The following is a 72,089-nucleotide window of genomic DNA, read 5'->3' as shown; positions in this document are numbered from 1 at the left end:
ACCAACACTAGTTCCTCCAGGGGAAGTTTGTGGTGTAAGGCATACAGGTTTAATACTAAACTAGCTCACATTATAAGTATACCACTCATTTATGGTAATTAACATAAACACAACCCGTGATTCAATATTTTCGTTGCAATGGTTCAAGCGTGTTTTGATTAAATAAAACAATAAGTGAATAGTGCTTCCTCTATTTTGTATCACAACATTTATATTGCTTTGACTAGACACGCATTTAGGAAAATGTTTCCTTCTAAAACATTTATTGAAAAGCGTTTATTATCACAACGGTTTTAAAAAGAGCAGTATTTCAAAAGTGCTTCCATGGACAGATATTGATTTTGTTTTACAAAAATGCAATCACTAGGCGATACCGGCTTTCACATGAAGCACAATCACGACATTGAAAAGAGATTATATCAGACACAAATTTAAAGTGATTTAAAACAATTATGTACCCTTCAAAACAAAGTGAACAAAACCAACATCTATGGTGTATATAAAATGTCCTAATTGAATACTTTTTATATGATAATGAAATGGCTAATTATTGCTAAACAACTATGCTGTGACTCTTCAATTTTTGCTTCAGGGAGCTTGGGGTTTTGTTTTTGCGTCCACTTTCAATGGGCTTACAGCTTACAGCAGTTTTTATGTAATATTAAATGTTTTTCAAAACTTGTGTGACCTTCAATGTCCCATCCCAACACTAGTTTCTCTAGTTTTAATACTAAACTAGTTTGCAATACAAGTACACGAAACAGCATATGGTAATTGACAATATACAAATTGTTTTCAGATGCCTAATACTTCCACACTATCATAACTAAGCTTCATTTAATTGTTGAGCACCTGAACCATATAGAGAACATGAAACATCATTTAACACAGAGGAAATCAGTGACGCTTTCTCCACTTTAAATACAGCGCCAATAGTTCTCCAGTTACCCGACACTTGTTAAGATGAGATGAACAAATAAATTAGGGTCGCTTCATCAGCTCCAATTAACAGCAACAAGCAGCAGCAGTTTGTGACCACACCATTGCATGAAGATCAGTTTTATTTCTACACGACAGTTTACAGTTTCACAATATCCCACACTAGCCAACATAACTGTTTCACACTCGTACAAGTCTCCCCAGAAACGAAACAGATTTATATAAGTTGGATTATTGGTGGTATAATAGAACCATATGTATATCGCTCAGAGTAAAACGAGTACTCAAACACTAGAATAACTAAATTCACAAAGTCATTGCCAATAGTTTCTCTTACATTACACTTATAAATCATGACAGGTATGATAAAAACATCAAAAACAATAAGTTCATTATCTATCCATTCAATAGACCCTTTGCACAATCTAACCTGAAGTGTATATGCGCATGCGCAACAATATGCAAATCGCTAATTTGACCTAGATACTAGTAGGAAGTAAACTCGCCATTTCGAGGACGTGTATTTTCTACGAAGTAAACGGTAAGTTTTATCTTGTACTGTCTTTGTTGTGACTCTGTTTTTTTATGCAATTCAGCATTAATTCATCGAGCATGAACTATAGAATAGCTTGAATGCAATATTTGAGTCAGAACGGCAGTTAAAACGGTTGAATTTTAGCGATCATATTCACCGACTCGTTGAAAACAGCTAGCTACGGTCTAGCCCTTGTTCATGGCACAATCCGGCTGTCAGTGTCTGCAGTTGAGAAAAGACAATGATCTCACAAATTAACAATGTCAATATTTGTAAGCATTTTTTTCTGTTTTCGACCTCTTTTCATTTCGGACATCGTCTCTTTGCCTATGCATGACGTTCTGATATTGCACAGTTCCGGTAAGACAACAAATTCTTATTATGGTATTCTCAGCTATTTTTCTTCATCTGTAAAGGTGTAATAAATTAATAGTAAAGCGATAATGCTATTCTGCTGTGTCCCGGGCTGTAGCAGTCAAGCCAAACCACGCAAAGGGAAACCGTATGGAGACGATGTTTCGACGAGATCATTTTTGTTGCCTCCGACCATGTGTCCATTTATTTCTTTGGGATTCTTTCACGGTTTTCCTCTTTACTTTATCGATTTCCGTAATGTTGGTATTGTGTACCATAGCGAATGCGATGTAAACACAGTATGAGTAGCACTTCCGCATAGCATCTAGGTCAACTCGTATATATTAATGATATGCAAATGAAACATCCGGGACATTCGTGAGATTGTGCAAAACGTCTATAATCAACAATGATACATGGGCGAAGCTCATTCGAGTACACATGAAGTTTCACTGTGCGCTATTGATGTAGGAAAGATTTATCTGCAACAAGTCTAATAATCGATCAGATAACACTTATCATAGTAAATTTGTCCAAGTGAGAAAATAACATTCGGTGCATAGTTGTACAATTTGGGCATGATATATCCACCATCCTACTGTGGTGATTTATATTTTCATGTATTTCGGTGAGGCCGCTTTTCGCAGCCAAAGCGACTTCCAATGGTGATCCCTGGATGATCCACACCTGCTCGTAACTAGTCATGATCAGGTTCATTCGTATGTTAGGGAATTAGTGATAGGAACAACTGGCTGATATAATGGTCGACTATGGAAGTTGGTTAAGTCAACGAGGCACCAATAAGTATGAGAGTTATGTCCCGACATCCGGGGCAATTAATCTGACATTATGGCGTGTTGAGTACTTTGCGTGATTGGCTATATGTGTGAAGGCCACGCCTTAGAGTCTTTTAACTTCTCTGTAATTAGTTAACAGTTGGAATGTGAATAAAACCGATCTCAGTTAGTTGCGGCAAGCCCACGAGCGAAGGGAGTCAGTCGGGGTGCGGCCGAGAAGCACCGCGGCTGAGACAAAAAGTGAAACGATACGATTATCTGTGTGTCTTTGTTCGATAGAAAGGTGGAGAATTCCCCGAACTTGGTACCTCTGAAGTGAAGGTTAGTAACACTCGATTTAATCGATTACTACTCTCTAGCTAAAATATATCAGAAAATGCCATAATATCAGTGCAATGTGTACCAAGAGTTATTATAATGCTATACATTTGAACAACAGTACATTAATGGAAAATCTAACTGTCAACTAGTTTATGAGCATTTAAAAATGTATTGATTGCGTTATTTTAGGAATGAGGTGAAACTTAAGAAGCATCAAATATAGACAGTATTCGGTCTAATCAAAATATGTTATTATATTCCAAATCAGCTCAATTACTTTAATGAAGAGTTATTGTATAATGTACACAATTTTGATACATTTTGATAAATATTTTGATAAATAGCTACAGCTACGCCTTCAAAACCGTAGACGATTTTGGCCCGATCATCAACAAAACATCACCCGTATCCTGGGCAAGCGACTGGAAAAAGATGACGGTGTTCGGTCAAATCGGTGTATATTGTTGTATGTGGGTTCATAAGATAATGTTATTAAGTGATAACATCGTTTGCTGTCTAACTGACATCTGACTGACAATTGGTGCATCCTGACGCAATGCGGGGAAATAAGCAACCCCTTGCGTAAAGAGCGTATTGAAATATGAAGACAAAATTCATCAGGTCAATGAGACGAACAATTCACTAACAGTGTAAGTATGCACCACCATCAACCACTCTGTACACGTGGTGGTACCAGCAGGTGTCCGGAATGGGTAAGCGTACCCTGCTAGCATGCTACACCGTCAAGATGATACCAATAACTGCAGAAGCATGTAAATATCTGGGCAAGTTGTACAATATTTTATAGTGAGTCATATCCGGAAATACTGTCTTTCATCATTCGTGAGACAGATATGTCAAATTTGAAAATTAAATGCTTGTATCTTCAAAAAACCTTTTAATAGTTCTAACAAGCACTGATTGTGAGCTTTGAAGCCAGTGAGCTGTGTCTTACCCGGAAATCGTTGTACAAAACACACGCTCTAGAATATATAAGACGCTGTGATATATAGATACCATGAGCTGGAGTTGATGGAATATTGCTAGACAAATAAGGATAATTTCAAAATCAAAATTATCCCTTGTGTCATACAGCTTAGTATATAGACAATTCGGTCAAATCAAGGTAGGAAGCAGAATCCATGTTCTGAGTGGTCTTTTTAATTTTTAAAGGATAAATCAGGTCTAGATATTTCGAAATACCCTGATTATTGTAGCTCAACAGATCATCAATGTATCTGTATGTGTTGTTAAAGCGCTTTGCAAGTTGTTTCTTCCCTGACTGATGCAGAGGCTGCATAAAATCTGCCTCATATGAATATAAAAATAGTTCAGCAAGAAGTGATGCACAGTTTATACCCATAGGAATACCAACAGTTTGTCTAAAAGTCAAGCCACCAAATTTGACAAAGATATTATCAATGCCAAAAGTGATCATAGATGTAATAGCATCTTCTGTATATTTATTTCTAGCATCTTCATTGTTACTAAAAACAGTTTTGTGTAATAACAATAAACTTATACCTACGACTGTCATTCTTGTTAAAGAAGACTTGTTGCACAAGAGATGTTAATCTAGTTTTAAGTTTATCATTAGGAATTTTAGTGTACAATGTATAAAAATCAAATGTATGAATAGAACTGTACCCAATGTTGTACTGACCTTGCAAGATATCTAACAGTTCTATTCAATTCTTAAGTATCCACTTTTGGTTGAGGCCAGTAGTTTCATAAACTTTGCCACAATAGCAAAAAATACAATTTTTAATGGTAGACAGAATGATGGTTAACAATTGTGACAAGCGTTTAGTGGTACATTTGCAAGAACCTGCTATATAAAGTTGTTTGTATGGATTCTTGTGCAGTTTTGGGATCCAATACAAACAAGGCAGCACTCTGTCCTCCTGTCGTACCAATACCAAACTGATGCAAAACATATATGTTATATATATATCTTCATCTGGTAAGCGGGAGAGACTATAGATTGTGTTGTTCGCATCTGTATGTGGTAGCAATTTATTAATTAAGCATTTGATGTAATAATGCTTGCAGATAAAAATAATGTTGTTAGATGCTTTATCTGCTGGAAAAATCACATACTTATCTTGTATAGCTTTCAGACAATCACTAACAGCTGAATCTAACAGCTCGAATACTATTTCGATTGAAATATCTTTTTTTCGACTTTAAAATAAATAAATAAATTTAACTTAGAATTAACCTCTATAATTATAATTAGTTACTTTATTTTCTATTGTCCGGAATATAAATCTTGTACTCTCATGCTCCAATTCTGTTATAAATCACCAGCCCTAGAACAATTATATAAAAAAAATACTTCATACTAGCACTATTATTTGGCACGGCGGAATTGACTATTTGAAAGAATTAGATATGTCCAGATATTGCAATTTAGGCCTAGACACAGACACAATAGAATACATGCAGGACAGATATTGGAACATTCAAGAACAATAACAACGTAGAAATAATATACCGCGCCAAAAAACCACTGGTCTTACTTTCTGTCATCTCGCATTCTTCTATAACGTTTTTCGTGGAATCGTATCCCCGAATAAATAGCAATATCATTCACTTACTTATCTAGCAATGCTAAACTGAATTTGCTTGGAGTATCATTGAAAAATATCACATATTCAATTATGGTCAAATAATTAGTACAGTGTTCCGCACCTTATTGGTAAAAGTAGTTATTAATATTTGACGAAGACTAGGATTTTTGTTTACCTGCCATACATGTGAAAGGGGTCGATTGATGTTAATCAATTTCCGTTAAATTTTGCAATTTAATTTTTATTATTATTTTTCAACAGCAGCTACATTGTGAAATAGATCAGGCAAATGATTTTTCGTCATATACACACAGAATAAAATTGGACATCTTCTCAGGATGGCAACATATTATCTGGGGAATGACTGGTTATATAATTGCTGTCCTCTATGTTTATTTTTCGGAGCGGCGCACACTTAGGTATGTCAAAACCGGAGAACTCACTGTGTAATCTAAAATTTGTCTTGTATGTGTTTTGATTATGATTTAGAAGGTGGTTGTGGTGGTGGTCGGGGTGTGAGTGCTCATAAATGTATAAAACATTCCAAAAATACAAAACAATAATGTAATGTTACTCTAGCTCTGCTTTTGTTAGTATATAAGAATATTGTACTTGTATGTTAATCCTGCATTAAAGACTAGTTAAAATAAATACCTATTAAAATATAAATGATATATTCGTATGCTGCTTAAAGTAGCTGCCGGTAGCATGAAATAAACCTCGTAATATGCTTACTAATAATACACACTGTATTATTGCATATCGTTGTCTACCTGAATGTCACACAATGTTATCTACATAAGTCAAAGCATTACCAAGTTTCAATGATTTTCATGTGTGTTTGTTTTTGTTTTGTCGGAATTACATGTGGGAAAAAAAAACAGGAAGATAGCTTTAGGACAGCGGTCGTGCCTAACAATGGTGCACAGGTCAATTTACACCGCCATTTTGAATCTATTTTATTATTATTTTTATAATACCTACCCTATGTTAGCTTTATTGTAAACCTATATAACGCCAATTTCGTATTATTACCAAATTAATTGTTATAATTGTTTGTAATCCATATTTCGTCTGAGAGATTTGTTAGTTCTCGTTGGTTCATGATTCATAAATAACTCTTACCCGATTTGCATCTGCGATGTGAATGCTTTGTTGCGATGACATGAGAGATTATGAAACCGGGTGGTACACACCCTGTTCTAATACTGCCAGCTCTACCATTATATAATTTTCCATTACGCATCATCGCTAATATATTCACTATTTTCCTAAAATTAAACTTAATTTCAAGAACCGACCTCAGTTCAATATTCTAGTTTAATATTAATATCAGTATTTTTAATTAAATTGTAATTAAGATTCATATAAAATAACTAGAGAATATATGACGCACATTAGAAAAACCAACAAACGAGAACAGAATATGCATATCATATATGTCATTTGAATAAAACATGAATACACAACCATATATTCATCGATAAAACAATTGAGTATTGTAATATTATACTATGTTAGTGCTGTTGGCATTAGTAGAGAAAAGGTGCAATATCTTTATTTTCTACTCTGGCCATTGGCCTTATGTACAGATACAAATAAATACATAATAAATTAGATTGAAATGGTTGCATAAATAAGTGAAGAAAAACAAATATAAAATCATAATACACAGAATTTGAATAACTAAGTGTTCTCTCCAAGCATAAGTTGTCGTACTCGAAAGCTATAAATATAAATTTACCCAGGTGTAATTGTACAAATGTGGTTTGATTCTGAAATAATGAAATAAACTGGATCTCTGTAGGTGGGGAGTAATAATACTGTGCAATAAACTTCAACCTTAGGAGGTTATATTTGGAACATACTAATGTGAAGTGGTATTCATCCGATCAATTACATTACAGCCAAAAAGGCACAACCTTTGAGTACGTGGAGTACCACGGCCCTATCCTTTTCAATTTGTGCACGGGACGAGATCCTTAATTTCTGAATATTGCAGAAGACTGTCCAATATTTGTTAGATATTTCTTACATGATAATTCATGTTTCACCTTACAATAAGTTACAAGTTTGGGACTTCTATTAATTTCAGAGGTCCAATCTTGTCTGGAAATATCAAAGCACCTCTGTTTAAACAGTTCCTGTAATACACCAGAATTACCTACATATTGGTCAATCCAAATATGTCCAAAACCATATTTATAGAGAAGATTTTTAACTGTAAATGCCCAGCAGATAGTATCCGCTCCTGTCATATTAATTTGAAATTTATACGATTCTTTTTTAGATATGTGGAGAAACATCACTTATAATTTTTAACCAAAAACGAATAATTTCAACATTTACATGCAATATGCATGGATAACATGGATAACGCCGTCCCAATTCCCCCCTAACAGCGGAATTAGTGGCAACAAAACTAACACTTCAATAATAACATCATTAATATCAGAATAACATTTAATATCAGATTGTTTGCCCCCAAATAGCACTACCGTAGAGGAGAATTGGATAGAAATTTACAATCAAATATACGAAAAGCAACATCAGGTGGCACACCACCCAGATTCCGTAACTTTTTTTCCAAACAAAAAAGTGCTTTACCAGCCTGTTGAGAAACATATTTTTGTGCCTGATGCAATTTCGTAGAACTGGAAAGTATACCCCCCCCAATAATTATATTTTGAAACAATTTGAATGTTTTTACCCTTCCAAAACCATTTTCCCTGTTCTGTTAAGCGACCTCCTTTCCGAAGAAACAATAATTTTAGTTTTCTTAAGGTTCACTGTAAGTCTCCACTTTGAACAATAGTCTGCCAAATTATTCAAAAATCGTTGTAAACGAACAGGTGTACTACTAAACAGAGCCAGGTCATCTGAATACAACAAGTAACACAATTTTAAAGCACACAGGTAAACTACAGTTGTATAACCTTGTCCAAAAGTTATATGAAGGTCATTAATGTAGAAGCAAAATAAAAGAGGTGAAATCACAGAGCCCTGTTGCAAACCCATACTAATATTAAAGTAGTTAGTTTTCCCCCAGGGAGTTTGCACTGCCGCCTTTACATGCTGGTACATTGAATATAAGGAAGACCGGTCTTCGATAACTTGTAAAACAATGAGAAATGATGTACCCTACCGAAGGCCTTCTCATTGTCTACAAATGCACAATAGAAACGACCTTTTAACTGAGAGACATATTTTTTCCACAAGAGTAGGTAATGTGGTTCTATGTTTCTGGAAATCACTTTGTTCTTCCAGAATTTCATTATAATGTTTTAACCAGGTATTTAACCTATTACGTAATATACTTATGACGTTGATTAACATAATACTACTGTAATTACCGGGGTCATCCTTTTCCCTTCTTGTATACAGACGATATTAATCCCCTACCCTATTCATCAGAAAAGATTCCCTGGTCAAATACATTGTTGTATGAAACAAATAACATTTCATTAATCTCTATGGGAGCATTTTTCAAAAATTCTGTGGGTATGCCATCTGGCCCTGGAGCTTTAGTTTTCTTTAATTTATTTTAATTTTCCCTAATTTCATCCAGAGAAATAGACCTCAAAATCTAATATGGATACTAATAATACACACTCTCATATTGAATATCTTTGTCTACTGGCATGTTATACAATATTATCTATATAGGTCTAAGCACCACCAAGTCACTGATTTTTGTGTGTGTTGTTTCTGCTTTGTCAGAATGAAGACAGCTTCGGGACACCGGTCGTGTCGAGCAATGGTGCGCAGTTCAATTTACACCGCCATTTTAAAACTATTTTATTATGTTTTGATAAATAATATATCAATTACAAATGACGTCCCTATGGTATGTTTATTGTAAACCTATCTGTCACCAATTTCCTATTATTATCCAATAAATTACTATTACAATTTGTAATCCATACTTCGTCTGGATAATTTGTTTGTTCGTGTTTCGTTGGTTGATGATTCATCTAACCCGATTTGCATGTGCAATAATAATGCTTTGTTGGGATGGGATTATTGCACATGGTAGTACACATCCTGTTCTAATACTGCCAGCTCTACTATTCTATAATTTTGCATTATGCGTCATCGCTAATATATTCACTATTATCCTAAAATAAAACCTATTTACTAGAACCGACCCTCAATTTAATATTCTAGTTTAATATAAATATAAGCATCCTTAAATAAATTGTAATTAAAATCAACATAAAACAACTAGAAAATATATAAGTGACGATGCACATTATACAACAACAATTGAAGACAGGATACACATAGATTCTTCTTATGTCATTTAAACAATACATGACTACACAGCCAAGATATTCATCAATGAAACAATTGAGTATTGTAATATTATACAATGTTGGTGCTGGTAGCATTGGTGGAGAATACTCCTGTTTTCAAACACAGCAGCCCAACATACATTCAAATCGGGCAATAGTAATCATGAAACATCGTCCATGTTGTTTTGAAACTAGGCTTGCACTGTGGCGTTATAGTGCGGCCTATAAACTGGCGCTACCGTGTACAAAGACATACATAGTCATATCCGAAACATGGCTTATAAGTGATGAATCAAATGCGTAACATATCTTCAAAATTGGCGAGGAACACTTGCTTTCCTTAAGTTTGTATATGTTTGACGCTGTACTGAGAGTATAATAAAACTTATTGCCAGAGTGATTGATAACTGTCGACGGAATTTCTGTACATTTCGCCTCACTTCTGTTGGATAAATATAAACAGTAACGCTATATTTTCGGTGAGTCCAAGGTGAGGGTGGAATAAACAGAGTGTTGCACATACCAGCCTCTAGTACAGATTGATATTGGTATATGTGTTTACAGGTTATCATCAGACGGTTGTACTTTGGGCTTCTGTAAATTGTAAGAATTAGACAAATGGCAGTCATACATGTATACATGTATATATATATAGAAATGTATGACAAATGTCTAGTTTGATGAATGTAATGAATATTTTGTTTCAAGTCTATTTCGTTTCAGCTCGTTTTATAATTAGTTACTTTTTATTCAATTCATGAATTCCAACTGTGAACTGTGTGCAAGCCTTTAAGGTTGAGTATCAAAGAATGATAAGTTTAATGTTCACTTATTTTTGTGAGATCACGTAGAAGTAAATAGTATTGAATGGTCAAGTTGACAGAGGTGCTTTTAACCATCAGTTTTGGAAAACCATCCCAGAAGCATTTGACCAAATGTGTGATTGTTTAAGAATTGTTCAAACAAAGAATGCAGGAGTTGTCTTATGTGTCTGGGATGATCGAGTGCAGCATTTCCCCATATTTTTCGATCTCTATTATTAATTTGTTCTGCATCTTTCATGGTAATGTTCATACGGTTTTCTTGGTTAATGTTAATGAAAATGCTGTATAAAATTCTTGAAATGATTTGAGCCAAATTATAAAATTGTAATCCTTTCCACATATCTATTTTCCATGGTGTTCTCATTACTCGATCTGCTTGTTCGATTTAAGGGAGTCAACTACATTGGTAGCCTAACTAGTCATTTTATAACAATCAATACAGGCCATTATGTCGGTGGTGGATTAAAAAACCCTCAAGAATGACAATTACTAATGGATGTAAATGCAAGATGGGTCTGTGTTAGTTCTCGACATTCAATTACTGAGTGACTTTGATTGTAAGATTGTTGTGAAATTGGCTACTTTAACAGTAGGTGATTAAGTGATAATCACTGTTACTTGCGATTTTAATTCAGTCATATTCTCAACAGATTGTTTGATAGACATAATTGGATATTCTCTGTGAAGACAAAGATGACAAAAAACGTGAGGATGGGGAGGATGTGTTCCGGGGCCTACAGTTGGAGCATTTACTATTTTATCAGACTCTTATATTGGCCTTCTCATCACCTGATGCTGATCTTTGTCTTTGTCTATTCAACATGCCAGCTGTGTTCTCAGTTAGCAAAGGAAAATAAACTTGTTTAACATGCAGCAAACTGTTGGCGATACTAACTTATGTTAGGTATTTCGAACACTGTCTGAATTGAATGTTTTGTACTTATCATCCCTGGTAGTTGACTACAATATCATTGAGTTCATTCTGATTCAGTGTCGTACAATGCCCTGGTAACAAGCCAATGCTTTGAGTAGTCACAAAACAACACATAGATTGTAAAGCATATTTTATTGAAAGAATTTGCCCCTAACCACATGAGTGAGGATACTACTACAATTGTAGGGTCCTGATAATTTTGAAAGTCGGCAAGATTGAGGGTTCTAGGAACATATTCAGTCTGTTGTGCAATGTGTTTTGAACAAACAATCGATAATGATTGCAACTTAGCTTAATGTGTGGTTTACCATATTTGTTATGGTAATTTTATGCGATAATAGTGGGAAGATACAATAACAAAATAAACACAAATGTTTCACTTTGTATCTGTTACGACTGTGTAATATTTACTGTCTTTACTGGGCAGTGATATTATATATTGTTTTCTGACAGTTTTGGGCTGGCGTTGGTCGGCTCGTGTACTGTGTAATGAGTTCACGTGATGTTAGAATATTTCTAATTTAGTTTTTTAACTCGTGCGTTCGAATATTTATTTGGTTTATTTGACTGTTTACTTATAGCTTGAACGTTGTATGTGTCTTCACTTTCAGGTAGTTTTTCTACCGATTTTTTGCAACCTAAAACGTGACTGTTCATTTGGAATTTTGTGAAATTTAACATGAATTGTTATGGCATCCACACACACAACATCTAATGTTTCAACTTTTAAATTGTCAGTAAACAAGCTTTTTCATATTAGCACTTCTATGGGATTGACGTGCTGGAATGAATGGGTTCAATTATAGGTGTTCAATGGCGACGTCATCGACTAGTCCTCTAGAGAAAAAATGACGCCATGCAAAGTGAACATTTATCATCTACTTCACAGGCTTTTTCATACCCGATATTTAGGGCATTTAGCAGCACTTAGAATTCATTCATAGTTTTCAAATTTCGTGTACGGAGTGACACAATCCATATATCTGCATTCCTTTAATACAACTGTATCTATATTATATACAACAATAAAATGCTCAAACACATATACGCCATAATTTTACTCACTTGCAACTTGACACAGCACCAGGATTATAATGATCGGGAAAGTCTTCATCATAGAGACACGATGTAGGATACGTGTTGCACGAGATACCCTGCTAAAATGTGTGGCAGGCAAATGTGTCAACAACCCGTTGACTCACACACATGTGACACACGGTGCTTAATATTCATTATGCACCATAATGCATAGGAGATCCGTGTAAAATGCTGAAAGATTTGTTGAATGAAAGAATGTGAGCTGGCCACCGATAAAATAAACGTACATTCAAGAAAACAACGCTGCCAAATTCAAGTAAAATGAAAATGAACAAGGCAATATTGAAATAGTGTCAGGAAATGCAATTTTACGAAACCTGACGAGATTGGTATTGCTATACATGTTGGTGTGAAAATTCATCTATGTATTATTATTTAATGGTGATTCATATCCTTTTCGTCGATGAAGCGTGCTCTTTACAAGCTGGTTTGTATTGCACTGACATAATTACAAATTTGACTATCAGATCTACACAACTAAGAATCAGTATGGTGGTACGCACCTGTTAAAACAATAGGCAGGCTGAGCAAGCTTCCAACTTACACGAAGTCATGTAAATAAAGCATTCCAAAAAGAATTTAGTTCACTTCAACCCAACATTGCCCAAGTACTGCCTGAGGTCCGCTGTAAATCTATCCAGTACTCTTTAAAAAATACGTTTGTGTTTATTTTAATAATTGATCATAATTGATGCACTACTGTACACGGACTGCTCTATTGATGATATTTATTAAATCGAATGTTGATATGAGTGCACCACCTACGTATTGACAAATTTGCCTTATCCAGTGACCTTTGACTGCAAGCGCGAATCTACAACCCAAGCTCTCAACCAAACGATAAAATGAACCTCATCTACCAACCACAAGACAGAATCATCTCTTTGCATGGTTCAAATATGTGTATGGCATTTAACAAATATTTTTCTTTAATCAACGAGGTAATTTCCTATCAGTTTGCATATGCCACAAACATTACAATACAAACAATGCACAAATCAAAGCATTACACCTCCATTTCAACAGTATATATTCAATTAAGGTAGAGATGCAGTTTACCTGACAGGTATTTTAATTAGTTAATTAGGAAACCAAGATGATCTCGCATGTCCACAAAACTATATATTTTCGGAAAGCTCATTGAATGAATTTAAAAAAATTTTAGTGTTTTTTTTTATGGACACTGTAGTTTGAAATATGCACAAAAATGTGCTTTTTGGTCAAAAGTGATTTACAAAAAATTTGCTCCTAAACCATGCTTCTGTTTCCTGTCAAAATTGGTTTGTGGGTACATATGTTTACTATGAAGAAAGCGCCGTCTTGAAAACTGTCTACCAGTTGTCAATTTTGCAGGGCAGCAGCCCAAATTTCACTACTTCAAGTTTATGCATAAATTAACACCCAGGCTAGTTGTCTGTACGATTGTTGTAACACTGTTCAACCAAAAACAATACCCCGACGGCGTTTTAAAGATAAACACATTGTCAATCATTTGTGAAAATTTCAAAACAAAAGGTCAAAGCGTATATGAGCTATTTTCTTTAAAGTTCTGTGATGTGCACTGAAAAGAAGCTGAGATAATTGCCAATTTGCATAACAATTCACTCAGTAAGAAGCTTGCTAATGCTCATAATTAAAATGGCTGTAACAGTTCCAAATTTAAATGTATTATCGTTTTGTTAAAAGTTAAATATAGTGCATAATATGGAGATCCCGTCATTTCTTTTTTTCACCATGTTTCTTTTTTATTAGTTATGTACAGCCTTGCTAAATCTTGCTAAGCATTCAAAAAAGAGAATGTTTGCACCTGTTATCTATAGTTTAAAATCGGTTTTTGAGTAATGTTCCACTATTCACAATTCTACAAAATTTTAACAGTCTATAGCCAAGACTGTTTGGATAATAACAAGCAAAAAAAAGTCACTCCCAAGTGCCCACAAACATGCATCTCTAACTTTAAATTTAAATTTATGTGGTACACTTGATAAACTAAATGACCCACGTAGACACTACATAAAGCATTTTATAAAAATTGAAACATTGAGAGAAGCAAACCAAAAAGTCATTCACATTTACATCGTGACCACAGAGATACGAGAAATACACTAAATATAACGAGTGGACAATTCAGAAAACCCTGCAGGAAAATTTGGTCTATTTGTAGACGGTTTAGCCTCTTTCAGAGGATACTAAAATTAATTTTGTAGACTTGGAACGGCTCCTCATTGCTCGTATGGGAAATAAAAGCCCTAAGTCGATAAGCTGCAGAAATATCATTACTAAAAAGCAATCACCTCATCAAACAGCTAATGCATTATTGAATGTTATCATATTTTGTACATGACAGGGGTATGGCATAACTATGACCAGAATATGAATTATTTTTGATATTTAGGGAAAAACTGAAACTGAAATAATTTAAGAAGCCTGAAATGATTCTTTCGTATATGTTAGTTCACCTGAACCTAATCGTAGACTCATGCTAATATAAATTATGCTCACCCCACTAAAATGAAGAAAGTGAATAGGTACTAATAAAAATAGAAAATATCATGGTAAATGTTGAATCGAGAAAATAAATGACAAAAAGATGTTGAAGCAAGTTGTTAAGTTACCCAACATCTCTTACTTAACTTGTGTGTTTTGTTTGATGACTTAAGTGCGCAAACGAAACATTTTTAGCGGAACATTGGATAAATATACCTTGATGAAGAGAATAATTGATAACGTGGACAGGAGGTGAGATATAATACGGAATATTTGCTCGACTTAGGGGGACGCCATGTTTTACTGATGCTTTAGGATCTCGGGCACTGATATAAGTGACTAAATCGTTTACATTTACAGGTCAAAAAAAACAGAAACACGATAATTACCAGTTAAATATTGAATAAAATCGCCCGGGCAGTAATGCAACTTGCTAAAGAAATTTAATGTACGTGGTAATGTTTTAGTCGATTTGTTTAAAATATTATTTACCACTTTCCGCACTTGAATTTATTCGAATAATAGCGTTTCTTTGCTGACTTTACAAGTTCAGTCAACATTCATATACGGTCATATTTGAGTTGTTTTCAAAGTTTTGGGTTTGGTTAGAACCGATTTAAATATACCCTTTGATGGATGTTTTAATTTTAAAATTATAAGTTATATACTGTATTATAGGCATTATCAGGTCGGAGTGATCGTACATTTGATGCCATGATATATTGTTCAAGTCCGCAATACACGCGATACATAGCTCCAAATTGTCAAATATTCACGATATGATAATGTTTTTTCTTGTTTATGCGGTTTCCACAAAGATGGATTCCAAGTGCATAATTTTGAATATGTTAATACTGGTAAAGGACAAGGATTCAATATTAACCTGCGCTCTTCTGGAGTGGATCATTTATTTGTACACATCTTCAGTTCGACGGTATTTTGAAAGGTCATCACAATTTCACGGAACTTATCTACACGGGTTGCATAATTTGTCTTTATTACTTACGTTTACTTAAACATTAGTGCCCATTGCTCTTTTCCCATTGTATACGGCATATTGTAAAAGGCTTGAAGATCTTGGCCATCACAGATCGAATTCAGCTTCAGAACATTATCAAAATGGGAAATATTTTTTTACGTTTTGTTTATATCATATTTTTGTGGCACGAGGAAACGCATTTCATTTAAAATGAGTCATACAGAAAGTGTCTTGACTAATAACACACACCATTGATTAACATGTATTTCATACCAATTCCATAAAACACGATGTAATACAATAGTGCAAAAGTGTGTTTCCAAATTAAAAGATCCGAACCAAACTACAATATAGAATGCTAACGAGGTAGTCAATTAAATACAATACACGTACATTTGAATAAACAGTGTGTACACTTAAATTCCATATCGAATGACGCGAATATAAACAAATAGATTTAATAGACAATTCCGAGGCAAATATCTCCATCAAATTCACTTCAAGATTAAAATTTCAGATGCCAATAGTATTATGAAATAGCAGAAGACAGAAATAATCTTAAATACATTTACAAAATAGTGCAATAATGTAATAACACGTGGCAATGTCATGAACGGTAAAGTATCTACGAACATGCTTATTCGTATTCAGTTTCAGTAAAAGCAACGTCGTCTTATATTGTTGTATAGATGCACAAAACATGACTTTTTCACAATCGCAATTTCAGAACTATACGGGTCATTGATGATGTAAAGTGAAGTTTACCAAGTATACATTTTTGATAAAAGTCTTTGATAAGCGGATCAATTCTTTAAAACAGGTTATTGGCAGGAGAATAGTTCATTGCTGCGTTTACACGACAGAAATTTATCTGAGCCCTACGGCTCGAGTCAGCAAAATGGCAGTTAATACGCGTTCGGATCGAGCCAAGTTCGGCTCAAATAAATCCGCAGGGTTGAGCCCTGATGGGATTGGGCCCCGACATGGCTCCGGCCGTGTAAACGCATCGGGGCACAATGATCGGGCTAAGACCATGTATTATTTCTACGAGGTTGGACAATAATCGTTCGCTGCATCGTTGCTCATATTCTTTGAGTCTACCTTTTCTCAATGCAGTGCATATTCCGCATTGACTTTCTCTGTCATTCTGACATGCACGTGCCGTGTATAGTAGGAGCAACACAAGCAAGAACCCCAATTCGTTTCAACCATGTTGTTTTCATTCTTAGTAATTAAGAGCGGTGTGACGAATTAGATCGAACTCGGCCGCGGATCTCGGCTATCGTTCGACCCCGACCATGTAAACCCATTGGGGATAATCTCCTGTTAATTGGTGGGAGGAGCAGTATTTTGACTCGATAAAATGCTATTGTGTAAACATAGCACATATAGGAGGGGTAGAAGAAAGTAAATATTGTTTTTCTTTGTTTTTTTGATAATTTACCTACTAATGCATATAAAAACACACAGACAAACAAACATAGTGAAGCTACGATGTCAATTTGCAGTGATCTACTTTATTAAAATACAATAAAATTGCCCACTTTATCCATTACAATTGAAACCACATCCAAATAACCCACACAACTTTTCAGATTCATCCGAATTTTAGTAATAACAAGTACCCTTCACCAGTAATTTAATAATATTCCGAACAACGTTATGCTTATTTTATGTGCCGGATGCCCAAATATTCCACGTCACGCTGTGGTCGTTTCCATGGTTTCAATTATTCACAGCTGTAAAAATGAAAAAAAAAATACAATAAGCTATAAAAATTACATTGCCTGTATTAAGACTGACATTTATGAAGTAAACGTGATCAGAAGTTGATAATATACTAACTAAAAAAATCATAAATTTTGGAAACGAATGTATTAATTATTCGAAAGTCGTATCACTGTATCTCATTTAGGAGTATTACCTTCCTTATTACATAACATTAAAACGAAAAACACAAGTTAATATTTTCAGATTCACGGGCAATTGCGGCCTTAAATATGTACAGTTTTTAATATCATTCAATATTGAATATTACAATAATAATTTTGGTATCTTGATAAATGTTCTGTGTATATTTCATCCACTCAAAACCTTCAAATTTTGGAATCTTTTCAATCGAAATGGTGTTACTGGTAAATACATTTTTTAAAATATGGCGTAAAATGTGACCGAAATAGAAATAGAAACTCTGTGAACAAAATGAAGACATGTATACTGCTGATAGTGAGAACTACGTGGTAGTAAAGTGATCTGTTAATTCGATGTAGGTATAGTAAACCAATGTTAAAAGTGACAAATGCAGTGTCTTCCTCCTGTTTCAAATCTGGTTAGCGTTTTATTTTACTTATATATTACTATTAATTTTAAACTTCTTTTACAGTTAAGGATATATATTTTATAGGAGACATTGCGATTGAAGACGTACATGCGCCATTAATTGAGGAACAAACTAATTAAGTTGTCTTGCCAGATTTTGTTTAGATGAGTTATCTTTATACAATTCAAGTTATAATAGCGACATAGAAATTATCAACGTACATATATTATTATTTGGGGAACATGAACATAACATTTTATGTAATTAAGACTTTTTAGCTTGTATTTTCCGCGCAAAAAGGTTAGATAATACATTATTGCTCTGTTTCAAGAAGTTTACACTGAATTTGAAAAAAAATACATCGATAGATAGCTGACCATCCATATATTTATTTAATGAACAAGATTGTAATAGTTGCACTATTGTTTCATTATGTTTTATTTGCAGTAGACCTTCAAAATTGTAAAAGTACATAGCCAAAACTGTCTGGATATAAAAATAAATGCAAAGAATAACGTTTAGCGGCCCGAGAACTCACGAACATGTACATATACCTTAAATGACCAAATACGGAAAGTAGTATATTGTACGGACAAATCAAAAACACGACGTCATTATAACCCTCACCTTCCGGGAACCATCCAGCTATCTCCAAATTCGTATATATCATCTTTAGTCACAATAACTCCATCAGATTTCATGAAGTCATCCTCAGGATCACCATTAGCGTTTCCTAGTAGACCACAGACATTGCCTCGCATATTAGGACCATTCAAAGCTATATTGATACCATGGGTTGGTTTAGTCCAAACCAGAGATAGAGCAGGGTTATTTAATTGTACGTACACGTGCTCATCTTCTACTTTCACAGTTCCCAATCCATTACCAATTACAGCAGTTGAATTGGTGAAGAGTTGACCTTTTATCTACAGTATGAAAAGAAAGAAATAATAATAAAATTGTTCTTAATGTATATACCACATGAAACCTGTACTTGTACCTGATACATCATTAAAAAAATAACACTCATTAATGTCGAAATTATTGGAATTTTATTTTTTTCATCCAATTTTATATATATTTTAATTATAATGGCTTGTATCAGTGTCATTTAGGTAAGGTCCTATTCAATTTCGATCAAGACACAAGTGTTGACTAGTTTTCCAGCGCCAGGCAAGAAAGGAGGGGCCTAGGACATAATCAAGCAAACGTTCGCCATATAACAAACTCAACTCAACTATTCATGAAACATACAACGCCCAAACTGATTAAACACATTTACATCATTCACTAAAATTTTACTATTGACATAAATGCAATCAAGACAGGCAATTACCAAACGAATGTGCAACGACTTACAAGAAAATTGTCATTCTTGAGTATACGTAGTAACTGCATTCCGTCAACATTAACATCAACAGCATTAATACGAGTTAGTGGTTTTGAACGTAATTCAGAATATTTCCCACGGAATTCAGCAGTCACTTGAAATGATGGTTTGTTGATGTTACTACAGTCCTGAGTGAGAACATATGTACACAGACCTTGGAAGTTGTATCTTACGCCGTCGAACGTTGTCATGTGAGGATCCTGTTCGGTAATTCCTGTAAAAACAACACGTCTTTAACCGTTTTTGTTGTTGAATGTGATATTCTCTTTGATTACGTCATCTAATTACGCACACAGCTAGTTGTGCACACAGCCACTGAGTCAGTGACGCAAACAGTCAGTGTTTATGTATACAAACACTTCAAAATGTTCAAACATTTACCTGCCGTGCAATGGTGTTAAATAAAAGTATATATATTTGTGTGCCGTACTCCAACAAAAATACCACATATCAAGGTTTGTGCGAATACATTGTTCACACTATGTATGATCAAATCAGGTATATCTTACCTGTTGGCTTTGGAGCTATTGTAAGAAAAGAAAGTGTAAAGTTTATTATTATGCAAAATATACATATATGCGTCTAATTCTTTTAGAAACATAATTTAAAAGTATATGAAACTAACGTTTTTCAACTGGAAACAAAATACTTTAGTACTGATACATTCACTACCCTTCACGCATTTGTTTAATATCTACGCTATATACAAATCGTACAAGAGTTATAAAACAAGTAAAACTGCAGATCTATATTTATGATGACAATAACAACATTAGTTTCTTCACCTCAATTTCTTGGAAGTAAAAGTACTTTAATCACATGACAAAATTCTCACGATAGTGTCACCGTTCTTGCTGCATATGAAGAGCATTCATTGCCACATACGTTTTTCTAAATGATACATTTTGTGGTTGGACGCGGGGAGTTATAGTCATATTTCAACAGTTGATATTGAGTTCACATGCGATTCACAAATTTGGCGAATCGTGAACTCTTTATACTGGAACAATGTTACATGCAGGTTTTCCCACTATTTATGGTTTAATTAATTGCAATAAGATACAAATTGTGGTTTCCTTTGTAACCAAATGCAGATCTTTCTCAAAATCAAAATATTTGTACCTGTCGAAAGGATAACCTCTACTGCCATTTTTGTATGGACATTCGTCCCTAGCTTGGATGAGAGTTCAAGCTTCGCATCCCATCACTTCAACATCCGAAATCAATATGGTGCAATATATTCATTTCTTTACTTAACATTTTTTTCACATAACAAAATAAATTCATATTTTGACTCGCACTGAAGGATTTTCATGTTGTTGAAAAATGTATGTTTCAATATAAATTAACCATACTTTTATTATCTTAGAAAGGTGTCATATTGTCGAAGGTGGTATGACAGTTATTGTTTATGTTCTTTAAAACTAGTTACACTAATTCAATAATCAAACCAATACAGTGGTGTACATTTAGAATGTTCAACGGATAATGAAAGGATTTACACTTGTAAATGCTGCTTAGTCGCCCCCTGTAAATCGATTGGGGCTGAACATCAAAGATGCAAAAACATATCATAAAAAGATACAATTCTGGTTTTGAAACCCGAATAGAAAATGTGTTACTTACTGGGAGGAGGAATGGTGGTACCTGTTTTAAAATAAAAAAATACAAATATCAAATCTGTGTGTCAAACTTAATGCCTCTGACAATGGTGCAAGTACACATAGATATGTTCCGTGCAGGTTAATCAATTACTGTTTTATATGTCATTTGTGATTGAAATCTAGTAATATTAGGAGGATCATATGAACAAAATATTACAGGTTGTGTATGATGTTTACATATACTCGAAACACTATAACATATGCCGCATAGAGTCAGTAACATCCACTGGTGGCGCTGTATAATTTCAAAATGTTTAGTGGCTCGCAAAGGTAGGCATGTCTAGGATATAGGTCTCGACGCACGCACGGACGCACACACACGGTCGCATTCGCAGAGGTAATCCTCAAGTCGCCGTTTTTGAACTGTGTCCGAACGGAGACTAATAATGTAGTGGAGAAGACGAACATGCACATTAGAGCCGGTCGGATTCACCTTTCAAAGGTACCATCAATGTCGAAGCCGAATGATTGTATATGTATATGTATTTGATATTTTTTCTTCTATGATCTCAATTTTATGGTCATTGATCTTAACTTTTTGGTAGTTTCAAAGTTTCAACCAGTGCAGGTATTAGATTGTTCGAGGAAATTTTGGCTAAAAACGTGACCGAATGTTTCGTGATCGAAAAGAATGCGATTGCAAATGATGGACGGAACCTCGTCTACCAGAAAATGGATAGATGGCGTGGACTTCGTGTAATTTAGTCTACTTTTTTCTAAATGATACATTTTGAGGTTGTATGCGGGGAATTGTAGTTATTTGTTAACATTTGACATTGAGTTCACATTCGATTCACAAATATGGTGAATCGTGAACTCTTCATACTTGACCATGTTACATGCATGTTTTTCCACTATTTATGGTTTAATTAATTGCAATAAGATACAAATTGTGGTTTCCTTTGTAACCAAAATGCAGATCTTTCTCAAAATCAAAATATTTGTACCTGTCGAAGGATAACCTTTACTGCCATTTTTTTGGACATTCGTCCCTAGCTTGGATGAGAGTTCAAGCTTCGCATCCCATCACTTCAACATCCGAAATCAATATGGTGCAATATATTCATTTCTTTACTTAATATTTTTTTTACTAATTGTCACATAACAAAATAAATTTATATTTTTGACTCGCACTGAAGGATTTTCATATTGTTGAAAAATGTATGTTTCAAAATAAATTAACAATACTCTTGTTATCTTAGCAAGGTGTCATATTGTCGAAGGTGGTATGACATTTATTGTTTATGTTCTTTAAAATTAGTTACACTAATTCAATAATCAAACCAATACAATGGTGTACATTTAGAATGTTGAACAAGTAATGAAGGAATTTACACTTGTAAATGCTGCTTCAGTCACCCCTTGTAAATCATTGGGGCTGAACATCAAAGATGCAAAAAGTATCATACAAATTGTGTTACTTACTGGGAGGAGTGGTGGTACCTGTTTTAAAATAAAAAAATAAAAATATCAAATCTGTGTGTTAAACTTAATGCCTCTGACAATGGTGCAAGTACACATAGATAAGTTCCGTGCAGGTTAATCAATTACTGTTGTATATGTCATTTGTGATTGAAATCTAGTAATATTAGAAGATCATATGAACAAAATATTACAGGTTGTGTATGATGTTTACATATAGTCTCGAAAAACTGTAACATATGCCGCATAGAGTCAGTAAAAGCCACTGGTGGCGCTGCATAATTTCAAAATGTATAGTGGTTCGCAAAGGCAGGCATGTCTAGGATATAGGTCTCGACGCACGCACGGACGCACACACACGGTCTCACTCGCAGCGGTAATCCACAAGTCCCCGTTTTTAAACTGCGTCCGAGCGGACACTATTAATGTACTGGAGAAGACGAACATGTACATTAGAGCCGGTCGGGTTCACCTTTCAAAGATACCATCAATGTCGAAGCCGAATGATTGTGTATTGTATATGTATATGTATTTGATATTTTTTCTTTCGTGATCTCAATTTTATGGTAATTGATCTTAACTTTTTGGTAGTTTCAATGTTTCAACTAGCGCAGGTTTTAGAATGTTCGGGGAAATTTTTGCTAGAAACGTGACCGAAAGTTTCGTGATCGAAAAGAACGGATTGCAAATGATGGACGGAACTTCGTCCACCAGAGAATGGATGGATGGCATGGACTTCGTGCAATTGAGTACGCCCTCCTACTATAGCCTGAAACTTAGCCTTGATGGGTAATTTGTTCAAAATAAAATAAAATATTTCTCTTCGTAACTGCTTGTTTTCATTGTCAATGTGTGATCGAGTGTACATGGCCATGACATATAATAATTGCTTATCACTCGGGCTATTCATACTGGGGATCAGATTCTGTCGTAAATACCAGAGACATCCATAGTTACGCCAGTCTGCAAACGACAAATGTGTTCCTACACTTGTCACACAGGTACGGACAGCACTGTAATTATCAGTTAGCACAGCTCCTCTTGAATAATTTTCACATCGGGGGAAAACAATTAATATATTATAGTTATCCTGAGTGTTTTTGTTGTTGCTATAGGACATTATTCAAGTTACCTTGGCGAGTTCCAAATGAAGCTTGTGTTGAAGTTATATATTTCCGTGATTCAAGATTACAGAAGGTGTGACTCGTACTCACATGACTATCCATTGCAACTTTTAGAAATGAAACAAAAGTCAAAAAATTGACTTTGTTTCAACAAAACTTAATTATGCATTCGTTCAACTAAATTTAATAGATTATAGTATTTTTAACTGACGTTGTATACAATAATTATGTTAAATTTATATAAAAAATCATTTTAGTGCATCAATATATCGAACTAACAATCATCAGATTTCGGCTGTTTACAAGTGTAGTTTGTTTAAACTTGGTACATACATTAGACATTATGGGCCCTTGTTGAGCTTGATCTTGTTTTGATGGTTCTAGGGCCATATCTCTGAAATTGTTTGACTGATTATGTTCAAATTGTATATATTCATCATACATCATGTCATAGATATACAGATGTGTTTACAATGGCCAACCGGCGACTATTTAATTTTGATGTTTTTAACAGAACAACACGTTCGAAAACAACAAACGAGCAATATATACTCGTCCGTGTGGAAGATTTTGTCTTATAGCAAGACACGAAATCTGAACATTTGAATTTGAGAGTTCCGCTAAACCCTGTAAGCGAATGCATATAAGCAAAATGTTATAATGATAATTACAAAACCATCCGGGAGTACACTAACTACACAAGCAAATTGTCATTCATCTTAATGCAATACCGTTACCCACGATGTAATTGCTATTGTCTACTTGCAATATAAAATCACAGTTGTACTTACATTCTGGTGGACTCACATCTTGCTGATCTGTTTGTATGTATTGGACTTCACGTTTCTTAGAACCATCCTTTACAAGGCCATACCATACAGTATATATCTTATCTGCAGGTGCCGTGAATGTAATTTGTTTTGAAGTTTGACCAGCTGGAATAGTAATTACCAACGGGCCAATAACAACTGTGTTTCCGTCTTTCAGCGAAACATGAATTTTTGTATCTGTGTCATACGCCTTTTCAAGTACAAAATTTACATATATGGTCTTTCGATTGTCACCGCACGGCCACGTTGCTGTAAAAACTTGGACCCACTTCGTGCCTAGGAAAACAATCAATTGTAAATGATATCACAAACAAAAAGATGATGCAAGCAATGCACTACAAAATTATGATTGTTCACTCGGTGCAGTTCATAAGCACCAATTGTATTCCTTCGCATTGAATAATTAAGCAACAGCACCAATCGAAGGCTTGTATACAAAATCAACAATATGTTTGCACTGGAGGTAGGCGAATGCATATATGGAACTGTGAAATATTGATTTGTATTGCTATTTACAATTATTGCTGTTGTAATGTGATTTAGCCCTGGTTACAACCTTAGTTGGTAGACGGTAATGTAACACAAGGTTCTTTAACACAATATAAAAACCTTTATCCTTCAGCTTTATTTGGTATAATGAACCAATGACGTATTTAATGGTAATCGATTGAGCAACCATGATTCTTTTGTAAAATATAATTGTTCGATCATAGACACACTTAATTTGGTTTTGTTATATGACCTATTTTTGCCATTGCTTGTCTTTAGTTGCTATAACAATAATTTTAATAATACTAATAAAACTAATAATAATACTGATAATAATAATACTGATAATAATACTGATAATAATACTGATAATAATAATAATAATAATAATAATAATAATAATAATAATAATAATAATAATAATTAATTGTTTACTTTTGTTGGATATCCATTACTTATTTCCAATTAAAGTCGCACCGTTTGTAATACAATATGCATGTATTACGTCTAATTTGATAGCGGCCATTTTTTTTCAAAACTATGTCATAGGTGATTGAGCTAGTGGCTGAGATCAAGAAAATATGAAAGCTTTACTGTGAATGCCTGCACCCGACAATCATTTTGCTGAATATAGTTTTGATTAAGTATTAGCGAACTAAAGATAACACTGTCGCCGATATAATATATATTGGTGGTCTTGTAATAATACTTACATTTGTTCACAGTAATAAACTTCGTAATTGCATTCGGCACATCCCATTGTTTATAATATATGATATAATCTTTTGTTGGATCCTTTCCGCTACGAAATGCACTTAAACCATTCGACGTTGGTCCTCCTCCAATTCCTATATTTAACGTATTTGGAGGTCCTGCTGGAGCTTCAAGAATCGCATAATTTACTATGACTGTTTGGCCAAGGTTCTTTATTAACACCACTTCTATGGTGCCATTTTCACACGTGTTCCAGTCTGCATCAAATGTAAAGCCACCTGCAAGATATAATGTATATGCATATTATTAAATATTATATTATAGCATTGTCAATACCAGCGAATTTTATAACGTCATTTTCATTATTCGCGATAATGTATTGCATTATGTATTTCCGAGTTAAACCTGTGGTTAATTCTTGTTGCAGGGCCACTTTTTTAGCCGTGCATTATCAGCCAATATAACATTAATTGCATATGCAAATATTATGTTTGGACCAATCAAATCTATGGATTAACACCATCAATATACTGGTATAATATAATATTTATTTACTTATACGTCGGGCTTTAGTTTGATTTCGCCTTCATGACAATGCCCTGACAGATTGCAGCTTCACTTATTTGACATTAAATCATGTAACCTGTCTGGTTGGTCTTTATTTTGTTACTAGAAATGTTGAGTGTTGCCCTGACACCTACGTTAGGATGTCGTTTCACATTTAGTGGTGATATTTAAAGTCTAGTGTTTAACATAAGAGAGGTTCTGGCTTACTATTTTTAACAGCTTTTATTTCAGTAGCCTTTACTTTGTTAAACCACTTATTCAATGCGTTGAAAGAGCAGTTGTGGAGAAACACGTCGAAAGACTACACTAACATGAAGATCTGTGTCACAGCGTTGACATTTTCAGAAATACCCATCAAGACAAATATAATGAATGCTTTCTAGTGGCTGTATTTACTGTATATTTCGGGTGGATACATGTCTGCAAGGGCATCAAATCAGACACTTTTAAAGACTGTTGTTGAGGTGCGCATACTGCACAAATTGTTTTTTGAATAATTCCGAGCTACCAGATTGAGTTAACACCAAAGGTAATAAGATGATATTCTAGTTGGGTGGGTGGTAAAAAAATGGAACTCTAGTTAGCCATTGCCCAGTATCATCCACTATATCAGACATATATTTCTCGCTGCCAGTGGTTGTTCAAAACAAGAAATCAGTCACCAATATGAAAAAAAACAATATGTCTTTTTAAAGAATGTATGTTGTACTTCATTGTGGACAAAACTGGAATGTGCATCTCTTCTTTTGGAAAGCAGATGTTGTTCATCGACAGCACCTAGACACTCATTTCTGTGTTGTACACTGGGAGATGGCTACTCAATTCTAGAATAAAGTAGTGTGATACGGTTGTAGCCATATACATATTTAAGAAGTTTAATATTTATGCTTATACATAAGCAGACTCCTTCAACACCACCATCCTATTCATACGTTGCCCACCTAGATTGTATTACAAAAGGCATTTACTTCAAGCCGTAATTGTCAAATTAGAAGTAAAATATGAATACCCCGTTTTTATATTAAAAAAAACTAAAAAAAAAATATAAAATATTAGGAGATCAGTTACTGAACACTGGGCCTAAACTTCCTGTTACCACTAATGGCGCACTTCCGGCAGCCTCCTTCTGACAGATTTACTCGTGATTTAGTGAAGGTCGCTTATTGTTTGTAACATGCATAGGGAGTCTGGACCATGCTGTCATAATAACTTTGCAATATGGAGAAACATGTGTCTTTTTACCTAATTGTTTTGACCAAGTAGACAATAAACATGTACAGAACATGGTATATCTTGGTGATTTAACTGCAGAAAAAATAACACAAAGATACAACACAGTATAATAAAGGATCAGTAAGAAGCTGACTCAAATGTATGTCATTTCTTGTTTAGGTTTGAATGAAATTATGATATTGTAAGTGTTATACAGTTATTATTTACAATAGTAAATATATTGTGTATTTCATTATTTAACTTTTCAGATTTTAAAATATTGTGGCATCTTATGTGTGTGTGGGGTGGGGGTCGCTTTGCATATATAATTATGCATAATGGTCAACCAGTGCGAGCCCCCTTCAAATAGTTACTATAACGACCGTACATTTAAATACCGCAATATTTACCCTGATTGCAATTTCAAATGACAACAATTTGGATTTTTAGGGAATTATATAATGTTTACCATTTGAAAATGATATTCTCATAAAATAACAAAATTGCTATTAAATATAATTTAACTTTTTAACCAGATTTTCCAAAAATGCAATTATAGAATTATAAATTATTTGCTTAATTAGTATCGCATGTGTACATTTTTTATAGTTATAGAAATTTTATTCCGCGTGAAAACGAAACAAATCCACAGTGAATAGAGCAGCGTAAACACACAAATTAGCATGACAAAAGATGACCTCTCTGACCTTTTACTGACTGCGTCAACGCCATTTGAAATACAGGGTTGTGTACAGTTTGGATCATTAAAGCAACGGATTTTCCACGTTTTCATTCCGGCTTTTGAACAATTTGGACTGTAATTTACGCATTGAAAGTACAGCTGTGAAATAAACCGGTTTTGTGGCTCATCATACTACTTGTAACTGTGGATATTTGACGTTCAGCGGTACTTAGTTTGAACAAAGTTTGAGACATGGCCGGACGCGGTGGTGTATCACGTACGGTGACCGGCACGGCAACCTCAGTTCCAACGTCTGACCTGCATACATATTTGGTATAACCAGAGTTTTGTGACATTATGCCTGACAAGTTCTGTCGTTGTTCTGGGGTAAGTTTGATGGTGTAAGATTCTCGCATCTTTTTTTGTGACACGTACATGATATGCCTTGTCTCAATTCCGGCCGAATGAAGGCCTTTGGACACCGGCGTATGAAGCGCGGAATGTAAATTTATTATTTTGTGTATATTAGAATAAGAGGTACTAATAAATCCAAACCACGTACGTATTGGAGCCCGTGACCGACACTGCCAGAAGCCTGTCGATTTATCAGATATAACCAGTAATTCGCCCCATGGGCCGAGACGTCCACGTATTGCCTTCAGCAACCAACCACACGAATAAATCGACAGGCCTCTGACAGTGTCGGTAAATTTATAGGGCTGAATCGACATCCTCGGTTCGTAGCAGTTTAATAATAAAGTTGCATATTCCTTCAGACCAAAATTGAATCAAAAATTACCTTTCGTGTTATTTTATAGAAGGAAATAACGCACTTTATGACACACAATGCAGCAATTTTCTTACATTTGCTGACCACCGCAAATCACATTTTTGTAATTTATTTGAACCCATAACTACCATAACCACGACAGATGGCAATCTGCTGCCTTGGCTTTGTCTCTCAACAGAATTTTGATGAAAGAATATCATTCACTGCTTATATTTAATAGTGCTATTCATTAATGCCAAATAACAAACGAATGTGATCAGAACAATGCTGTATATGTGACACCATGTGCCAGCAAATATCAAGATGTCATTCAATACCGAATAATATACACTACTCTTTCAAATAAATTGTGAGGTTTTGTGCACTTTATTCAGTGCTAATTATTGGCCGTTGAACTAGTAAAAATATCACTTTTTAATGAAGACGGCAGGTTAAATTTTTCACCGAGGGGGTCATTGAAGTCATTCATATTTTTGAAATGAAAATTGTGTAATGATTAAGCAGAATATCTACTATTTTCTGGCAGTAAGGTTTAGCAAATTTGCAAAGTGGAAGGCAATTCAGGAATTGTTTGGAAAAATAATGATGTCCTATAGAACTAACACAATGTAAAAATAACGCCTGCAATTTTGTCACTTTTCAGTTTATGAATATTGTTGGTTCTTAATAATGTTTTTATTGTAATTGGAGTAACACACTGAGTCACATACAATATTTTTGATTATGGAACATTATTTGTGTTCTGTTTAGTCATACAAAACTCTTTTCAAAGCTTTTCAATGGTGACGCTCAGCTCTCTTTGTCGTTCTATAATTTGGTGAAATTAAATTTCGCCGTATGATTGCATACGTGTAAACATTATTTATAAGACATTTTAGAAGGACTATAAAAATATATATATATCAGCTAACTTAGAATTGCAAGATAATCAGACGAAAAGAAATGCAGCAGTATGTTTGTGTTGTAAGTATGCAAAGACCAGAATAACATTTTGTCTAAATTTTGCTAACATTGTGGGTGAACCATGGTAAGGATTGGTTAGCGGCACCACGTGTTTGTGATCAATGATTTGCTTGCACATATTGTGTTGTGTGTATTGATTGTGAACATACTGCGCATCGTTTGATACTATCAGCACACAGCGTTCAGGATATGTTATTCTCGTAATGATTTCATAGTAATAATAACAGTTACATGTACGATGCTTGCTGTACATTAGTCAGCATGAATCAAAATACTTTTTTCAGCCATGTGTTTAACATACATATGCTTATATAGGTTCCATATTACAGTTTATTCTTGTCTGTGTGTATACAAACCCTCTATCATAATCCGTGCAAGAGTATTCACTTTACACATGCCAGTAATTGAGAAATATGCCCTTATTTAAGTTACATCTCGTTTTATGTGGAATGTATTCAATTTAAGACATATAAACTATCAACCGTCAAACCTTATCAAACTTTTCTTGTTATTTTTAATAACTACAGGCATTATTTAAAAGACATAAGACATTTTTCTTAATTTGACATTAGAGTAATTAAACAACATTCAAACGTTAGTATTTATTCGGCCTGATGATGTTATCAACATGCTGATCGTGATAATTAAAAGCACACATAAATGTCAGAATTTTTTTATAGAGACACATTGACATGTAACTAGGAATTGCAACTTGTAGAAATGTGCAAAAATTGCAATTTATAAATCGAATTATTTTTTTTCCAAACCTTCATATTTTGTGTATACATGTTTTGTAACATCTACCATTATATAATGACTAAGAGGAAATAACATACCAAACCATAAACCTGAATCTAAAGGTCGTATAGGGTAAGGTGAATGTCTAAAAAAACACAAAACAAAGGACTGTCACCAATCGACAAAACAATCCACGAAACGGTCAAATACCGAAATTTATGACCCACGGGATTGGCGGAGCTAAGTAATCTAATTTGACAGCAACTGTCAATTGTTTCTTGTATGCTTGTATAGTCGATGATGAGACAGGCAGGACAAGAACGCATAAAATTACACCCTAAACCAAAGTCAGAAGCAGAAGAATAAGATATAATTATCATAATATTAATAGAGTGAATTGGTCTGTCGAGTAGTAAAAACTATACACATGAATACAAAGTATGGGATCCATCTGTTCTCTATACAAAGTCCGAAAACGGGGACTTATAATTCGGTCTCCGTGCGTCGGTGCGTTTGTGCGTCCGTCCGGAGTCATATCCCAGAATCTCTTGGACCGATTCCGTTCATTCTTTGCATGTGCCTAGTACTTTATGTGGGACATATGCACATCCAGTGGTTTAGCGAGTCGATTCAAAATGGCCGACTGGCAGCCATCTTGTTTTTTGAAAATGTTGTATTTTAGACATGCTTTGTTAGTTTTCATTCAAACTTGGTACATATATTATACATATTAGGATACATGTCCATGATGAATTATTTTCACAATTGGATCAAAGATGGCCGACTGGCAGTCATCTCGTTTTTTGAAAATGTCGTATTTTTGACATGCTTTGTCAGTTTTCATTCAAATTTAATACATAGATCATACATGTTAGGATACATGTCTCCGACCGTCCGTGAGTTCCTTAGTTTGTCCGTCCGTGTGTCCGCCCGTCCGTGCGTCAGTCTGTCCAAAGTCATATTTCAGAATCCTGACATATGCACATGCAGTGGTCTAGTGATTCGATTCAAAATGGCCAACTTGTAGCCATCTTGATTTTTGAAAATGTTGTATTTTGGACATGCTTTGTCAGTTCAAACTTGGTACATAGATTATACATGTTAGGATACATGCCCATGACGATTTATTTCGCAATTGGATCAAAGATGGTCGACTGGCAGGCATCTTGTTTTTTTATGTGGTATCTTGGACGTGCTCTGTCAGTTCTCATTCAAATTTGACACATAGATGTACTTTAAACATGTTAGGATGCATGTCCATGACAATTTGTTTCAAAATCTGGTCAAGGATGGCCGATTGACAGCCATTTGACCTTTTGGCCTTACTACTATATTTCCATAATTTATGTATCATTTTCATTCGTATTTGGCACATACATCATACATATCAGTGTGTTTCATAATCACATCAAAGATGTCCGAATAACGGCTGTTTTTATTTTTCGCCATATTACTACTACACGGAACACGTGTTTTGATGTAAATAAACAATCTGTTATATACGCCACTTGGAACTAAAGTTTCAAGGACACGCTCGCGACAAGCCCTCCGCTTTAATATGACGAGCACAAAGAGAACTTTCAAAAGTTTAACGGGGACTGTGTCATTTTCAATGACTTGCTAAACATTTTAATTACTTTCTAGTATAAAAAATGACCGAAGGATAAATATTTCAATTCTCTTAAATTAGAACTTCGATTCTCAACACATGAAACGCACCACATATGTTCAGGTAATGCAGTTATTAGGTATAACTTTTTGTTATATATATTTTTTTGCTGTCAGCTGTGGTACTCCATTCGATAGTCGAATCTTAATGGCTGGCGTGCATTTTATAATAACTTGTTTCGCATTTTTTTATAATCCTCGTGATCACAATGTAAATCATAAAAGGCATTTAAAATTTAAAAACCAAGTAATATATACAATTAAAAAAACAATGGATATATAAATGGCCATAAAAACAGGCACGTCACTCATTGTGTTTCGTCTACAGGCCAACAAATCACTATTTTCCACTCCAGAATAAACCGAATATTATTAAACAAACCTATACTGTCAATACTTACTGTTATGAAATGACTGATATCAACACATAACGATGGGTGTGAATTTCACAATGAAATGTCCATTATACGGATATTAACACTATAAAAGTTGTAAAACGTTTCCTTTTTTTATGTTACCACCACAGATTGGGAGATATTTTTGTATTGCTTCACTAATGTCGGCAACATTACTTGTAACGCTAATTTCAAATACTGAAGTTCGTTTATTTTACAGAAGAGAATCACGAGCCGAAACGTCCATTCTGGTCGAAACTCTTGGCCGAAACGTCCTCCATTCGAAATAATAAAGTGTCCGATATCAACAATGAGTGAAAAATGATTGTTTGACTGGACGCTTACACGTTGTAATAGTTGAACCTATCTCAAACCCAGGTCCTTTGTTTTGATTAACTGTCACGTAGGCGGGTAAGTAACTTTATTGCGTCTACAACTCCTCACACACTGGTGGATCCCGAAAACCACGTCCGCGCACCTCCGGTGGGCTGGGTTTGTCAATTGTTTTTTTCTGTGGGCTGAAGGGGCGCCATTAAATTCGCGCGTGTCACATGATTGATTGTCAAGGGTTCTACTCGTCAAGGGTGAGATTGCTTTTCTATAGAGCATGACGAAATGGTTTGATAAAGTATACAACATGACAATGCACAGCATATTATAAACAAAATGGACAAGGGATTCATCAGAACCACATTGGTGGTTTCTTTCAGAGGATTGGAGTGGTGGGTAGTCATTATATAATTAGAAAACGATTCCTATAAGCAGTTGATTGCTAGTAATGTTTCTATATTGTGGTTCAAACATAATTACACACAAATTCGATATAAATTGTACTTACTTGCTCCATTACTGTTATACAGCACCAGCCCTAGAACAATTATGTAAATCTTGTCCATAGTTACACGATGTAGGATACGTGTTGAATATGACAAACACCTGAAAACTGTGTGGCTTATATAGGAAAAACTCACATGTGACAGGCGGTGCTGAATGCTCATTATTCATCACACAGTAATCGACCAATTGAAACAATAGGGGTTGTCGGAAGATTACAATTTATGTCTAGACACAACACAATAGAAATACATGAAGTGAAAAAAAATGATGGAACATTCAAAAATAATAATAATATACCGCGGCAAAATTTCTCTGGTCTTACTTTCTTGTCATCTCACATTCGTCCATACCATAACGTTATTCATCGAATTGTATCGCCGAATAAACAGCATTCCCATTCATTTACCTATCAAGCAATGCAAAACTAAATTTACTTGGGATATCATCGACAAATATCACTTATTCCAAGATGATTACGTCCTTTAAGGTTAAATAATTTTATTTATAATAAGTTATTGGATGAGATAGTACTTAGTACTTGACAAACACTATGCTTTACATGTGAATGGGTCGATTGCCGTTAATTCAGTTCCGGTAAGTTTCATTCATACACATACAATAAAGTTGGACATCTTCATCACTGACTTTCATGTGTGTTATTTCATGTGTGTTATTTCTTTGTCGGTATGACATGTGAGAAAAGAAGACATGAAGACAGCTTTAGACAGCGGTCGTACCGTACAAGGGTGTGTAGTTCAAATAACATCGTTATTTTAAAACTATTTTGTTATCATTTTAACAATTAATATATTACTTAAAAATGACGTCCCTATGGTCGGTTTATTGTAAACCTATCTGACGGCAATTCCTTATTATTACCAAATTCATTATTTATATTTTTTAACTATATCTGTCTGGGAAATCTTGATTCATGTGTCGTTGGTATGCAATTCATTAATTAGGCTAACCCGATTTGCATGTGTGCTGTGCCTGCTTTGTTGGAATGACATGAGGGAGCAGACGACAAGGTGGTACACATTTTGTTGTCAGCTCTATCATTATATGATTTTCCATCATGCGTCATCATATATTCACTATTTATCTAAAATTATTCACAAGATCCGGCCCTTCCTTTAATTGTTAGTGTAATATTAATATCAGTATCTTTAAAAAATGCAATTAAGCCTAATATAAAACAACTAGAAAATAGATCAGTGATGACGCACATTAGAAGCAACTAATGAAGACAGGATATGCATAGCCTTTTTTGAACAATATATGAATACACAGTCGACATATTCAGCGATGAATCAATTGAATATTGTAATATCATATCATGTTAGGGCTGGTAGCATTAGTAGAGAAAGAGTATCATCCTTTTTTTCCCCAACAAAACATGAACAGCACACAAGCAAACCAAAACCCACGAAACACGAATTAAGAGGTCCCCGATGAAACATATATTACAACTGGCTAGGTGAATGAACGCAATGATTATTTTGTTTCAAGTATATTCCGTTTAAATATCTTTTTTTCCACTTTCAAATAATTACAAATTCAACTCAGAATTAACCTCAATCGTTTTATAATTAGTTACATTCTTTTCTATTGTCCGGAATATGAATATGTCGCTTGATATATTTTCTGTGTTCTAAAATTTTGTTGTTTTACGTAATTTAAATTGATGAATAAGTAATCACAATTTAGATATTAGCTGTGATTCTCGAAGTTGTTCCTGTGGTGGCGACATTTAGTTTTCAAGAATAGGTTTTTGAAATGAACGATGGAAACTGACGTTTCTTTTTATTGAGTCACTAGGGGGCCTTTTTGTTTATTTGCATAATTTCCGAAAGTCTCAAACCTAAGTGACCTAGTCTTTTTTCCAGACAAACAACTAAATTTCGCTACAGACAATGAAAAATGTTACTGTTCTATAGCGTACATTGCTGGTTTAAAACGAAGTCAACATGTAGACGAAGCATCGGAAGATTGCTGATTGAATACATTGTTGATTCCCTTTGATCTGTTATCAATTTCATTGGGAACGTAACAGTGTCCTCATAATGCAGTATAATGCATAGGAGATCGGTGTAAAATGCTGAACGATTTGATGGGTAAAAAATGAGAGCTAGACACTGACGAAATAAACTTACGATCAGGAAACAACGTTGCCAAATGCAAGTAAAATAAAAATAAAACATCACACTCGTCAAATTCTTCCTATAACACTCGTGTAAATCCCATTTCAACAGATGGATACCCTATACATATTCATATGTAAATGTATATGTACACACTGTCTAAATAGCATCGCCAACATCCATATCCTACGTGGCACACCTGGTATATCTTATACAAATACAAATATATTAATTATAGGTTGTACAACTTCAATGTGTGTGTATGACAGAGAAACTTTTAAAGGTAAAATTGACGTCAACAGCATCAACCATCTTTATTTCTAATAGAGTAAACTGTCATACATGTAAGTGTGTTATCTATGTAAGTATGTTATCCACTGATTTCTATTGTTAGAGAAGTGGAAATACGCGTGTTTTAAACAATATAATCAGTCACGTGATTTGTGTTTGCAATTTATTTCTCTTCTTCCACAGTATATTCTGTGATATTTGCCTGGTTTTCTAAATAGGAGAAGGGCCACTGACAGCTTCATCGACAAGGGTGGTTTTGACATCACTCAATATCACAACAACAAGAAATCAACCAATCAAGGGTGAAGATACCTAAAATAAAACCAATGGACATTCGTAATTATATTTGAGAACGCACTTTACAGAATGAACATGCAAAGTATACTTGTAATATCGCTTTTTCTGTAATTAATTACGGATCGCAATTCCCTTGTGATGTACTGAGACGGTGCACACAGTAACATATTAAGTTTAATGCAGTATAATTTCGCTGTCTGGACAGTCACCAAAGATGGCGCTATAATCGTAATAATAATAATGATAAAAATATAACATGTACATTAAATAGAAATACGTTTATAAAGAGTCATAAGGAGCAGGACGTGTTATTTATTCGTTATCTGACACTGATATTGTTGAGCAAACAGCAAAATATACGATGTAATAATTCCTACAGTAGGTGGTACATCCTAGAAACAGGATAAGTGTTGTACGAGATACCCTGCTAAAATGTGTGGCAGGCAAAAGTGTCAACAACCTGTTGATTTACACACATGTGACACACGATGTTTAATATACATTATGCAGTATAATGCATAGAAGATCGACGTAAAATGCTGAACGATTTGTTGGATAAAAAAATGAGAGCTAGACACTGAAGAAATAAACGTACAGCCAGGAAACAACGCTACCAATTTCAAGTAAAATAACAATAAAACATCACACTCGTCAAATTCTTCCTATAACACTCGTGTACACCCCATTTCAATAGATGGATACCCTATACATATTCATATGTAAATGTATATGTACACACTGTCTAAATAGCATCGCCATCATTCATATCCTACGTGGCACACCTGGTATATCTTATACAAATACAAATATATTAATTATAGATTGTACAACTTCAATGTGTGTGTATGACGGAGAAACTTCCTGGATTCATATAAAGTTTCGAAAACTTTCAAAGGTAAAATTGACGTCAACAGCATCAACCATCTTTATTTCTAATAGAGTAAACTGTCATACATGTAAGTGTGTTACCTATGTAAGTATGTTATCCACTGATTTCTATTGTTAGAGAAGTGGAAATACGCGTGTTTTAAACAATATAATCAGTCACATGATTTGTGTTTGCATTTTATTTCTCTTCTTCCACAGTATATTCTGTGATATTTGCCTGGTTTTCTAAATATAAGAAGGGCCACTGACAGCTTCATCGACAAGGGTGGTTTTGACATCACTCAATATCACAACAACAAGAAATCAACCAATCAAGGGTGAAGATACCTAAAATAAAACCAATGGACATTCGTAATTATATTTGAGAACGCACTTTACAGAATGAACATGCAAAGTGTACTTGTAATATCGCTTTTCCTGTAATTAATTACGGATCGCAATTCCCTTGTGATGTACTGAGACTGTGCACACAGTAATATATTTAGTTTAATTCAATATAATTTCGCTGTCTGGACAGTCACCATAGATGTCGCTATAATCGTAATAATAATAATAATGATAAAAATATAACATGTAAATTAAATAGAAATACGTTTACAAAGAGTCATAAGAGGCAGGACGTGTTATTTATTCGTTATCTGACACTGATATTGTTGAGCAAACAGCAAAATATACGATGTAATATTCCTACAGTAGGTGGTACATCCTAGAAACAGGATAAGTGTTGTACGAGATACCCTGCTAAAATGTGTGGCAAGCAAATGTGTCAACAACCTGTTGATTTACACACATGTGACACACCATGTTGAATATTCATTATGCAGTATATTGCATAAAAGATCGGTGTAAAATGCTGAACGATTTGTTGGATAGAAAAATGAGAGCTAGACACTGACGAAATAAACGTACAGCCAGGAAACAACGTTGCCAAATTCAAGTAAAATGAAAATCAAACATTACACTCGTCAAATTCTTCCTATAACACTCGTGTAAATCCCATTTCAACAGATGGATACCCTATACATATTCATATTTAAATGCATGGACATATGTAGACACTCTCTGCATATCATCGCCATCATCCACATCCTACATGGCACACCTGGCATATTTTATACGAATCTCAAGATATTAATTGTAGTTTCAAAGGTAAAATGGACGTCAGTAGCATCAACCATCTTTATTTCTAGCTGTAACTGATATAGTAATCTATCATACATGTAAGTGTGGTATCCACTGATTTCTATTGTTAGAGAAGTGAAAATACGCGTGTTTTAATCAAAATAATCAGTCACTTGATTTGTGTTTGCATTTTATATCTTTTCTCCCACAGTATATTCTGGATATTTGCCTGGTTTTCTAAATAAGAGCAGGGCCACTGGCAGCTCCTTCGCCAAAGGTGGTTTTGACATCACTATCACAACTAGGAATCAACCAATCAAGGGTGAAGATACCTAAAATAAAACCAATGGACATTCATAATTGTATTTGAGAACGCACTTTACTGACTGAACATGCAAAGTATACTTGTAATATCGCTTTTTCTGTAATTAATTACGGATCGCAATTCCCTTGTGATGTACTGAGACGGTGCACACAGTAACATATTAAGTTTAATTCAGTATAATTTCGCTGTCTGGACAGTCACCAAAGATGGCGCTATAATCGTAATAATAATAATGATAAAAATATAACATGTACATTAAATAGAAATACGTTTATAAAGAGTCATAAGGAGCAGGACGTGTTATTTATTCGTTATCTGACACTGATATTGTTGAGCAAACAGCGAAATATACGATGTAATAATTCCTACAGTAGGTGGTACATCCTAGAAACAGGACAAGTGTTGTACGAGATACCCTGCTAAAATGTGTGGCAGGCAAAAGTGTCAACAACCTGTTGATTTACACACATGTGGCACACGATGTTTAATATACATTATGCAGTATAATGCATAGAAGATCGACGTAAAATGCTGAACGATTTGTTGGATAAAAAAATGAGAGCTAGACACTGAAGAAATAAACGTACAGCCAGGAAACAACGCTGCCAATTTCAAGTAAAATAACAATAAAACATCACACTCGTCAAATTCTTCCTATAACACTCGTGTACACCCCATTTAATAGATGGATACCCTATACATATTCATATGTAAATGTATATGTATACACTGTCTAAATAGCATCGCCATCATCCATATCCTACGTGGCACACCTGGTATATCTTATATAAATACAAATATATTAATTATAGGTTGTACAACTTCAATGTGTGTGTATGACAGAGAAACTTCCTGGATTCATATAAAGTTTCGAAAACTTTCAAAGGTAAAATTGACGTCAACAGCATCAACCATCTTTATTTCTAATAGAGTAAACAGTCATACATGTAAGTGTGTTATCCATGTAAGCATGTTATCCACTGATTTATATTGTTAGAGAAGTGGAAATACGCGTGTTTTAAACAATATACTTAGACGAGTGGACTGTCTGGACAGTCACCATAGATGGCGCTATAATCGTAATAATAATAATAATGATAAAATATAACATGTAAATTAAATAGAAATACGTTTATAAAGAGTCATAAGGAGCAGGACGTGTTATTTATTCGTTATCTGACACTGATATTATTGAGCAAACAGCAAAATATACAATGTAATAATTCCTACAGTAGGTGGTACATCCTAGAAACAGGATAAGTGTTGTACGAGATACCCTGCTAAAATGTGTGGCAGGCAAATGTGTCAACAACCTGTTGATTTACACACATGTGACACACGATGTTTAATATACATTATGCAGTATAATGCATAGAAGATCGATGTAAAATGCTGAACGATTTGTTGGATAAAAAAATGAGAGCTAGACACTGACGAAATAAACGTACAGCCAGGAAACAACGCTGCCAAATCCAAGTAAAATGAAAATCAAACATTACACTCGTCAAATTCTTCTTATAACACTCATGTAAACCCCATTTCAACAGATGGATACCCTATACATATTCATATTTAAATGCATGGACATATGTAGACACTCTCTGCATATCATCGCCATCATCCACATCCTACCATCCTACGTGGCACACCTGGCATATTTTATATGGATACCAAGACATTAATTATAGTTTCAAAGGTAAAATGGACGTCAAGGCATCAACCATCTTTATTTCCAGCTGTAACTGATATAGTAAACTGTCATACATGTAAGTGTGGTATCCACTGATTTCTATTGTTAGAGAAGTGAAAATACGCGTGTTTTAATCAAAATAATCAGTCACTTGATTTGTGTTTGCATTTTATATCTTTTCTTCCACAGTATATTCTGTGATATTTGCCTGGTTTTCTAAATAAGAGAAGGGCTGGCAGCTCCTTCACCAAAGGTGGTTTTGACATCACTATCACAACTAGAAATCAATCAATCAAGGGTGAAGATACCTAAAATAAAACCAATGGGCAATCGTAATTGTATTTGAGAACGCACTTCACAGAGTGAACATGCAAAGTATACTTGTAATATCGCTTTTCCTATACTTAATTACAGATTGCAATTCCCTTGTAATGTACTAAGACTGTGCACACAGTGATAAATAAACTTTCAGGCCGTACTGCCAGGATTCAGTTCGCTATTTTACCATTGATGGCGCTATAATCGTAATAAAATATTGATAAAAATATAATATGTAAATTAAATAGAAATACGTTTATAAAGTGTCATAAGAAGCAGGACGTGTTATTTATTCGTTATCTGACACTGATATTGTTGAGCACACAGCAAACTATACGATCATCATGTGATAATACCTAATGTAGATTGTATATCTTAGAAACAGTTGAGTTTAATGCATATGGCAAACTACATGGAGTGAGCAACTCTTGGTTGTTAATGTTATTTTGTACAAATCTCCGGAAAACCAAATGCATTGCTCAGCAATAAGCAATAGTTAAATGAATCGTAGTCTTCACAATTTCCAAATTGTTCGTCGGTGCAACACGATGACTGACACTTCGTCTCGGCAATGGTCGGCAACAGCGAGAATATGAGTGAGAATGTTTCTTGCAAATCACAATCTCATGGCTTCCAAGATATATACGCACACCAAAGGAGACTTTCGATGAAATGAAAGAAACTTATGCTGATGATATGACCTTGTAAAACGCTGGCATCGTCAATTGAAGTATGACCGGAAGTCTGTGGAAACAGCTCCGAGACCTGGTCGTCCCTCTTCTGCCATAGATGAGGCATCTGTCCGTCAAGTTGAAGCAGCCATTTTGGAAGTTCGACGCATTACTGTTCGCCAAATAGCCCAAGAGGTCAAGATTAGTACAGGGTCTGTGGATACTATCATCATGTACTGCATTGTCATTTACCGAGGCCTCCATTTATTTCATTTTGTGCGGGTTGGTATGATAATGATTGGATTCAAATTCATGCATTTACAGGACCAGAGAATTGCATGCATACTACATCAATCCCATTCCGACGTTCCTCAGTGACATGCTCTGAGTTACCAAATAAGATTGTTTAACCACATAATTTAATAGAAAACATCAACGTTTAACATCATTCACAAAGTACAGACAATGTTTTATGTGTTTTGGGAAACATATGATTGCAGATGCACGATTTCGCAATAAGTTAGAATATAGTAGCTTCATAAATATGATACAACATCGCATCGAGAACTGTACCAGGAACAATTCCAATGAACATTGCCGAGATCATTTTTTTTATTCTCCGCGCGAAAAACCAGAGAATGATGGATCAGTTTCATTGAAAACTGCCATCGTTCCTATTTATGTTATTAATCAACCCGGACAATCACTCATTAATGACTTGCCAGCTAGGGAAATGTATGTTGAATGGTTCGCCCATCGTTTATTATGTATATAACATTATTGTCACATATACGAACATATAAACATATATGTAAACAACTTTATAGAATGTGTTAATACTATGTGCTATTTCGATCATGTATTTTAGAGGCAAATTATCTTTATATTTGACAATTACATGAGTAAATCCATCCTCTATTCATCTACCTATATTGTTTGCGACGGAAAAATATTGTTTTCTGATTACCAGAAAAAGCTTTTCACGGTGCATTTACAGGTGGGGCTTCACTATTATTGCTTTGTATACTGACATCTTGTCACCACATCTTTTTATATGCGCGCGATTGTACTCATTAAACAGAAACATAATGGCCATTCACATATGCAACAAACCTTCTAACTAATTATGATGTTATCACTTCCTTAGACCACCAACTCCTTACTATCTCCTCGACTTACTCCTTTACCCATTTAATAAATTAGTATGCATGATAATGCGATTACTAGCACATATAATGTAGCTTCTAGATTTGGTAAGTATTGCGCACTGCAAATTAATACACCACTAATCCCTTCTTTTCATCACAAATTCACAAAATAATACTATTCATAGTCTGCACTATTTTTCAAAATATTGTGACAAAAACAACTAAATTTTTTGAGTGAAAACTGAAAATTGATGAAAAGTTTGTCTGTTAGGTCAAAAATGTATTTCATTTGCAGAAATATTTATAAATATAAGAAAAATGTGCAGAAACGTTTGGTCGAGAATGTCTGGTGGTGAGAAGGTTAAAACGTCTGTATTGCATGTTATTACGAACTGCACTATATGTGGATTAGTATCGAGAGTCAGTTGTTGATGTGTCTACAGAATATTTTTTTTTTAAATAATTCAAAACAAAACAATATGTATCGCCATTTACTTGGTTAGATAATGAGTACGTATTAAAAATGTCCAACAAGTGTATCACATGTTTTGGTCAATGATATCTGACAAGACAGGTTTCACTGCATACGTTTATTGAGGATATAACGTGGCCTCCTTTTCATGTAAGTAATATGGCTGCGTTTCATATGAAAAAATAGGCTATACTAATTACTATTAACCAGCATGAGATGAGGATTCGATAATAGACTTGGGAGTTGTAACTAGTCCCTTGTTCATAACTTCATGACCTTTATTTCAGATGCAAAGTCAGTACAGAAATATATTAGATAATTTGCACTAATGAGTAGTTGTATCACGTGTCCACTAATAGAAAATACCACGTCAATCTCGTAAACAAAGACGTAGGATTGGGTGATTCTGACCTAGTCAACACAAATATTTACTTTTATGCAGATATTTTAGAGCATATCAACTCATGCTTTGTACATAACACTTTATTGTACACTTTCTGTCACAGTTACACAATCGATCCTTAAGTCTTGTATTCGACACTCGCCCACAAAACACCATATATATCATCATATATTTATTTTTAAATTTAATTTTTAATATATTTTATGTAATTTATTATTATACATATGTAATTTATATGTATGTAATTTATTACTATGGTTTCAATAAATATATTGTCCACTAGAGCCACATTCAAATTAACATAGAAGATGTACGCATTCGACCCCTTTTCATTATGTATTGCAACATACTATCGAGGCCCATTTTATGTGGACCAGATTTATAAGTACATCTAAATGTCTACAATGTTTCACTAACATTTATGTGCAGAGATCCATTACGCGTTCTTCTCAGTTGTCCAGCAAGGGTCGTACTCATATATACCACAAGAGCCCACAATGCGGTCTACTCAAATCACCACGTACGTCTTGTATTATTTCTGAGTAATATGCGTTGCGCAGATTGTGACCATTCTGTCGTTTGGTTTTGCATGCTCTAGGTTATACGGACTGCTATATGGACGATGTTTATTAAGGCGAATGTTGATATGTACTGACAAATTTTCTTTATTCCGTGACCTTTGACTGCAAGTGCGAATCTATAATCCAAGCTCCCACCCGAATGATAAAATGAACCTTATCTACCAACCACAAGACTGGCCAAAATCATCTCTTTGGGTGGTGCAAAAGTGTGTATGGCATTTTCAATAAAATCAACATTTAGGGATGTTTTTTAAGTTGCTATCAGTTTGCATTTGCCACAAACAATACAATGCACAAATCAAAGAATGAAACCGCCATTTCAAAGTATAGATTCAATTCAATATATGGTACATTTGATAAACAAACTATACTATCAAAGCATATTATCAAAAGAGAAAAGCAAACCAAAAATTCATCCACATTTACAGGTATTCAAAGTAAACATGCATACATACAGATGCACACAAGAAATACACTAAATATACAGAAGAATTCGTTTTATTTGTAGACGGTTTAGCCAGTAATGGTATCTTTCAAATGATATCAAAATTAATTTTGTAGATTTGGCACTGCCCCTAAATGCTCATATTGGAAATAAAAGCCCTAAGTGCAGAAATATAATTTCTATGAAACAAACTTTACGACACGTTATACATGTTAGGGGTATGGCAGAACTACGACCAGATTATGAAGCATGTTTAATATTTAAAAAAAAAACTCAACTTGAAACACCAAGTTCAATAAGTATGAAATGGCTCTTTCTTATATTTCAGGCCAGTTAGTTCACCCGAATCCAATCGTACACTCGTGATAATATAGACCATGCTCACCCCACTAAAAATGAAGAAAGTGATCAGGTACTGATAAAAATAGAAAATATCATGGAAAATGTTAAATCTAGAAAATAATTAAAGCGCAATTGATAAATGGCGAACAGATTTTTATGCAAGTTGTTAAATGACCCAATTTATTTCACTTAAATTATGTGTTGTGGTTGATTTGTTAAATGCGGAAACAAAACAACTTGCACGATATTCCTACTACAAGTCAAAGAGGTAGATCCTATATTGATAATTATATTATTATAATTATATTGAGTAAAGCAGAAATTAACTTATATGTCACAGATTTCTGTTAAACAGAGTAGAATATATGAGGTGGACAGGCGTCTATATTGTTTTCCGGTGTTCCGGCTTATGATTTAGTTTTTTTTATCTTGACAACTTTATCAAGAATTGTCCACCGGGTATCATTCACCAGGTTCTACATATAGTAATATATATTGAAGTCTAAATAAAAACAAATACAGATATACACAAATTGTTCAGTTCATATACATGGATAGTAAGAACATGTTTAATTGTAAAAATTGCAACAGGCATTGTCATCAAAATCATCTATGTTATAATATACCAACTACATAATATAAAACAACAAACCACGTCACACTGGAATGCTACGTATGTCTTTATATGTCGTTTTAGTTTTATTAATACTTTGTCAACTGAAAATTCGAAACTGACCCGCACATACCCTTTAAATGCAAAGCGTTTCAGATAAGAATGCAATTCAGTTTGAACCATTATCAGAGATTCAGATCACCAGCACATACACGGTCGTTACAAACTCACCGCCATACTGGCAATGTGCCTTTTAGTCTCACCAAAAATTGGCCGAATGTGTATATTGTTTAAACTCCACTGTACCGTATGCTCTACTAATGTTTATCCAGTTGGATGTTGATGTAAGTGCGCCACCTTGGTTCTGAAGTATTTGCTTTATTCCGTGTCCTTCTGATTGCAAGCGAGAATGTAAAATGCAACATTCTGAGAGTCCAGCAGTGTAAAATAAAAACAAAGCCTTCGCTAACGCATTCTGAATGCGTATTGTTTACTCAAAACCTGTTGTGCCCAAACAGGTACATCGTTTTCATGTAATGGCGTTAAAATTTAAGGTTAAATCACAATTAAAAAGTGTGAAAATGGAACGCTACAAGTTTTGATAAGTTAGCGCGATTTGTTTTTCTCGTTAATCACAAATTACACTTCAATTGATTACACTTCAGGTACAGATCGTTGAACAACAAATATTCAAGTATTCGTTATTTGTCTACGGCGAAATAATAGCAATCGGTTCTGAATGTATTAAAACTTTCTACTCCTTTGACGTTTGATACGGTATCCCAGCGAAACATCTCCAGAGAAAACGGCTGTACTTTGTTTTTCCGGATGGAAAATTGAGTATCAGTGAATATGGATTTTTTCCCAAGATAGGTAAGAATCACGATTATTGCCATTTAAATATTGAATAAAATCGTCCGGAGCAGTAATGCAACTTGCTAAAAGAATTAAATGTACGTGGTGATGATTTAGTTGATTTATTTAAGATATTATTTACCACTTTCCGCGCTTGAATTTATTCGAATAATAGTTTCTTTGCTGACTTCTGAAGTTCAGTCAACAGGTTTATATACGGTAATATTTGGGTTGTTTTCAATGTTTTTTTCAAACACTTTGTATTTGATCCGAACCGATTTAAATATAACTTTTGATGGATGATAAACCCACCCATTTGAATTGCCATGGTTAATTAAAGGACGGCGAATTATACTGAGAACAGTTATAATTTAAATTCAGTCATGTTTCAGTCAAGCCGAGAATAGGTACATTATGTTTTATGACACACAAACAAGCAACAAGTTCGTCAACATTTTTAGATAAAGATCTCATATTGAAATGGCTTGAATTACGCAATGGATTGGAAAAGTTAGAATATGATTTGAATTGGTCAACTGAGTAAGATTTACTGTTAAACTTAACGGTGGAAATATATATGTCACAGTATGTATCGATAATAGTTCGAAATGTGACTCAAACATGTATTATATTTACGTGTATTCGCTGTTGGCGGTGGTGACTTCAGAAGTAGGTCATCGAATACGCTCAATATCTTTGAGTGATATTATCCTTATAGCACTGGCTTCCTCACATCGTCATCATAAGTTTTACAGCCGACTGTTTATATAAACTTGCAATGTTTTTTAGCCACTTTGCGTTATGAAAAGGGTGTTTGTTGGCAGCCGTTGGGGTCGCGTTGAAATAAATCATATTTGTTGTATTGTGATCTATATTCATGTCGTTAGTTGATTTAGTCACATATATATATTCTTGCCCTAAGTGGATAATTGCGGTCGAATCTTCTGACAAATCGCACGATAATAGGTGTTTTTGGTGGTAAGCTCAATGTCAGGAGTAATATTGATTCTAGTGGAGCCCGCGACTCGCACAACCAACTTATCTGTATCTTCATTTGGTTGTTGTGGAATGCATTTCCAGATTGTTGCGCATTGTACATTAAAATAGGTTTTGTAGTTCAGTGGTGGTTGAGCTCACAACATGGCATTTTATAAAACCATTTTCACAATTAATTTTTATTTATTATTCCTTTTCAATAACCATTTTCGGTTCTGAAATAGATTTTTACAACCCACTTTCGCTTCTGATATATGTTTTCATTATAAAAAAACAATTGTTTGAATCCATTTTCGTTTATAAAATCCGTTTTCATTTTTAAAATCCGTTTTCATTTTCAAAATCTATTTTTGATTTCAAAATCCATTTTCGTTTTCACAATCCATTTTCATTTTTTAAATCCGTTTTCATTTTCAAAATCCATTTTTTATTTCAAAATCCATTTTTGTTTTTATAATCCATTTTTGATTTCAAAATTCATTTTCGTTTTTAAAACCCATTTTTGATTTCAAAATTCATTTTCGTTTTTAAAACCCACTTTGTTTTCAAAATCCATTTTCATTTTTAAAATTTATTTGTTTAATCCGTTTTTGTTTTTACTAATCCGTTTTTATTTTTAAAATCCATTCTCACGTTTTTGTTGACATTTGAAGTATAGGTATATACGTATTTTTCACGTTGACGCAAATTTTCCATCAGAATTTATATAAGAATCACTGTAGTTTCCCGCCTATCGCTTTAAGTTTAACTGTTTTTACTAAGATTCTCATTTCGATTTGATATTGTGTTTAGTATACCATTTCACCTTGACCTGATAGTTTTTTTGATTTCCACCAGTGATGTTTCCATGACAAGGCTTCTCTACGTAAGTTATTCTTCAGGCTATAACTTTAGCCGTGGTTCCGCGGCGATTTTGGTCCATAAAGGGCTCTTGGCTTCACCGGTTGGTCACAGTCAGCTGGCGCACACCTTATATAATAAAATAAACCTTGGAGCTCTCATTTTATCAGCTGTAACGTTGATACTCAGATTAGAACAAGTTATAGCTGTGGATCTGCTGTGTTATCGTACCGGATAAGGTACTGTCGGTATACAAGGCAGCGCCATCGGTGTTTGTACAGGCATTCGACGCCACAGCTTAAGCCGACAGATGAAGCTAAGAACCTTCTATGGATCCAAAAACGCCGTGGAATCACGGCCAAATAGGTTATAGTCTTAAGAAGAAGAACTTACGTAAATAAGCCTTACCATGGAAACGTCGCCGGTGGTAATAACAAATTCGGAATCCGAGTTACAATTTCTAGTCACGTGGTATGAGGTCAGAGGGCGAGGTCACAGGTTAAAAAGTGAAAATGAAAATGGATTTTGAAAATGAAAATGGATTTTAAAAATGAAAATGAAATTTGAAAACGAAAATGGATTTTAAAAATGAAAATGGATTTTAAAAATGAAAATGGAGTATGAAAACGAAAATGAATTTTGAAAATGAAAACGGATTTTAAAAACGAAAATGAATTTTGAAAATGAAAATGGAATTTGAAAACGAAAATGGATTTTGAAAATCGATTCCAGAAGTGAAAATGGTGTTTAAAAAAAGACAAATAAAAATGAGTTTTCAAAATGTAAATGAATTGTAAAAATGGTTTTATAAAATGCCATGTTGTGAGCCACCTCGGTTGCCGTATTCCAGAGTGAACTTGATTTTTTCAACTGGTGTTGGTGTTCTTCGTCAGCCATCGTGGGCGATACAGTAGAGACGTCTTTCGGCCAAGACGGGCGCTTCTAGTTACCCATCACCTACTATTGTAGTATTACTCGGCTTATATAATATCTTATTCGGGAGTGTTGAACGTAAACAATGACAACACTGATACATGTATCCTAGTGAATTTTCAAGACCTGTTTAGTGGCTCATTGCAAACTACATGAATAAAAAATAGTTCTATACAGATGTATACGAGTCATTGATGATGTAAACTGAAGTTTACTAAGTATACATTTTTGATAAAAGTCTTTGATAAGCGGATCAGTTCTTTAAAACAGGTTATTGGCAATAGAATAGTTCATTGCTGCGTTTACACGACAGCAATTTATCAGAGCCCTACGGCTCGATACATGGCACAAAATAGCAGTGTATTATCAGGGGGAAATTCTTCTCCTCTGGGGTCTCCACACGTGCCAGGGGGGAATCTCGTTTCGTCTCTATGTCACGTCCCCTTGAGGTGCGGGATCGGGAAAGTCACTTAAGCTTTACAGTCAAATAGACGCACACAACAAAATACGTTTCAACTCTTGTCTTAGTCGGTCAGTCGAGCACTCTATAAGACACAGCGCCGTGGGGAAAAGTCCTCAAGACTATCGCAAAGCTGACCCAAGACTCGCCCAAGACTGCGTCAAGACTGCCTTAGACTCTCTTAGACTGCATCTCTCCTCGTGTACTCGCCAAGACCAACTAAAAACAACTTTATTCACTTTCAAAACCTTAACCAATTACAAAGAAGTATTAAGATTCTAAGGCGTGGCCTTCACACATTCAACTAATCACACTAAGTACTGAACACGTCATATCTTTTGATTAATCGTTCACTATATTAATAACTGGGAATACCAACTGTCAGAAATAGTAGTCCGTATAGCGACGGCTATATCGTAATTAGTTCCAAATCATTGAGTCGAGTTCCGTCCAGGACCTCGCATGGGCCTAAACGGTGACAGACATAACACAGCCATTCGCTAGTAATCAGCTAATTAAGTCGATTAACAGATACACGCAAACAATGTGATTATAGTATACGTGTTCGGATCGAGCCATGTTCGGCTCAAATAAACCAGCAGGGTTGACCTCTGATAAGATTGGACCAACCATGTATTGCTTGTACGACATTGGACAATAATCGTTCGCTGCATCGTTGCTTATCTTCTTTGAGTGTACCTTTTCTCAAGGAGTGCATATTTCGCATTGACTTTATCTGTCGCTCTGACATGCACCATGCCCACCAACGCAAGCAAGAACCCCAAATCGTTTCAACCATGTCGTTTTTATTCTTAGTAATTGAGAGTGGTGTTCCGTTCGGCTCTAGACGAAATAGATCGAACTCGGCCGCGGATCTCGGCTATCGTTCGACTCCGACCATATAAACCCATTGGAGATAATCTCCTGTTAATCGGTGGGAGGAGCAGTATTTTGACTCTGATAAAATGCTATCGTGTAAACATAGCACATAATACAAGACGGGTAAAAGAAAGAAAATATTGTTATTCTTTGTTGTTGTTTTTTGATAATTTACCTAGTGCATATAAAAGCACATAGTGAAGCAACGATGTCAATTTGCAATGGTCTACTTTTTAAAAATACAATAAAATTGCCCTCTTGATCCGCTAGAATTAAAACCACATCCACATAAACCACACAGCTTTTGAGATTCGTCCGAGTCTTACTAATAACAAGTACCCTTCACCAGTAATTTATTAATATTACGAACAACGTTATGCTTATTTTATGTGCCGGATGCTCAGCATTCCATAGTTTCCATTATTCACAGCTGTAAACATCAAAAAATACAATAAGCTATTACGTTAACTGTATTAATACTGACATTTATGAACGTGATCAGAAGTTGATATTATACTAACTAAAAAAATCACACATTTTGGAAACGAATGTTAATAATTATTGAAAGTCGTATAACATTATACAACATTTCAGCGCAAAATGAAAACGAAAATCACAAGTTAATATTTTCAGATTCACGGGCAATCGCGGCCTTAAATATGTACAGTTTTTAATATCATTCAATATTGGATATTACAATAATAATTTTGGTATCTTGATAAATGTTCTGTGTATATTTCATTCACTCAAAACCTTCAAATTTTGGAATCTTTTCAATCGAAATGTCAAGTTCAATTTTGGTGTTACTGGCAATTACATTTTTCAAAATATGGCGTAAAATGTGACCGAAATAGAAACATGTGAACAGAATGAAGACATGTATACTGCTGACAGTGAGAACCACGTGGTAGTAAAGTGATCTGTCAATTCGATGTAGGTGTAGTAAACCAATGTTAAAAGTGACAAATGCAGTGTTTTCCTCCTGTTTCAAATCTGGTTAGCGTTTTATTTCACTTATATATTACTAATATATCTTCTTTTACAGTTAAGGATATATATATTTTATAGGGGACATTGCGATTGAAGACGTACATGCGCCATTAATTGAGTAACAAACTAATTAAGTTGTCTTGCCAGATTTTGTTTAGATGACGTATCTTTATACAATTAAAGTTATAATATTCTATGAGGGACATATAAATTATCAACGCACATATATTATTATTTGAGGAATATGAACAAATATGAATATAAGATTGTATGTAATTAAGATTTTTTAGCTTGTATTTTCCGCGCAAAAAGGCTAGATAATACATTATTGCCCTGTTTCAGTAATTTTTCACTAAATTTCTAAAAAAAAAAAATACATCGATAGTTAGCTTCAAAATTGCAACAGTGCAAAGCCAAAACAGTCTGGATATAAAAAAATGCAAAGAATAATGTTTAGCGGCCCGAGAACTCACAAACATGTACATATACCTTAAATGACTAAATACGGAAAGTAGTATATTGTACGGACAAATCAAAAACACGACATCATTATAACCCTCACCTCCCGGGAACCATCCAGCTATCTCCAAATTCGTATATATAATCTTTAGTCACAATAACTCCATCAGATTTCATAAAGTCGTCCTCAGGATCACCATTAGCGTTTCCTAGTAGACCACAGACATTGCCTCGCATATTAGGACCATTTAAAGCTATATTGATACCATGGGTTGGTTTAGTCCAAACCAGAGATAGAGCAGGATTATTCAGTTTTACGTACACGTGTTCATCCTCTACTTTCACAGTTCCTTGTCCATTACCAATTACAGCAGATGAATTGATGAAAAGGTGACCCTTTATCTGTAGTATGAAATGTAAATATGTGAAAATTAATTTTATCATTCAAAAATCAATTAATTTTAATGTGAAATTTAAATCCAGCTATTATTATGTATGTGGTAATTTATAATAATTTGTACAAGAGACATTTCGAAAACAGATATATTCCATGCTGATCACGCAACAAATATATACTGGATTCCCGGTACAAAGCTGGAAATTTTTTTTTTAGGTAGAGACATATTATATGCTTATGTGACAAGTGGTTTTGATGAGCCATCGAATGATTATAGAAACAATCAAATGAAAACAAACTCGACTGGTACACATGTGACAATGGAAGTGAATTTCTACAATAAATGTGTTAACAGATTTAACTGATTCCCATCATCCACATACTATTCGAGTCTAAATTACTGTTATCAAAACTTCCATACAATTAGGTATTGACTTACCAGGAAATGATCGTTCTTCAGTAATCGTAGTAACTGCATTCCGTCAACATTAACATTGACAGCATTAATACGAGTCAGTGGTTTTGAACGTAACTCAGAATATTTCCCACGGAAATCAGCAGTCACTTGAAATGATGGTTTGTGAATGTTACTACAGTCCTGAGTGAGAACATATGTACACAGACCTTGGAAATTGTATCGTACGCCGTCGAACGTTGTCATGTGTGGATCCTGTTCGGTAATTCCTGCAAGTACAACATACCGGGATAATTTGAGGATACAAATCAATCACATTTTAAGGAGTTCGCGGGATTCCAAATGGAGAGTCTACATGTCAGTGGGATTTTGTACATGTATTTGGAGGACGAATGATATAGCAGAATGCATGACGTACTGTAACATAACTATAACGAGCTTTTGAAACTCCAAAGTCCTTCATAAGGAGTTTAGTGATTATATATATATAGAATCTACAAGAATAGAACACAATGTAGCAACTCAACGAACAAGATATCTTACCTGTTGGCGTGGGAGCTATCATGGAGAAAGAATGTGTGAAACTCATATTAGTATTTAGAGGAAAACAAAATGTGTAACGATCAGTTCATTCATATAAACAACATTCATACATAGTTATCAATCTATCAACGCTGTATAATAATAATTTCACGAGCACGTGTGTCTTTCAATTCTTATTTTTTCAATGTTATTCGATGCTGAACTAAAATGTATTGATTATCATTACATTTATAGATATATGTATATTTTCATTTATAGCATCCAATTATCACTGCTAACCAAATGACAACGTGCTCACAACACAGTACTGTTGATAAATACTAGACTTAGGATGTACGGTATAAGAAAGTTATACGTTTGGAGTTAGTCTCTATTTACCTACGATTCACAAATTTGGTTAATCGTAATTAGTTGAACTATTTAAATGCAAAGTTAAACAACTGAAATTGCCAGGAATCAGCATATTTCGATTTCTACTGAAATTAAGTCATCTCTGTTGTAGTATTATCGTCAATGTTCAAATAAGATCAATATAAAAAATAGTAATTTTCTCATTTACAAAAATACACCTATGAACCATTTTTTTTCAATTCCTAACGAACGTATTTTCCATAGGCGACATTACTTTAACCAAAACTTGCTTTAAAATAATTGTTTACTGTAAAAACTATCGTCAAATAAAGATTTACTTGCATATTCAATGAATACTGAAATACATGACTTGCATTACAGGTATTAGTGGTACATAACTTAAATTTCATCTCCGTCACAAATGCCACTAACTATGCCATTTTCCTATTTACTATATTGTTATTGGTGTGTATTGTAATATTAATTACACTAATTCTATAATAAAAAGTGTTATATATGATAAAATCAAGATGTATAATGCCAGGATTTGCAGCTTTAAACACGGATGCTCCCCACTTAGTTTCAGTAAATCGTTTGGAAATGGACAACAAAGGTGGAGAAAACTATTATTAGGGAATAACAGATTGTTTCTCCGTCTCCACAATAATAGTAACTATGTTATTATATAATATTATTCTGATTAAAAAATTGTAATGACAATATGTTACTTACTTGGTGAGGGAGTAGTGGTGGTACTACCTGTTTTAAAATAAATGATACAGATTTTCCAGCATTAGCACAGTAATGATAATCCTGCAAAGTCAAACAATTATCAAATTGAATAAAGCATATATGATGTGCCCATGGATTACACTTCCATTTTATTTGAATATAGTAAAATTTGGTCGCGCAGTTCATATATATTGGAACCATAACCCCACCCACAAAGAGGGAAAAGTGCACATAAGATATTTCTGATATAACCAAGTATAATCTCCCAAAAATGCATACTGTGTGGGAATTGCTTCATTTGATAGTTGCGGTGATTGTGTCATTATGTGTACAGTGTATTATTTAAATCATGTAGTAACAATGTTCACGGTATCTCTCAACGATCGTTTTTAACATTACAAACATGAAGATAGGACACTCATTGTGAGTGTGAACATATCCTTACTGGCTCTTTGGATGTTCTGTTTTGCCTTGTAAAGATAAAGCACCCTGAACATGCCACCAACAGTAAGCACCAAGGCCCATGAGGTGATGGCAAGTATGTAAGCCAATGCATATCCTAGAAATACACAAACCACTCCATACGCACCACACTGATTTTTATATTAGATGGCGCTCATAAAGGATGGCACATCATAAGAAATTACTGGCCACAAATTGGACGAATGTGTAAAACACTATTTCAGACGCCTTACAAATACTAACAAACAAGATATTGTTATATCATCAACGTTCACCAATGCTCCACATCTATGGCTGCTGCGAAGACTCTGGTACTCACAGTTATATTTATGAAATTCACAGCACGGAGTAGTATTGCAGACACAAACCCAGGCAGCATTAGATGTTTCAAATATGTATCTGTGGGAACCCCAATTTGATATTTGAATTCCACAAGCCCAGTTTTATTAAATAACACCTTCTTCCGGGTAAAATAGAGAGCTGGTAGGTCTCATTGTGTTTTTTTGTGGTTTATGAAAGTTACCCACAAAAATACGGAAAAATCAACTGTTTTCTGTTTGCTGAATCCTTGTGTAAAATAGCAGATCAGTTTAAGCTTGCCATATAGCAACCAAGCGAATGGTATAGCCAGAATTGTGTACATATATAAGGTACATTTAGACATAGTTATTCAAAGTAAATGTATTTTATTGTCATTATTCAAATAAATCGTCAACATTTAGAAATGCGCATTTTTGTTTATTGTCACTGATAGCATTATCATTAAAAGGTTTAGTTTAGCTTGGGCAAAATGGTATTAATAATGATTTAGTAACTAGACAATAAGAAATTAAATAAAAATAAAAAAAACGCCAAGTTAATGCAAGAATGACCAAATATGCAAATAAAGACGTACTACAGTATTTTTTTTTGAACATAAACTCGGAACACAGAGGGATATATTTATGTTATTTTGTGAAATATGTTTTGCCTAATTTTAAATAAAAAGTTATATATTTAATAGTTAATATTTGAAATTCATGTTATTCTCTATGACATAGTGACATTAAAAAACACATTTCGATGATTTAAGTAAAATTTTACTAAAACAATTCTTGTTCCACATAGTCACTATTGCATATAATTAATACAAACTGTCAGGCTAATAAATAATACTACCAATAGTGATGACGTAATTTTTCACATTTTCATGTTTGGTGTTGACTTAATAGAAAAGTCATGTAGGGCATAATTATTCAAACAAAACTGGAGAAAATATGCAACATTAAAAGGACAATGAAGATACACAGAGGACAACCATGAGACAAGCAGCCATGTTTTGCAGCTTCGAACCTCATATTGCTCCTTGTTCAAATGATCTGTGTAATGTTCAACGAAAGTTTGTGTAAGTACTTACTTGTTTTTTGTTTTACTTCATTACTGATATCACTTGTTGCATCAGGATAAACTGCTTGTACAGAGATTAGTTCATATAATGTGTCAGGTTTCAAATTTGTTAATGTATAAGTTGTCCCTGTTCCTGAGAGATTTATGGATTGGGGATTTCCAGATGCGGATTCATAATAGTTAAGAATATAACTGTCAGCTCCATTTGACGCAGTCCAAGAAAGAGATATTGTAGTGTCCGTATACCCTGTAACCTGTAAACCAGTTGGTGCTGGTGCAGCTGTAAAACAAATTATTGTTGGAATCATTAAAACATTTTTATTGTTCATATCATCTGTTATACAATTATGGTTTAATGTAAAAGATGAATACAAATATCAGTACTTACATGTTGTTTGTTGTACCTCATTACTGATATCACTTGTCGCATCAGGATAAACTGCTTTGACAGAAATAAGTTCATAGTATTTGCCAGGCTTCAAATTTGTTAATGTATAAGTTGTCCCTGTTCCTGAGAGATTTATGGATTGGGGATTTCCAGATGCGGATTCATAATAGTTAAGAATATAACTGTCAGCTCCATTTGACGCAGTCCAAGAAAGAGATATTGTAGTGTCCGTATACCCTGTAACCTGTAAACCAGTTGGTGCTGGTGCAGCTGTAAAACAAATTATTGTTGGAATCATTAAAACATTTTTATTGTTCATATCATCTGTTATACAATTATGGTTTAATGTAAAAGATGAATACAAATATCAGTACTTACATGTTGTTTGTTGTACCTCATTACTGATATCACTTGTCGCATCAGGATAAACTGCTTTGACAGAAATAAGTTCATAGTATTTGCCAGGCTTCAAATTTGTTAATGTATAAGTTGTCCCTGTTCCTGAGAGATTTATGGATTGGGGATTTCCAGATGCGGATTCATAATAGTTAAGAATATAACTGTCAGCTCCATTTGACGCAGTCCAAGAAAGAGATATTGTAGTGTCCGTATACCCTGTAACCTGTAAACCAGTTGGTGCTGGTGCAGCTGTAAAACAAATTATTGTTGTAATCATTTTTATTGTTCATATCATCTGTGATACAATTATGGTTTAATGTAACGAAAAATTAGTACAAATATCTGTACTTACATGTTGTTTGTTGTACCTTGTTACTGATACCACTTGGCCCGCCAGGATATACTGCTTTGACAGAAATAAGTTCATAGTATGTGCCAGGCTTCAAATTTGTCAATTGATAAGTTGTTCCTGTTCCTGGGAGATTTATTGATTGGTGGTTTCCAGATCCGGATTTATAATAGTTAAGAATGTAACTATTTGCTCCAGGGGTTCCAGTCCAAGAAAGAGATATTGTAGTGTCCGTATACCCTGTAACTTGTAAACCAGTTGGTGCTTGTGCAGCTGTAAAACAAAGTGTTAAAATTGACAGCACGTGTGAACTATTTAACACGATGGTTTAATGTACAAGTAAAACTGTAAGTACTTTAAGTGAACAAATAACAAATTAAATCATTAATATTCATTATTGCTCTCTTTAAAAAAAATCCAACTCAGTAGGACACTTTCTATCAACTAAAACTAAGAAAGATTGTGTCAGTATAAAACTGAATTTACGTAATTGTTTTTCAATGATTGTGATCTAGGTTGTATGAAAGTTGTTATGCGAATTGTGGAAATTTGAGAAACGAATTATTATGCAAATAAAGCAGTCTGAAAGGTAGTTGCATGTTGGGAAGGTAAACGGGTGGTGCGCAATGGATTGAGTCGTCGGGGTGACCTCTGGCAAGTTATTGAAAAGGCATGCCAGTTAACCAATCATTCGACGGGCCGATGAGGCCTATGCATTGATCTTGATGAAAGTTTTATTACTTAGTTACTGTATAATTGCATTTGTGTTGCCGGAATTGCTATGTGCAACAGGTGGGAACTGTGAGAAAACATGAACACGTGTAATGAGATACGTTACTAATCTTCCAACTGAACTTTTGCTACGTGAATATCGTGTGTGCCGAGTTTGCGATAACGATGTTCGTTGGAATTTTTTTTTTCGAATACCGGATTTGAATAATTAGTTACTGTTGCGTGTAACTGTTATGGAATGCAACACACTACCTAAGTCTATACTGGAATGAGTGCTGCAATTACTGCTTGTGGGATTATCATATATGGATTAATTGCTGTTTCGTCGCTGTTGCGATTATTCGTGCTTGTGATTAACCGCTGTGCATCGCAATTGTGTCGTTATATGACGTATGTCTTCGTCGAATATAATCTTGAGCTTGAACGGTTAATCGTCACGTGTGGCACTTGAGAGAAATCGCATTATATTGTATCGTTTCGTCTATTCGTTATTGCATCTGATTTCTTGGTAAACTGAATTTTCCGATAAATGTTTTATGACATTGAATTGTATATATTATAAATCTCATTACGCACCAGTGTTTTGCACGTTGCCTTCCAGTTAATTTATCACATTCAACTCATGTATTTTGCAACAGTACATTTTGTTGTGTCAATGATATATATCCAATCTGTATTGCATCTTATAAATAATTATAAATATTATGTAATAATTCTGTATACCAATTTGGTATTGTTATATTAAATGTCATGCATTGTATTAGATATGTCTCACTGTCTTGTTAAGCAATAACCTCCCTCTGAAGGCGGGTATACCACTCAATAAAACTAGTAAAATAAAAAGTTTACTTGCATCTACTATAAGATCGTGATTGTGGCTCTTGTACATGAATATTTATAAAAAAATAGTATATAGTTTTACACTGAATGGACACACAAAAATACACAAGCACAGTTCAAATTAAAAACAAATTTATTATATTCCTCGAAGCGTATCCACGGTGAATAGAACAAAGTAAACACAACAAATTAGCATAACAGGATATGACATTCTCGACCTTTTACTGACTACGTCATTCGAAATACAGGATCGTGTACAATTTTGAACATTGATCATCACGTTTTCATTCCGGCCTTTGTGAATTTGGACTGTAATCTGCCCATTCAAAGTACAGTTGTGAAATAAACCGGTTTTGTGTCTCATCATACTACTTGTAACTGTGGATATTTGACGTTCAGCGGTACTTGGTTCGGCCGACGTTTGAGGCATGGCCGGACGCGGTGGGGTATCATGTACGGTGACCGGCACGGCGACCTCAGTCCCAACATCTAACCTGCATACATCTTTGGTATAACCAGAGTTTTGTGACCGTATGCCTGATAGACAAGTTTTGTCGTTGTTCTGAGTTAAGTTTGTTGGTGTGTAAGATCGGATTCTCGCATTGATTTTGTGACACGTACATGATATGGGACAACGGTTGTTATTGGTGGCAAACATTTTATATTATATTATATTATATTATATTATATTATATTATATTATATTATATTAATTATATTATATTATATTATATTATATTATATTATATTATATTATATTATATTATATTATATTATATTATATTATATTATCTGCTATTATTTAAATATATCTTTCCATACTAAGACACGATATCAGTGATTTGTTTAAACGTGTAAAGTATATTAATATTTGTGCTAGTTAAGGTTTGTTGTAACTAGGCGGGTATGGTTAATTTGAAAACAAGTCATAATGGTCATAATTACTATGAAAATTACTATCCCAAACCATTGTACCTTTGTATTGCAAAATTATATACTACGTTATAATAGTGTTCATTTAATATTTCGACATTGTATACAAAAAATATCAAGCCATAAGGACGACTAAACAATAAAAAAATTTGACAAGATAGTAAAGAAGACTCGGCAATACCAATGTCAAAATAATAAGTATAGGTGCGCAGCACATAGGTTAATATTGATGAGTTTGTGCTTATACATCTATAAAATTAATATTGATATTCATAGGCATAGACATATTTCACGAGTTAACTCAGTTTCATATCTGATCACAGACAGCAATTGTACATACAATACTTTGATTTGTATATCTAACACAAAACAGTGCTGAGCATAGTGAGACTGAATAATTTCATTTTCGTAGTATTCCCTAAAAATGCAAAATATCCATAATAAATATAAAGAAAACGCAAAATCGTTAGCGCAGAATGGAATCCATTTCTCATTACAACGTAATATTTTATTTCTTATTTTTTTTCATTCAGTCCACCCCTCTTTATGTCTGAAACATTTTCTCAGAAATTCTGTAGCAGATATCAATGAAACTTGGCAGGTTGATGAACAAGTCTCTGTTGAATATGCACATAATTTTCTTTTCAGATCTGAAAATTCTTTGTGGGTCTTTTTTTAAGATTTTCATTCAAAATTACCGCTCCCTACTGCACCTGCAGAACAACTGAGCATGCTTAGAATAAATAATTAGTTTAGATTGTAATGCTAGGGTATGATCTGAATTAGTGACAGATGGGTCGTACCATTACCAATCTCAGTAGAAAATGTAGGGAGGTGTCAGGGCTACATTTTGATTGGAATTATAGTGGTGATACTGAAACAAGCCCCGATCCTGGTAATATAAAATGACATGAATTAACAAAGAAGTCAAGTTGTTATTACAGGTACATCAAGGTTTAGATTTATGAATGGAGTTTCTTGAGCATGTATAAGACATAGTTTGGTTGCACTTGTGTACTTTGAGATTCTGAACATGGTCAGTGGAAGTTTTTAGTAATCAGATTAAGGGAAATCAGTTTATGATGAGTTGTACCCACATAGAATACATATTAATTCAATTGTTTGCAGATGTTCCATGTATTATTTCAACATGAGTATTTTATAATTAAATAATGAAGACTGTGACATTCATGTTTCAAAGTTAAATAATACATTAGAATTAAAATTTTAATTTGGTGTACTACATTATGTTAGTTTATATTCTTCGACCTAGATAAAACAATTAATTTTTTGTTTACTTTAAATGCTTAAGCGCAAGATCTACTTAGCTCCATAGAAGCATTTTAGATCAGCTGATATCACATCTATCTAATAAATGTAGTGTACACAGCATAACCCCACATGTTCATGTCCATATAGATGCCAAGCTACTGCCTTATCTTTTCTCTACATAATATTAATTGTGTTTATTCTTTAATACTAAATAAATGAACTTAATTTGGCCTCGCTGAACGTGAACAGATGTAAATACTATAAATAATACTATACACTAATATTAGTTTACATCTGGAGTATAGACCGACGCGCAGCGGAGGTCGATGCACGGCGTACTGCCTGAGTGCATACTTCGAGGTATTCTCGTAATAACCTTATTATTATACATTTTTTCCTTCCAAGGATACACCATGGGAATGCCGAAATCCAAAATGTTAATAGAATCAGCGAACTTCTTTGTGTGCAGTCCGGTCACACTCTGGTGGCAGCCATTGTTGTTTTTATTATCATTCCATATTTAGAATTCGCATTTCATAACATGGTAAGATGAAAATACCCCGTAAAATACCGCAAATTATGACGTTACGGTTACAGATGTATAATATTAGCTAATATGAAACGAAGCGATCTTAAAACATATGCTATTTTTAATGTAAACTTTATATTTTCCAGATAAAAATGGGTTAAAAGACTATCGGCTAAATACAAAGTGTTAAATTCATTGTGTAAAGATGGTTATTTTTGCAAGTAATTGTTGTTATATTGTTATTTTAATAATTACAAATTTATGTAATATGTGAAAGCACTATTCTATAGCTGACCAAACTAATTCTTTTATTATAACGTTTAAATCATCTATATCCTGCCAAACATATAACTAGTTTCTTTGTAACACATCGTGTTTCAAGAACTATATTGAATGTCTTCATTGCCGTCTTACTTACAGCTGGTTAGGAGGCATATATATCAGCTAACATCTGCGTGTTAACTTCAAAAAGATGCAAACGTTTTTTATATATATAATGACTTCATGATACCCACACTGTGATTGCAGTAATATCGTTTTGAATGGAAATAACGGTTTAGGTATATGAGTACATATAGGGAAATTGTCAGTTTATTATAATATTGTTCAGTGGATATCTGACGTTCCCATTCACAGTCAAAAAAATAACCAGGATATAGAACGGACAATACTTTCAATAATAGTTTGCGTTTTTTGTTTTGCTTTTTGGCTCCGGGCAATAAATACATAACATTAGTTACACAAGAACCTATCAATACAATTATTAAAAAAACTTATACAGCAAATTAAAGTCTAAATCTTATAATCAACTGTTCTTTAAAACGTCAATTAAATGTAGTAATCAAAAAAGAAATAATAAAGCAAAACATGAAAAAGTTAGACAATCAAAAAAAGAGACAATGTTTTTTAAAAGCCTATATGACCAACAAACTGTTCATTCATTGCATCATTTTTATTGACTTATAAATCCCCAATTAGGATATTTTCTACAGCCTAGCACTAACTCTAATTTTAAAACATAATGACATTTGCATTTTTAAATGGGTAAAATGTTACAGTTAATGTTATGTTTTGTTTGATAAATGTTTTCACCGTGTTGTTTATGATTGTTAAGCAGCAACTAAACATCAATTAACGCTAAAGTTATTACGTTGGGTAATGTGATGATTGCATGTAATATATTTCTTTCACTACATGTATGTTTCACGTAAAATACAGAAACTAAGCAGTTAACTACATATTGAAATATATAATAACAAATATTTTGATTCCAATTGGTAAAATGGACATTTAAATCTATTAAAAATGATAACAACAATGTTACAATTCCGAAAGTAAGATACACGATCGCTCAGTATTGGGCATGTAATTCTTAATATAACTCTTTCGTAGAACGTACTGATAAAAAAATGTAATGATATTAGTTACACATATTTTACTCACTTGCACCAATAGTTAGACCCAGCACCAGGAGTAGACAGATTGGGTAAATCATGATCAATGCTACACGCAGTGGGATTTGTGGCGACTGGCTAAACTGTGTTTGTAGCGTATGTGGCAAAAATCTTTATACCCATTCACATGTGACGCACAATGCGTTTTGCTCATTCGTCAGCATGACACGTGTCTAACGTGACGAAAATTGAGGTACACTAACACCCCAACCGTTTCATATCCACATAAATAGACGAATGTTCTGGTTTCGACGCTGATTGACAAGTTTTGCGGTTTCGATGTTACTGAGTGCGCACTGCTTTAGGGGTCATATGTGAGCCTGCTTGTCCCATTCTTTTAACAGGTAATTGTACATACTATTTTTTTGTACCTCAGAGATATGACGTTATAAGTTATATTTATTCCAATGTCATTGTGTTTTTTGAAGGTAAAATACGTATTCAATAGTTTATGAATATTCAAAGTAAAGTTGAGACTCTGAATAAAATGAATCGTAGCAGTTCGTAGCAGTTTAATATTAAACTTGCATATTCCTGCAGACAGAAATTGAAATGTTCGTGTTATTTTATAGAAGGAAACAATGCACTTTATGACAAAAAATGCAGCAATTTTCTTACATTTGCTGACCACCGCAAATCACATTTTTGTAATTTATTTGAACCCATAACTACCATAACCACGACAGATGGCAATCTGCTGCCTTGGCTTTGTCTCTCAACAGGATGTTGATGAAAGAATATCATTCACTGCTTATATTTAATAGTGCTATTCATTAATGCCAAATACCAAACGAATGTGATCAGAACAATGCTTTATATGTGACACCATCTGCCAGCAAATATCAAAATGTCATTCAATACCGAATAATATATACTGCTCTTCCAAATAAATTGTGAGGTTTTGTGCACTTTATTCAGTGCTAATTATTGGCCATTGAACTAGTAAAAATATCACTTTTTAATGAAGACGGCAGGTTAAATTTTTCACCGAGGGGGTCATTGAAGTCATTCATATTTTTGAAATGAAAATTGTGTAATGATTAAGCAGAACATCTACTATTTTCTGGCAGTAAGGTTTAGCGAATTTGCAAAGTGGAAGGCAATTCAGGAATTGTTTAGAAGAATAATTATGTCCTATAGAACTAACACAATGTAAAAATAACGCCTGCAATTTTGTCACTTTTCAGTTTATGCCTATTGTTGGTTCTTAATAATGTTTTTATTGTAATTGGAGTAACACACTGAGTCACATACAATATTTTTGATTATGGAACATTATTTGTGTTCTGTTTAGTCATACAAAACTCTTTTCAAAGCTTTTCAATGGTGACGCTCAGCTCTCTTTGACATTCTATAATTTGGTGAAATTAAATTTCGCCGTATGATTGCATAAGTGTAAACATTATTTATAAGACATTTTAGAAGGACTATAAAAATATATATATAGCAGCTAACTTAGAATTGCAAGATAATCAGACGAAAAGAAATGCAGCAGTATGTTTGTGTTGTAAGTATGCAAAGACCAGAATAACATTTTGTCTAAATTTTGCTAACATTGTGGGTGAACCATGGTAAGGATTGGTTAGCGGCACCACGTGTTTGTAATCAATGATTTGCTTGCACATATTGTGTTGTATGTGTTGATTGTGAACATACTGCTCATCGTTTGATACTATCAGCACACAGCATTCAGGATATGTTATTCTCGTAATGATTTCATAGTAATAATAACAGTTACATGTACGATGCTTGCTGTACATTGGTCAGCATGAATCAAAATACTTTTCTTCAGCCATTATATAGGTTCCTTATTACAGTTTATTCTTGTCTGTGTGTATACAAACCCTCTATCATAATCCGTGCAGCAGTATTCAATTTAAACATGCCAATAATTGAGAAATATACCCTTATTTAAGTTACATCTCGTTTTATGTGGAATGTATTCAATTTAAGACATATAAACTATCAACCGTCAAACCTTATCAAACTTTTCTTGTTATTTTTAATAACTACAGGCATTATTTAAAAGACATAAGACATTTTTCTTAATTTGACATTAGAGTAATTAAACAACATTCAAACGTTAGTATTTATTCGGCCTGATGATGTTATCAACATGCTGATCGTGATAATTAAAAGCACACATAAATGTCAGAATTTTTTTATAGAGACACATTGACATGTAACTAGGAATTGCAACTTGTAGAAATGTGCAAAAATTGCAATTTATAAATCGAATTATGTTTGTTCCAAACCTTCATATTTTGTGTATACATGTTTTGTAACATCTACCATTATATAATGACTAAGAGGAAATAACATACCAAACCATAAACCTGAATCTAAAGGTCGTATAGGGTAAGGTGAATGTCTAAAAAAACACAAAACAAAGGACTGTCACCAATCGACAAAACAATCCACGAAACGGTCAAATACCGAAATTTATGACCCACGGGATTGGCGGAGCTAAGTAATTTAATTTGACAGCAACTGTCAATTGTTCCTTGTATGCTTGTATAGTCGATGATGAGACTGGCAGGACAAGAACGCATAAAATTACACCCTAAACCAAAGTCAGAAGCAGAAGAATAAGATATAATTATCATAATATTAATAGAGTGAATTCGTCTGTCGAGTAGTAAAAACTATACACATGAATACAAAGTATGGGATCCATCTGTTCTCTATACAAAGTCCGAAAACGGGGACTTATAATTCGGTCTCCGTGCGTCGGTGCGTTTGTGCGTCCGTCCGGAGTCATATCCCAGAATCTCTTGGACCGATTCCGTTCATTCTTTGCATGTGCTTAGTACTTTATGTGGGACATATGCACATCCAGTGGTTTAGCGAGTCGATTCAAAATGGCCGACTGGCAGCCATCTTGTTTTTTGAAAATGTTGTATTTTAGACATGCTTTGTTAGTTTTCATTCAAACTTGGTACATATATTATACATATTAGGATACATGTCCATGATGAATTATTTTCACAATTGGATCAAAGATGGCCGACTGGCAGTCATCTCGTTTTTTGAAAATGTTGTATTTTTGACATGCTTTGTCAGTTTTCATTCAAATTTAATACATAGATCATACATGTTAGGATACATGTCTCCGACCGTCCGTGAGTTCCTTAGTTTATCCGTCCGTGTGTCCGTCCGTCCGTGCGTCAGTCTGTCCAAAGTCATATTTCAGAATCCTGACATATGCACATGCAGTGGCCTAGTGATTCGATTCAAAATGGCCAACTTGTAGCCATCTTGTTTTTTGAAAATGTTGTATTTTGGACATGCTTTGTCAGTTCAAACTTGGTACATAGATTATACATGTTAGGATACATGCCCATGACGATTTATTTCGCAATTGGATCAAAGATGGTCGACTGGCAGGCATCTTGTTTTTTTTATGCGGTATCTTGGACGTGCTCTGTCAGTTCTCATTCAAATTTGACACATAGATGTACTTTAAACATGTTAGGATGCATGCCCATGACAATTTGTTTCAAAATCTGGTCAAGGATGGCCGATTGACAGCCATTTGACTTTTTGGCCTTACTACTATATTTCCATAATTTATGTATCATTTTCATTCGTATTTGGCACATACATCATACATATCAGTGTGTTTCATAATCACATCAAAGATGTCCGAATAACGGTTGTTTTTATTTTTCGCCATATTACTACTACACGGAACACGTGTTTTGATGTAAATAAACAATCTGTTATATACGCCACTTGGAACTAAAGTTTCAAGGATACGCTCGCGACAAGCCCTCCGCTTTAATATGACGAGCACAAAGAGAACTTTCAAAAGTTTAACGGGGACTGTGTCATTTTCAATGACTTGTTAAACAGTTTAATTACTTTCTAGTATAAAAATTACCGAAGGATAAATATTTCAATTCTCTTAAATTAGAACTTCGATTCTCAACACATGAAACGCACCACATATGTTCAGGTAATGCAGTTATTAGGTATAACTTTTTGTTATATATATTTTTTTGCTGTCAGCTGTGGTACTCCATTCGATAGTCGAATCTTAATGGCTGGCGTGCATTTTATAATAACTTGTTTCGCATTTTTTTTATAATCCTCGTGATCACAATGTAAATCATAACAGGCATTTAAAATTTAAAAACCAAGTAATATATACAATTAAAAAAACAATGGATATATAAATGGCCATAAAAACAGGCACGTCACTCATTGTGTTTCGTCTACAGGCCAACAAATCACTATTTTCCACTCCAGAATAAACCGAATATTATTAAACAAACCTATACTGTCAATACTTACTGTTATGAAATGACTGATATCAACACATAACGATGGGTGTGAATTTCACAATGAAATGTCCATTATACGGATATTAACACTATAAAAGTTGTAAGACGTTTCTTTTTTTTATGTTACCACCACAGATTGGGAGATATTTTTGTATTGCTTCACTAATGTCGGCAACATTACTTGTAACGCTAATTTCAAATACTGAAGTTCGTTTATTTTACAGAAGAGAATCACGAGCCGAAACGTCCATTCTGGTCGAAACTCTTGGCCGAAACGTCCTCCATTCGAAATAATAAAGTGTCCGATATCAACAATGAGTGAAAAATGATTGTTTGACTGGACGCTTACACGTTGTAATAGTTGAACCTATCTCAAACCCAGGTCCGTTGTTTTGATTAACTGTCACGTAGGCGGGTAAGTAACTTTATTGCGTCTACAACTCCTCACACACTGGTGGATCCCGAAAACCACGTCCGCGCACCTCCGGTGGGCTGGGTTTGTCAATTGTTTTTTTCTGTGGGCTGAAGGGGCGCCTGGCACGCCTTCCTTTAAATTGGCGCGTGTCACATGATTGATTGTCAAGGGCTCTACTCGTCAAGGGTGAGATTGCTTTTCTATAGAGCATGACGAAATGGTTTGATAAAGTATACAACATGACAATGCACAGCATATTATAAACAAAATGGACAAGGGATTCATCAGAACCACATTGGTGGTTTCTTTCAGAGGATTGGAGTGGTGGGTAGTCATTATATAATTAGAAAACGATTCCTATAAGCAGTTGATTGCTAGTAATGTTTCTATATTGTGGTTCAAACATAATTACACACAAATTCGATATAAATTGTACTTACTTGCTCCATTACTGTTATACAGCATCAGCCCTAGAACAATTAGGTAAATCTTGTCCATAGTTACACGATGTAGGATACGTGTTGAATATGACAAACACCTGAAAACTGTGTGGCTTATATAGGAAAAACTCACATGTGACAGGCGGTGCTGAATGCTCATTATTCATCACACAGTAATCGACCAATTGAAACAATAGGGGTTGTCGGAAGATTACAATTTATGTCTAGACACAACACAATAGAAATACATGAAGTGAAAAAAAATGATGGAACATTCAAAAATAATAATAATATACCGCGGCAAAATTTCTCTGGTCTTACTTTCTTGTCATCTCACATTCGTCCATACCATAACGTTATTCATGGAATTGTATCGCCGAATAAACAGCATTCCCATTCATTTACCTATCAAGCAATGCAAAACTAAATTTACTTGGGATATCATCGACAAATATCACTTATTCCAAGATGATTACGTCCTTTAAGGTTAAATAATTTTATTTATAATAAGTTATTGGATGAGATAGTACTTAGTACTTGACAAACACTATGCTTTACATGTGAATGGGTCGATTGCCGTTAATTCAGTTCCGGTAAGTTTCATTCATACACATACAATAAAGTTGGACATCTTCATCACTGACTTTCATGTGTGTTATTTCATGTGTGTTATTTCTTTGTCGGTATGACATGTGAGAAAAGAAGACATGAAGACAGCTTTAGACAGCGGTCGTACCGTACAAGGGTGTGTAGTTCAATTAACATCGTTATTTTAAAACTATTTTGTTATCATTTTAACAATTAATATATTACTTAAAAATGACGTCCCTATGGTCGGTTTATTGTAAACCTATCTGACGGCAATTCCTTATTATTACCAAATTCATTATTTATATTTTTAAACTATATCTGTCTGGGAAATCTTGATTCATGTGTCGTTGGTATGCAATTCATTAATTAGGCTAACCCGATTTGCATGTGTGCTGTGCCTGCTTTGTTGGAATGACATGAGGGAACAGACGACAAGGTGGTACACATGTTGTTGTCAGCTCTATCATTATATGATTTTCCATCATGCGTCATCATATATTCACTATTTATCTAAAATTATTCACAAGATCCGTCCCTTCCTTTAATTTTTAGTGTAATATTAATATCAGTATCTTTAAAAAATGCAATTAAGCCTAATATAAAACAACTAGAAAATAGATCAATGATGACGCACATTAGAAGCAACTAATGAAGACAGGATATGCATAGCCTTTTTTGAACAATACATGAATACACAGTTGACATATTCAGCGATGAATCAATTGAATATTGTAATATCATATCATGTTAGGGCTGGTAGCATTAGTAGAGAAAGAGTATCATCCTTTTTTTCCCCAACAAAACATGAACAGCACACAAGCAAACCAAAACCCACGAAACACGAATTAAGAGGTCCCCGATGAAACATATATTACAACTGGCTATGTGAATGAACGCAATGATTATTTTGTTTCAAGTATATTCCGTTTAAATATCTTTTTTTCCACTTTCAAATAATTACAAATTCAACTCAGAATTAACCTCAATCGTTTTATAATTAGTTACTTTCTTTTCTATTGTCCGGAATATGAATATGTCGCTTGATATATTTTCTGTGTTCTAAAATTTTGTTGTTTTACGTAATTTAAATTGATGAATAAGTAATCACAATTTAGATATTAGCTGTGATTCTCGAAGTTGTTCCTGTGGTGGCGACATTTAGTTTTCAAGAATAGGTTTTTGAAATGAACGATGGAAACTGACGTTTCTTTTTATTGAGTCACTATGGGGCCTTTTTGTTTATTTGCATAATTTCCGAAAGTCTCAAACCTAAGTGACCTAGTCTTTTTTCCAGACAAACAACTAAATTTCGCTACAGACAATGAAAAATGTTACTGTTCTATAGCGTACATTGCTGGTTTAAAACGAAGTCATTATGTAGACGAAGCATCGGAAGATTGCTGACTGGATACATTGTTGATGCCCTTTGATCTGTTATCAATTTCATTGGGCCCGTAACAGTGTCCTCATAATGCAGTATAATGCATAGGAGATCGGTGTAAAATGCTGAACGATTTGATGGGTAAAAAATGAGAGCTAGACACTGACGAAATAAACTTACGATCAGGAAACAACGTTGCCAAATGCAAGTAAAATAAAAATAAAACATCACACTCGTCAAATTCTTCCTATAACTCTCGTGTAAACCCCATTTCAACAGATGGATACCCTATACATATTCATATGTAAATGTACTGTATATGTACACACTGTCTAAATAGCATCGCCATCATCCATATCCTACGTGGCACACCTGGTATATCTTATACAAATACAAATATATTAATTATAGGTTGTACAACTTCAATGTGTGTGTATGACGGAGAAACTTCCTGGATTCATATAAAGTTTCGAAAACTTTCAAATGTAAAATTGACGTCAACAGCATCAACCATCTTTATTTCTAATAGAGTAAACTGTCATACATGTAAGTGTGTTATCCATGTAAGTATGTTATCCACTGATTTATATTGTTAGAGAAGTGGAAATACGCGTGTTTTAAACAATATAATCAGTCACGTGATTTGTGTTTGCATTTTTATTTCTCTTCTTCCACAGTATATTCTGTGATATTTGCCTGGTTTTCTAAATAGGAGAAGGGCCACTGACAGCTTCATCGACAAGGGTGGTTTTGACATCACTCAATATCACAACAACAAGAAATCAACCAATCAAGGGTGAAGATACCTAAAATAAAACCAATGGACATTCGTAATTATATTTGAAAACGCACTTTACAGAATGAACATGCAAAGTGTACTTGTAATATCGCTTTTTTTGTAATTAATTACGGATCGCAATTCCCTTGTGATGTACTGAGACTGTGCACACAGTAATATATTCAGTTTAATTCAGTATAATTTCGCTGTCTGGACAGTCACCATGGATGTCGCTATAATCGTAATAATAATAATAATGATAAAAATATAACATGTAAATTAAATAGAAATACGTTTACAAAGAGTCATAAGAAGCAGGACGTGTTATTTATTCGTTATCTGACACTGATATTGTTGAGCAAACAGCAAAATATACGATGTAATATTCCTACAGTAGGTGGTACATCCTAGAAACAGGATAAGTGTTGTACGAGATACCCTGCTAAAATGTGTGGCAAGCAAATGTGTCAACAACCTGTTGATTTACACACATGTGACACACCATGTTGAATATTCATTATGCAGTATATTGCATAGAAGATCGGTGTAAAATGCTGAACGATTTGTTGGATAGAAAAATGAGAGCTAGACACTGACGAAATAAACGTACAGCCAGGAAACAACGTTGCCAAATGCAAGTAAAATGAAAATCAAACATTAAACTCGTCAAATTCTTCCTATAACACTCGTGTAAATCCCATTTCAACAGATGGATACCCTATACATATTCATATTTAAATGCATGGACATATGTAGACACTCTATGCATATCATCGTCACCATCCACATCCTACGTGGCACACCTGGCATATTTTATACGAATCTCAAGATATTAATTGTAGTTCAAAGGTAAAATGGACGTCAGTAGCATCAACCATCTTTATTTCTAGCTGTAACTGATATAGTAATCTATCAT

The 72,089-nt window shown here is 34.2% G+C and overlaps 3 protein-coding genes and 1 long non-coding RNA gene across 5 annotated transcripts in view; 1 reads left to right on the top strand and 3 right to left on the bottom strand.

The window, feature by feature from the left end:
• LOC144349679 (uncharacterized) overlaps positions 1-12,758 on the bottom strand; it is a 19,497-nt gene extending 6,739 nt beyond the window's left edge. The window contains exon 1 of the mRNA XM_085506020.1: positions 12,638-12,758. Within this exon, the coding sequence (XP_085362146.1) occupies positions 12,638-12,689 (52 nt within the window). The 5' untranslated portion in view covers positions 12,690-12,758. The remainder of the gene's footprint in view (positions 1-12,637) is intronic.
• Positions 12,759-17,633: 4,875 nt separating this feature from the next.
• On the bottom strand, positions 17,634-34,022 carry LOC100368024 (uncharacterized). 2 transcript variants are annotated; one of them, XM_085506560.1, is made up of 9 exons: positions 33,943-34,022; positions 26,089-26,367; positions 24,848-25,162; positions 22,936-22,953; positions 21,473-21,493; positions 20,356-20,370; positions 19,816-20,060; positions 19,084-19,382; positions 17,634-17,875 (listed from the first exon to the last, which is right to left on the bottom strand). In XM_085506560.1, the coding sequence occupies exons 1-9, from the start codon at positions 33,998-34,000 to the stop codon at positions 17,866-17,868; spliced, it is 1,260 nt and encodes a 419-aa protein (XP_085362686.1). In that variant the 5' UTR covers positions 34,001-34,022; the 3' UTR covers positions 17,634-17,865. The 2 variants fall into 2 exon arrangements, with proteins under 2 accessions (XP_085362686.1, XP_085362687.1); XM_085506561.1 differs by lacking the exon at positions 22,936-22,953.
• Positions 28,907-44,530, top strand: LOC144349674 (uncharacterized). The gene is made up of 2 exons (XR_013420045.2): positions 28,907-28,937; positions 44,306-44,530. It is a non-coding gene; the product is annotated as an uncharacterized LOC144349674 (long non-coding RNA).
• A 5,288-nt stretch (positions 44,531-49,818) lies between these two features.
• Positions 49,819-68,481, bottom strand: LOC144349675 (collagen alpha-1(XII) chain-like). Its single transcript, XM_085506019.1, has 10 exons — positions 68,424-68,481; positions 57,526-57,795; positions 57,153-57,422; positions 56,775-57,044; positions 56,397-56,666; positions 54,539-54,565; positions 53,456-53,470; positions 52,937-53,181; positions 52,204-52,502; positions 49,819-51,081 (listed from the first exon to the last, which is right to left on the bottom strand). The coding sequence occupies exons 1-10, from the start codon at positions 68,479-68,481 to the stop codon at positions 51,072-51,074; spliced, it is 1,734 nt and encodes a 577-aa protein (XP_085362145.1). The 3' UTR covers positions 49,819-51,071.
• Between the last annotated feature and the right edge of the window lie 3,608 nt (positions 68,482-72,089).

Source organism: Saccoglossus kowalevskii, chromosome 12 (genome assembly GCF_978046115.1).
Source record: "Saccoglossus kowalevskii chromosome 12, keSacKowa6.1, whole genome shotgun sequence".
In the NCBI taxonomy this organism is placed as follows: domain Eukaryota; kingdom Metazoa; phylum Hemichordata; class Enteropneusta; family Harrimaniidae; genus Saccoglossus; species Saccoglossus kowalevskii.
This window is presented reverse-complemented; position numbering and strand designations above follow the sequence as displayed.

Bases quoted from the DNA above. Each gene is read 5' to 3' on its own strand.
- LOC100368024 (XM_085506560.1), bottom strand. From the start codon at position 34,000: ATGGACAAGATTTACATAATTGTTCTAGGGCTGGTGCTGTATAACAGT. The intron at 25,163-26,088 runs GTAAGTATTATT...TTGTTTTCCTAG, and splicing joins GTTTATTACTGTGAACAAAT to GCACGAAGTGGGTCCAAGTT. The intron at 19,383-19,815 runs GTAAGTCGTTGC...TTCATACTGTAG, and splicing joins TCAAGAATGACAATTTTCTT to ATAAAAGGTCAACTCTTCAC.
- LOC144349675 (XM_085506019.1), bottom strand. From the start codon at position 68,481: ATGGACAAGATTTACCTAATTGTTCTAGGGCTGATGCTGTATAACAGT. The intron at 57,423-57,525 runs GTAAGTACAGAT...TTTGTTTTACAG, and splicing joins CAAGGTACAACAAACAACAT to CTGCACCAGCACCAACTGGT. The intron at 52,503-52,936 runs GTAAGTCAATAC...TTCATACTACAG, and splicing joins TGAAGAACGATCATTTCCTG to ATAAAGGGTCACCTTTTCAT.